We start from the raw sequence: 70,938 nt of genomic DNA, 5'->3' as shown, positions 1-70,938 counted from the left end.
TGAAAATTTTCAAACCAAAAACAAATTTATAAACCACAACATATACACAGTCAACTTTTTTTCTGCATACAAATAATGTAGTTTTTGCAGGTCTTTAAGTCGACTATGCCAGGTCATTTCCTTGCCTGCCTGAAGGGATGATTATCATCCGACTCTTGATTTTACTATGAACGGGTGTTACGCCGCAAAATGTAACAACTAACGCCAAAATCTAACATTAACGCGAAATGTAACAACTTTTGACGCAAAATGTAACAACTCTGGTCTTGATATATAAAGGAGATTTAGCCTTCTTGTCAAGCTAAACATCTCTTGACAGGCAAATTATACCAACCTACAGATCACATGATCAGTTCAAGATTTTCTTTTCTCAAAATGAAAAGTTCCGTTCTTGAAAAAATTGTTTGTGTTTGTCATGCCAATTCCCTGTCTGTCCGTCCATGCTCTAGGACGGACGGCAACTCAACTTACTTTTTACGGGGAGGCGGCGTGGCGTAGTGGTTAGGGCGCCGGACTCGTAATCCGGAGGCCCCGGGTTCAAGCCCCGCTCTGACCACTTGGATTTGTTTCACGGTAGCCCCGTTCTCAAATCCCATGTTATGTTCAGTTTGTGTATTTATTTCACTGGTTTTAGCGTCCCCAATTAGCGGTACAGTGCTAAATACTTTGACACTTAAATAAAGTTTTTTATTTATTTTTTTTTTTATAAACAAACAACAACAAAATTCGCACAGTATGTCCGAAGGCACGAAAAATTACCAACACCTGTAAGCCACTGTTGGACACATTAGTCACAAGTAACATGACTTTGGAAAATTGCTTATATTTCCGTTATCATACACAATAGAAGCACAAACCTTGGATGCCCTGGTCAATATCTTCGTTATTTGAAAACAAAGGAGCTAGTATACTGACTGGATAAACTATAACATTGATAAAAGTAAACGATTATTTCTGCAATGTAACAACTAACAAGGTTCTAAAAATCGAAGGTAAAACGGGAACGCTAAACACCATATTATAAAGTTTGAAGGGTAAGCTTTATCACTGATATTTATCACCATAGTCATTTCTTTTGGCTCTTCCAATAGATTCGCAAGATGCTATACCAGCCAAGTCCTGATGCAATAACAGGGTTCATACAAAAAAATGCAACCATTTTTCATGGACTTTTCAGGACTTTTCAAGGACCAAATGTGATTTTCAAGGACCCCAAACAGGAATGTAATTTCAAGGGTGGCAAATAAAAATAAATATACGTACATTCCAAACTAACAGGTTTTCAAGGTCACAAGTTTTTGCTCCATCTTTTTCTCTAGGTTCTGCAGTTCACTTGTCTTTTCCTTGGAAGTTCTCCTGAGAGAATTTGATTGTGTCACAAAACTTATACTTCCAGTTGATTCAGCCTTCTCGGCCAAATTATCCGCTGACTTAACTAAAGAATCAATGTCTTCAGTCAATCTTCTCTTCTTTTCTTTCAGCTCCTCAATTTCATCCAACAAAGCCTTCCTCTTTCGATTTTCTTCTTCAGATTTCTTGTTTTGCCTTTGTTGATCCAGATACCTTTCATATCGTTTTCTAGCTGAAGCACATGAGGTAAGCAAAGACTGGGTGATTGGTACATTCAAGATGCCATCAACTGCATTAATATGATCACACACAAATCGTTGAGCCACAAGTGATTGATTTGACAGATTCTTAACCTCTAGCTCCTTATTTACTGAGAAACCTCTCTCAACAGAAGCTTGACCATGAGAAAGGACTAAAAGGAGCTGTACGACTTGAAACAACTTCTGGTATGGCTCAGTGTTCATATAAATGCTGAACAGTTCATCCAATCTGTCAGTACTGAGGTTGAAGTTAGAGAACTTCTCAGAACCAAACGCTGGGATGTTGTCCAGAAACCTGGTGTACTCCTGAATGAGGGCATCACAATCACTTTCTTTGATCCTTCTGACGGCCACAAGTTGGGACACTCTCAGTTTAATTTTAAATATCGCAAATTTTACAGTGAGATTCGGTATATATTTTAAAAAGAATTAGTGTTTAGCTGATTCGTTTGACTAACCGTATTCTAAATTACCATTCGTACTCTAGGGACCCGAAGCAACCCTATTCTTTGGTCATTTCAATAGTGTTGTATCCCTTCGGAAAACTTGTGTGATGTCAAATATCGACAGGCGTCATACTTTGTAGACACCAGTTCCCCTCTTACATATCTTTTTAGTGTCCAGTGCATTTTCGGCCTGGGTGACGCGCTGTCTCTAATGGCATGTCATCACGTTGGAAAAGAGCACTCTTTCACATTTCAGACTGCATTCATTAGTCAATGTATAGGAGCCGATTCTGCTCCTTTCCTGAGTTACGTCAACAGACCACCATAACCTGTTACTGGCCCTATCTACCCTTGACGGGTAGATAGGGCTCCTACATCCTACTCTGGCAATCTAGTCTAACGCAGAGGCAATCTCTGCGGGCTAAATCCCCTAAGCGCTTGGTGTGCCATTACCCTCAATGCTTTTGGAAGATGTGTTACCACGCATGACTGGTTCACTGATCTCGGTCACAGTCCGTCCATTAATGACCTAGCGTCCTCGTTTACTACCCAGCTAAATGACGCCATTAATCGGATCTTCCCTTTCAATACATCACTCCGATCTGGTATTGTACCTGCAGTCTGGAAAGAATCTAATACAATACTCATCCCAAAAATACAATCACCTATGGATGAGGGCGACTTCAGATCTATCTCGTTGACTCCTTGTTTGTCCAAAGTTCTCGAGGATTTCATAGTCAAATGGTTAATTGACGATGTCAAGGACAAAATGGACCCAAATCAGTTCGGATGTCTGAAGGGAACTTCAACAATGTTTTGTCTACTTGACATGATTCACAACTGGCTTACGTATCTCGACTCACCCGGACGACATCTCCGCCTTTGCTTTCTTGACTTCTCTAAGGCTTTCAATCAATCAATCAATCAATCAATCAATCAATAAACTTTATTTACCCTCGAATTTACAGTGTAGCACTAAAGTGCTAATATCTTTGAGCCATTGCATTGGGTACAATGTACTAATAGAAGAGCTTCTGGTCTTAGGCGTTCGCACATCTTTAATACCGTGGATTATAAGCTTTCTGACTAGCTGTCAACAACGCGTTAAGCTGACTGGCTCGATCTCTGACTGGCTCCCAATAACTGCCGCCGTTCCCCAAGGAACAAAACTCGGCCCAATATTGTTCCTGGTAATGATCAACAATTTGAATATCCCAGATCCCAAACCCTGCACTTGAAGTCTGAAGGGCTTGTAAGAAATAGCAACCTAACCATCCAAGCCAGTCTCGATACCATCGCCTCTTGGAGCTCCGGTAACTGGATGAAACTTAACGCTAAAAAATCCAAAGAAATGCGGATTTGCTTCCTAAAGGATCCCATAGAACTCCCTCATTTGAAGATCGATGATGAACAATTAGAGCAATTAAAGTACTTGGTCTGGTCATTCAGAATAATTTAAAATGGAACAATCACATTGAATCTATTGTCACCAAGGCTTCTAAACACCTTCATATACTCCGAGTACTCCGTTGAGGGGGCGTTGAGATGAATGATTTAATCACTATCTATACCCCCCTGATTGGATCCGTACTAAAATAATGCTGTGTAGTATGGCACCACGCTCTTCCCTCCTACTTCTCACAAGAGTTTGAATGCATACAGAAACGTGCGTTCAAAATCATAGTTCCCGTGCTTTCATACTCAGAAACTCTTCATTTCCTAAATTTAAGAACATTAGACGAACCAGGTAGTGAACTTTGTGTTAACACTCTTGAAACGATCTCAAAGAGGAGGACCTCTTGTTAAACATCTTCCATTGACGAGACATCACTATCAAACGAGAAGCACTAATAAATATACATAAACTAAATGTAGGACAGAAAGATTGCGCTGTAGTTTTTTCCCAAGCACTATTTCAGCTGTCAACGATCTTTAGATTTCTACCTTTTTAGACTTTATATCCATTTTTTAAAACTTGCATAAGTATGAATTTATTTGTAATTTTGATATGAAACTTATTGTAACCCAGTCGCTCATGGATTAACAGTATGTAATTTTTATAGTTGTACAATTGTAACCACATTGTAATTCAGATTAACTGTGATGATGGAATTAAACTTCTTTTGTTATTATTATTATTATTATTATTATTATTATTGTTATTGTTATTGTTATTGTTATTATTATTATTATTATTATAAGGAAAGCTAGCTTACCTGCAGCAATCAGACTTATGGCCAGTCGATTAACCTACCACTTACAAGCTGTTATAGCCTTGCGCAAACTGTTTAGTTTAGGTAATTTTTTTCAAGTTTTGGTGAATGGACCAGCATAACTAAGAGGAGGAAGAAAAAATAAAGGCTCGAAAAGCTGTTTCATGTATATCTAACACTGTCTAAGAATAGTGCTAGCCTGCAACCGGTGATAAACTAATATTGGGGCTTACCAAAGATGAAGCATGCAAGGAAAGACGAAATTCCTTAAATTAATTGTTTTTTTTTTCTTTTGAATTTTGCAGTTTTGTGTTTCAAAGCTAGAGTATGTACTAGTTCCAGGACTAGTGCCGAGTGCAGCTTTCAAGCATTTTAGTCCTCGCCCATGCCCGTGACATACTATGACAAACAGATGCCTGCAATGAGGGATATTTTTGGTTTCATACTAGGATCTATGGCATTTAAAGATGGAAAGAATTAGCTAAAGGATGTGTAGTGATCTTCATCAGTAAGTACTGATACTGCAACGGCAACGCTCCCAACAACCATGCCTGCGCGCATTCGCGAATAAATAATCTGGATTTTAGCAAGGGAAAAATAACATAACTAAAGATATCACTTTGTTTATTGTTGTTGTCGTTGTTGCCTTGAGCATGTTCATGTTCAGTCATCAAGCATTTCGCATTTTCACCCTCCTCCACCCCCCTAAAATGTCCAGGACATTCTATTGTGTGACGAACAAATGGCTCCCTGCAATGCAAGATAGACTGAAAGCAACGACATTTTTTGTCATTCTAACATCGATCAGACGTAATGTTTTCGTGCACTGTAAACCAAGCAATACTGACAAATGACTTAGCCATCGAAGAACATGCAGTCTTGATGAAATTCTCCAAAAGTTGATCAAAGATTTGTATTCGACCAGTTTGCGTGGTGACTACATCGGACGTTTAATACAAACAGCCGGCTCAAACTTATGCAACGAACGACCAGAGAATCGTGCTAAAATGGCATCTGGACCTGTCTTTTACAGCATATTATAAGGTTAGAACATTTCAAAATGTTTTTCTATGCGCTTATTTTAACCTAACATGGGTCAAGACATGTACATGGACCAAAAATTATGTCTGACCCACAACTTTACCAAAGTTTACCACAGGGGGTCAAATATTTGCATTTTGTACGGACTATGAAAGGCTCTCACGTCACTCTTAATCATTTGCCCAAAGAAATTTTTACAGGAATCTATAGACCATCCTTCTAACATTGAACCACCAGAAGCTTAATCGTTTTGACGGTGGTTTGTTTTTTGTGATTTGTTTTCGCACGCGAGGCTCTCAAACCCGTGTAACAATTTAGTGCCTCAAATGACGATTTTAACGGATTTTCGTTACTTCCGTTTTTCTTTGAAATAAAAGGATATTTCACCAAAAAAACTATACCGTGATTTTAATTATATCCTAACCTGTCTGACGTTAAAATATGAAAGAAACCGAATTTTCCACCCTTGCCACAAAATTTAGAATTTGTCTGATTTTTACAGACAGGCGCTCTTAAGAATGTCTTGGGGACTGTAAGCTGCGAATACTACTGGTAACCATTCTTTCCAAGACTGAACTGTTCCCTTCCGTACCTCTCCCGATTTGCTGCTGACAGTCATTCCCTTAATGTTGTATCGGATCTTGAATTTTTCTAGCCATCCATTTGAAGCTTTAAACTCTTGCTCCATGCCTATTTGAGCGGCTATGGCACAGGCTTTCTGCTGTAAAATTGTTCCCAAACAGGAATGTTCTTACTTCTAGCCTTTCTGAATTACTCCAGCATTGCCAAGTCAATGCCTTGAAATCTGCATGTTCTAGCTTTTGTGCTGGCCGCATTTCCACCAGCCGTGAATTTATTGAGCAGGTTTTGTTGATCACGGAGGATAGATTGGATCTATGTTTAACCACATTGAAACTAATCTGCAATATTTTGCAGTGCTGTCGCTGGATTTTTGTTTTTAAAATCTATTACTTCTACCTTTTCTTGCAAAGTCAATTCTTTTCGCTTAGTTTCGCCATTGCATATTGTTCACGACATCGAAGTGATGAAATTTATTCTGTAATCATGTTTTATTAACAGTCTAATTTCGATTCACACTTCTAAATTTTGGGAACCAGTCAGAAACCAGCGGTACCACACCTACAATTAGCGGAACGGAAGGAATAGAAGAATAGTTTCTGCATTTAACACCTCAGTGCTTTTCCTTCAGTTTTTCGGTCTGAAAACAAGTCAACGAGATATGGCTAGCACTCAATCATTTAGCTTTCTATCATGGATAAGAGGGTTTCATGTCTACAAGGGGAGGTGGACGCCTCACAATGGAGAAAGTCTACAACTTCAACCAGAACCTGAGAACCTGAAAGACAGAAATGCAGTCCAGAGAAGTGCTTGGATCTTACATAACACCCAGCTGTCTGTAAAGATAGTCTTTCAAGTGAAAATGTTGAGAAGAAAAGAGGTAGAAAAAGGAAAGCAACAACTGGAGAGTCTTCAAAGAATAAGAAATATTGATGATAAATGGCAATGACATGTCGATATATAATTTTTACTGATTGAAAACAAATGATACTATTATAGTATGAACAATGAGACAATTGATTACAATTTGAAATGTAATGACAAACAGGAAAGCCTGTGGAATAGGAGCTGTTATCACTGGAGTGTCCGTAATAAACAGGTTGAGTTTGTATGAATTTGCTCTCTGGGACCAAGATATTGTGTCCGTATTATAGAGGGTCCCTATTACAGAGGTTTTTTTTTTACAAGGAATGTATGGGCATTTTCCCGGGACCAAGTGAACTGTCCGTATTAGAGAGGTTCGACTGATACAGCAAGCTACAGAAAGATTTACAGGCACGCTTGGAAGCACGTGATCAAGTGCTTCAATTCACCATAGAGCAAGTGAGAAACAAGTTGAAGAAGCTGATAAGCGACTGCAAAAAAAGTGGCCCTCACCAAGACAACAAGAAATATGGATGCTTGTTTCCCATGTTATTTTCTCTTGTTAAAACTCGGGATTCTTGTCAGCCCAAGCGAGCGGTGGAACAATGGAGCGGCCGCAGTGAAAAACTATACAAACGGTCTGGTGCAGGAAGTCCAGCAGAGAATTTAGGAGAGAGTGAAGGAAGCATGGATAAGGGATCATTGGATGACAAGAAGCTTTTTGTCACAGTCAAAAGTCGAGGGCAAAAGAAAAAATGTTGCCTCAAGTGCTGTGGAATGTATTGAGAAGTTGTTAGAGAGAGACCCAACCAAAAAGCTCCTCAAATTTTATTTTGAAGAGAACGAAAAACCCAGAAGGCACAAAATGCAACTCATGCAAATGATTATGTCAGTTCAACAACCAATTGAAAACGTTTAGCTCCTAACTCAAGTTAGCTCCCTGCAGCATGGTTTTATGGCTGTACGGTCGCAGCATGCTTATGGATACATGGAGAGTGGAGGCATGCATCAGGTGCTAGGCAGAACTGAACCCAGTGTCAGAAATAATTCTCCAACTTTTTTTAGCCTCTGACTTTTATTTTTTGTCACATTTTTTAGTGAGCTTTCCTAAAAGTAAACAGTAGAAAACAACCTTTTTGCACTGAATGTGTTGGGATATTTTAGCTATATTGTGTGACAGTGATTGTGTTACCTTATTCGAACTAATTTTCGCGAGGCTTTAATTTCGTGATTTTCGCGATTTGTGAAAAATCGCGAAATTAAAGATTCGTTAAAATTAGGATACGCGAAAATTAAACATGCGAAATTTAATACACTTCTATAATTGCTTTAATCAATGATTAACTGCGTTTTTAGCTACATGGTAATTGTCATCAGTCTATTTATCTTCCACTTCAGCACTTTCTTCATCCGAATCGCTTCTTCAATTCATTTCTTCTTGTACATGTAGCTCTTTCAAAACATCTTTCGTGCAGTCATCGAACTGTGTGGCATAGGTATTTTTAAAAAATCATACTTTTACAATTGACTTTTACAATGACTTTTATTAAGTACCATATTGCAGTAGCATTTGATTGATTTGTAGTATTTGCTTGATTTGTCTGATTATCAACGCTATTTCTATTGCGTAATTGCAAATCATGATTGTAAATCAATCGTTATTTAAGTGATCATTCAACAAAAAACGGTTTTCTAAGTCTGTCTTTTGTCAATTTTTGCGAAATTAAATGCCCTAAATTTACCTTTTTTTGCAAAATCGCCAAAATTAATGCTCGCAAAATATTCGTGTTCCAAATTCGCAAAATTAAGTGCCCGCGAAAATTAGTACGAATAAGGTATGTGACTTCCGTTTCCGGTATTTTGATAAGACAATAGAATCAAGTTACTTGTATCATATCAATTATCGCTAGGGGTGTGTCACGCCTGGGTACGTACAAAAGGATCAGATAAACAATGTAATTTTACCAGAGAGACTTGAGATTTGAGACTAACTACTAGAGAGAGAAATTGTGCTGTAATAATTCAAGGACATTAAATCGTGAAGTTTGCGAACACTGGCTGATACTGACTTAAGGCATTCGCAACACAGTGGCACCTCTGATGGGACTCGTCTGGAAATGGAGAAACTACAAGAAGACTTGAAAGGTAAACGTAATCTTCTGTTGTTTACATTGGGTAAATGAGAGAGTGTCCTTGGAACGGGAAATGTACAAAGTATCAAACGCCATCGGGAGGCGCTTAGTTCTATTGCTGACCAGATCGACGCTTCAAAGCTACAAGTAGTCGAAGAGATGTTCAAATGTAGTGATTCAGAAGAAAATATCGGAGACTGGAGCGACGAAATTGAGAAGGAGATCGGCGAAGTTAACACTCGCGTAACTTATATTAATGAGCACTTGGCTAGCTTAAAATTAGAACAAGACACTAAAACACAAGAGAGCGAGAACAAGATTAAGGCAAGGGATCGCTAAGAGCAGCTGCGATTTGAACGCGCGCAACTAGAACAAAAACTGGAGTATGAACAGAAAATTGAAGAAGCAAAGAAGAATTACACAACAAAGAGTGAAACTAAAGCCAGCCCCGCCCCCAGCGAGGGAGTGCGCACAAAATTACCTAAGCTAACTATCACTAAGTTCAACAGTACTCATACAGATTGGCTCCGTTTTTGGAACATTTACGAAGCAGAAATCGATAAATGCAGCAACATGGCAGCGGTGACGAAATTCGCTTATCTGAAGGATCTGCTAGAGCCTAAAGTAAGAGCGAGGATAGATGACCTCCCATTCTCAAGCCAGGGGTACGAACGGGCCAAGAACATTCTTAAGAACAAGTGTGGGAAAATCTCAGAGATAGTGAATGGATACGTCCAGAATATAATGGGGTTACCAGTAACCCAGCGAAAATCAATTTTATTAAGCGCTCTCCTTCAATGTTCAAGCTCTCGAGACACTGGGCAAACTAAGAGAAGTTAATGGTTATGTTCGCATGTCAATCGACAAACTACCAGGGATTCGAGGCGATTTGGTCCGAATGGACGAAAACTGGCAAGAGTGAGATTTCCCGAAGTTTGTTTACGCTTTGCAAGGATGGACAGAACAAAATCCTGTGTGTACAATGAGATCAAGTGACAAGCCCTGGTGTGACTCCAATGCTTTCAACACCCAATTAGATGACGCGCGCCCTCCTTGTGATCGTGGATGTGTTTATTGCGACAGCACTGATCACCATCGCCAACAATTCTATTGTCTTTCGCGACACGTACTTACGGTGCCAAAATTTGCAAAATGAGGCATAAAGATGGTGAGTTGTTCCCACGGGAGTAACAGGTAACTGGCTTCATTGTTTCGGGCTCGCGTCGTGTTCGCTTCGTTGAAATAGGTGCTGTCAATCAAACTTTTAGATGTGGGAAGGTGAGATAAAATTGACAATAACAGTCGGGATAAAAAAATCTATTCATGCACCGCTAGCGGTAAAAGAACAATAATCTAAGAACTCTGCTTGAGCCGAGCAACACCAGTTCCTGTTGCATTTAATGTGTAGTATTCATAGTAGGTGAAAAAATACACTTCTGGCTGCGTTTCACTTAGCGAAAAGAATTTAAGGCCAAAAAAACGAGATCGCACGGCGCGACGCTCGTTGCCACCGGATATGTTACGGATCTTCTTCACGATGTAACCAACTCTACTATTTACGGCGATTCCAACGCGGGCCAACGAAGATGACGAAAGCTTGTACCCAATTTGAGGCAAATTGTATTGAAGAGCTTCAAAGACTTTGTCTGGGTTTCCACTGAGTTTACGCATCTGCCAGAGTGCCTCTCCATTTATTTGTAAATAAAACATTGGGTTGTATTTTCCAATCAACGGAGTTGACATGTGTAGGAATGCAGGATTGATCGGGGATTCTGTGAGCTCTGAAAAGAGCTCCCGATCAATGCGCTGCAATTCTTGTAAAGAAGCCATTTCGAGAACTCAGAAGCAGTAAATACTTTAAGCGAGTAATGTAGTCGAAAGTGACTCTATTGAAGCGGTAAACATTTAAAGTACCCCGCGTCAGTGTATTCTTATTTAAATAATGCTTTTGTTTGAACAAAGCCTTTGAAAGTTTTTTTTTTTTGCATTCTAAAGGCGATCATATTTATTAAAGAGAGTTGTACTCACAAGCTAGTCAGCACGTGGTCAATATGACTACTGAAGGGTCATAGCGATTGCAGTAATCAAGGAAATGTCATGAAATCTAGTAGCATGCAGCGCAGGCGACCGGTTATCACGTAATTAAAGTTCTTTTTAAGTGACCTTTCATGCGAGGCACACGCCATTTCAATGCTTAATTACAATGACTTGCCCACTATTGTTTGTGGAGGCGGAGCTATGAATTTATTGGAACTTTCGCGGTAAGTTTAAAACGATAGCTCGACTCCCGTGGGAGTACCGAAAAGGTTGAACTCGCAAGCAAGTTCAGAATTGTGGGGGTAGGTCTCGGAAAAACAGGAAAAAATAATACTTCTAACCGTCGGATTCCTGTGAAAACTCAGCTGTGGAATCTTCACATGTCAAACAAAAATAACCATATGAATAGTTTCTTGCTTAACCCTTATTTCTTCAAAAATTTCGTCCAAAAGTGTTAGTCCCATACAAACGGAGTGTCGAAATAGCTACTTTTGAAGCACGAAATAATAATACTTCTAAAGCAGCTACAAATATATTGAAGGTCACATTTGCTTTATTAACATCTCTTCTACAAAAGCCATATGAATAGTAACTGGTAAACGGAACAGAACGCTCATAAAAGAAGAATTTAGAAGCGCTACTTCGTATTTTCTGCCAACTTTCTTTATTGTTTTGTGTGCTTTGTGTGATGAGATTTCAAATTTAGCGCCAGCGAGCGTAACAAAAGTCCCAGATATGTCGCGGCATTGTGGGCGATGACAAGCCACACGAATGCACCAAAGGTCCTGATCCAAACGAGAGAAGAAAGATCTTTCTGAGAAAGCGCCTCTGCTTTAACTGTGCTGGTGATGACAGTGTGTCGGGATGCAGAAGCAAGAAAACGTGTTTGTTTTGTAAAAGAAGACACCACACCTCCATCTGTGACAGAGGAAACACAGAACACTCCATGACAGCTACGCAAATTGGCGATGGTCCTGTTGTGTACCCAGTGGTTGTTGTCGAAGTCACAAGAATTAAATGTCGTGCACTTTTAGATTCAGGAGCAGGAAGTTCTTATGCTTCAGCTGCACTTCTTGATAGAATTAGAGCAAAACCGCATCATTTTGGGCTGCGCAAGATTGAGATGATGCTGGGCGTGACCAGTCGAGTGATGGAAGTCTATCGCATCAAACTTAACTCAGTGAAGGGAAACATTGAGATAGAAGCAGAAGTCACTAAAGCAGAGAAACCTCACTTCATGCTGATAGACAACCCTTAGTACAAGAAGCTCGTAGAGAAACACCCTCACCTAAAGGGCGTGTCAATGGATGACAACGATGAGAGACCCCGCCTACCCATGCACCTCATCTTAGGGAACAGTGAGTGCCCCAGAAACAGTACTACCGAACCTCAGCGAGTAGGAGGAGAATGGGATCCCGTAGCGAATTACAATAAGTTGGGGTGGACCATCACCTCGCCTGGCAAAGAAGTCGACACTACCAGTATGGTCCTCACACAAACGTCAAGAGTCGACTATGAAGATCTTTCCAAACTGGATGTTCTCGGGTTGGCAAACTCACCTTCAGGGGATCATTCAAGGAGCAGCTACAAAGGAGTGAAGAAGGGTGGTACGAAACCGGTCTCCCATGGAAAGGAGACCACCCTCCCTTGCCAACTAACAAAGACGGGAGCCTACGCAGACTGGCTAGCCTTGTACGGAAACTGGAAAAGACCAACACCCTCAACGATTACAACGCAGTGATCCAGGAGCAGTTAGCACTAGGGATAGTTGAGCGCGCCCCAAACACTGTTGAAGGAAGAGAGTTCTATATTCCGCACAAGGGCGTCATGCGTGAGACAGCAGAAAGCACGAAGCTGAGAATTATATACGATGCCTCTGCACGGGCCTGGAACGGGGCGCCATCACTTAATGAATGCCTAAACACTGGTCCACCATTGCAGAACAAACTTTGGAGCGTTTTAGTTTGTGGACGATTCAACCGAGTTGCTGTTACTGGAGACATTAAGAACGCCTTCTTGCAAGTTCAAATCAAATGTGAAGAAAGGGATGCGCTCAGGTTTTACTGGTTGAAGGACATAGAGAAGAAAGAAGTTGAGACACTGCATTTTACAAGAGCGCTGTTCGGGTTGGCCCCTTCACCCTTCCTGTTAGCGGGAGTAATTGACCAACACTTGGGCACATGGAGCGAGAAGCCTCCTGATATCATGAGCGAGAAAAAGAAGAACCTATACGTCAATGATCTAATCAGTGGGGGAACCTCAATTGCCAAGGCCAGAGAAAGCAAGACGGCAGCCACAGAGATTTTCGCTGACACTGCGTTTGAACTGCACAAGTGGCATTCTAACAAGCCTGAGCTAGAATTCGCTGAAACGGAATAGAATGCCAGAGAACAAACGTTTGCTAAGCAACAGCTGGGGATACCAGAAGGAGGAGGTGGAGCGACACTCTGGCTGAAGTGGGACAAACGAAGAGATGTGCTAAGTGTCGCTGTGCCTGCTGAGAAAGGCGACAACAGTAAGAGAGGAATTCTAGCCAAGGTAGCCAGGATTTACGATCCACTCAGAGTAGCGTCCCCCCTCACGTTATGTGGAAAGTTACTTTACCGAGACGCCTGCAACCTTAAGGTCGGGTGGGATGAGAAGCTGCCTCCTGACCTTGCTGAGAAGTGGGAAAAATGGGAATCGAGATTACCAGAGAGAGTCACATTCGAGAGGGCTCTGGTCAAGTACCAGGAACCAATCAATAGCATATCTATACATGTCTTTGGAGATGCAAGTGGACAGGGCGTAGCAGCAGGAGCGTACTGTCGTATCTCAACCCTCAGGCATCACAGAAGGCATTGTCGCTGCTAAAGCTCGTTTGGCCAAACAGGGCCTTACTATACTGCGCCTGGAGTTGGTCGCCTACCACGTGGCAGCAAATCTGGCCACTAACGTAAGAGAAACTCTGGAAGGTTACCCAGTTAAGGAAGTTTACTGTTGGTCGGGCAGTAAAGTTGCACTCCACTGGATTAGAGGAGAAGGCGAATACAAGCAATTTGTGCACAACTGGGTGCAAAAGATTCAAGAGAAGAATTGGATCACGTGGCGATAGGTGCCCACTAAAGAGAATCCAGCTGACCTACGGAGTCGTGGAGGCCCTGTAGCACAAGACAACGACCTCTGGTGGCATGGTCTGAAATGGCTCTCAGAATCAAGTGCTTGGCCAGTTGATGTAACCACAACCGCGACAGCCGAAACTCTGGCATAAGCAAAGACGGTACGAGAGATATTCAAGCTTGCTACCGACCATGAGACAGATAAACTTGATGCAGTTCTTCACAAGTATGGGTTCTGGCGCGTGCTGCGTATCAGCGGATGGGTTGCGAGATTTGTCTGTAACTCAAGGAGTCCACCCCGTGAAAGGAAAGCGGAACCACTGCCCACTGAAGAACTGAACAATCAAAGAAGACTCTGGAAGAAGAGAGCACAGCTGGAAGGTGCGAAATCGGAGAACTACGAAAGAGATAGCCTGCAGCTCAACTTGCAGCTAAACGACGAGAATCTCCTTGAATGTCGGGTAAGGATACAAGGCGTCTATCCCGTGTATCTTCCAGATACAGCAGTCTACACCGAGAAATTTGTAGAAGAACCTCATGAATCTACTCTACACGGCGGGACACAGTTAACAATGGCTAAAGTATGAGAAAAGCACTGGGTCCCGCGCCTAAGGCGACTAGTGAAGCGCATCGTGAAAGGATGCCCAGGATGTAAACGATTCCAGGCAACAGCCCTTGCAGTACCACCCCCTGGACTACTGTCGCGAGATCGAACCGAAGGATCATCTCCCTTTCAAGTTGTGGGGGTTGACTATGCTGGGCCAATCAAGTTTAAAGCCACAGACAAGCGCAAAGGGAAGGCCTACCTTATCCTGTACGCCTGCAGTTTGACCAGAGCACTGTATCTAGACCTTGCAAGGAGCATGGAGACCAACAAGTTCCTGCTAAGCTTAAAGGGATTAATAGCAAAGCGCGGGAGGCCAAGTACAATCTACTCAGACAATGGCAGTACTTTCATTGGAGCAGCAGCATGGATGAAACAACTGACGAACGACGACAGGCTTAACGATTAAATTGCACGACACCAGATCGCATGGAAGTTCAACTTAAGCCGAGCTCCCTGGTGGGGAGGCCAGTTTGAGCGCATGGTGGGGCTGGTCAAGGTAGCTATGAGGAAAACTATCGGAAACGCCTACCTAACCTTAGACGAATTGAAAGAAGTCCTACTGGATGTAGAGACAGCGTTGAACGGTCGTCCACTGTCCTACATCGAAGAAGACGTGCAGTTGCCAGTCTTAACACCAAACTCATTGCTCTACACCCAGCCAAATATTCTACCTGAAAGGGACCCATACCACAAAGAAGACCAGCAACTCAGACGGGGAGCAAAATACCTGAAGAAGTGCAAAGACACGATGTGGAGCAGGTGGACAAGAGAGTATCTTCGTGGGCTGCGAGAATGTCACACCCTTAAGCATAAAGACTTCCCTTGTGGAGTTAAGAAAGGAGATGTGTGCATCATCAAAGATGAAAACAAGGATAGAAATAAGTGGAAGCTTGGAATTGTGGAGGAGCTCATAACAGGTCGTGATGGCGTCGTAAGAGCTGTGAAGCTGCGCGCGGGGAGGAACCATCTGGAGCAAACTGTACAGCAGTTGTACCCGCTAGAGCTTTCCTGTGACAGGTCTCAAGAAGCAGAGAGACCTCCTTTGAATGCTGAAGCGACTGTGTTCAGACCAAGGCGAGATGCTGCAGTTGCAGGTAGACTACGAGTCCAAGAGATTGCTGAACGTGACCAAGACGACTAAGAAACTTTGTTTACACAAATACTGTTTTGTTGGACCGTTAAAGAGAGGAACGTTGATTTTATGATTTGAACATTGATTTCAGAATATAAGGTTTTAACGAAAGAAATTAGGAACTTTACTCGAACTGTATTTGCTTCCGTGACGGAAACAAATAGGGGAGTGTGTTGATTTATTTTAGCTATATTGTGTGACAGTGATTGCGTTATGTGACTTCCGTTTCCGGTATTTTGATAAGACAATAGGGTCGAGTTACTTGTATCATATCAATTATCGCTAGGGGTGTGTCGCGCCTGTGTCTAGCTACTAGAGAGAGAAATTGTGCTGTAATAATTCAAGGATATTAAATCTGGAAGTTTGCGAACACTGGCTGATACTGACTTAAGGCATTCGCAACAAATGGAAGCAAATTTCATTCCTTTTGAAAAGAGTAATGAAATTAAATGTATAGTAAGTTAGTAATTGGCATGTTGCAACTGTTCATCTTGTTTTGTACGCAGACCAAGAATTTGCATTCAGTCATTTTGCTTCTGAGCCCCGTGTCCTCTGTTTATATTGTTTTATGTGCTCAAATTGTGTATGCAGTAAGCTGAAAAAGGTCTATGACACATTATACAGTTTGGAGTCCTTTGCTTTTGAATATCCTTTCAGTCAATACATATTATTATTATTATTATTATTATTATTATTATTATTATTATTATTATGTTGGGTTAAACATTTCAGAGTAAAAAGTAGCGATATTAAAACATGACGTTTCGGCGACGACATGTCACCATTATCAAATGTAAATTATAATAAGATTTCCTTTCTTTATATAACGTTACCAATCTTATTATAATTTACATTTGATAATGGTGACATGTCATCGCCAAAACGTCATGTTTTAATATCGCTACTTTTTATTCTGAAATGTTTTTCCAAATCCTTAGTTATGTTGGGTTAGCCATTGATGTCATGAGGTACTTGTAAGTCAGAGAGATAATGGCACAGAGCGTGTGAAATGATCATAAACTGTTAGAGATTGTGTTTCCCAGAACTTCCTTGTATGAGATTGTAGTCATATGTTCAGTTGAAAACTCAGCATGGATACTAATGGAGTTTTCAGAAGAAATATCAAAAACTCTTCAACTTTCAAATTACCACTAAATCCAGCTAAGGTATACAAACCTGATTCCCTGCTCCACTTCATTACAACTTTCACCCATAACGCACCGTGCCAGCCAGAACCAGCCGGGATTTCGGGCATCCTTGCGCTCGGTTCACGTTCAGGTCTTACCCCTCCCTAGAAGAGATTTTTTGTCCCCTATTGTTCTCATTGTCTTCAGAAAGGACTGACCAATCAGAATCAAATTACTACGCATATATTTTTAGGTCTTTGGGGGACCTAGACAAAAGCGCTTTTTGTCTAAAGGACGCGGAGTCAAATTTCAATTTTTTGCCTTGTGGGCTGCACGGCTAAATTTTTAGTCGCCGATTTTCGCGTTTTCCAAAGGAAAAGACACCTTTTAGAAATGGTTAATCGAAAGAAGAACTACTCAGGAATACTCAACAGTTTTGACAGTGCAAAACCAGAAATAACGGCAAAGAAATTGTGCTTCGAGTACAAATTGTTGTTTATCCTAGCGACGAGCGAGCGGAAAGCTCAAAACATTATTCAGGTTATGGACTTTCTGGGAAATTTTCGAGTATCTCTGGGAATTCAACACCCAAAAAAATACAGGTTTGATTGTGAATTTGTACTGAAATACTATTCTAATTGACCGATTCTTTTCATTCTGAACAGTTTTGGCGAAGTTATTGAAAACCGTGCCCTGCATGGCTCGATAAATTCGCTTTGAAATTCACTTGTAGTTCCTTCAAATCGCTTGCGTGTCTCTCGTCTCGCATTTAGAATTATACGCGTTTCTTTCTAACGCATAAAGAAAGACTTCTGAATAAATTTTTCATTTAGGAAAGCTTTCTGTGTGTTTTTCTTTCTATTTTCATTGAGAAAACGTGACAACTGTGTAATCTTGCGTAAACAAACACATGCTCTCGAGACGGATCAAATTTTGCCCAGGTGACGCGCGGATCAAATTACATCAAAATTTTGGAAAATTTTACCTTCAAGTTTGTTTTTTGGAAAATTTTTAATTGGCAACTAGAGTATTTTATTCCATAATTAGTAATTTTAACTATCTTAGACCAAAGGGATGTCGTTTTTTTGCCCTGTAAGTTATGTATTTTTACTTCACATGGGGTAGGAAATAACCACTTTGCCAATTTTCTGAATTTTGGAAAACCTCTGGAAACGGCTGGTGCTCAATGGGTTAATAAACAAGGTACACGTACTAGAATGATCATCAAAAAAAGCTGCATTGTTTGTTAACTTCTAATGTTTTGCTAAGCGATTGGAAATTACACATTTCCCATTTACTTTCCCAAAAAACAACTGGAAAACACCTTTGGAATGTTACAAGTAAAAGTTTTTTGATTCTGGTCAAATGAATGCATGATTTGTAACTTCAATTTACAATGGTTTCTGCTTAAAACATGACAAACTACTTCTTGAGCCTTCACATAACACCATATCCTTTGTTTTCCCTCCAAAACGTCTGTGTGAGCACATTTCTGATCCTAGTTGCTTGGTGACAATTATCCCTTTTTGGGTGACAGTTGATCATGTTTAGAAGGCGCCTAATGATGTCTCTAGGTCTTCTCTGGTTTGTTGCAGGATCCACAGTTGCATCCAGTCGTCTAAACAAAGTCTCCCCCCGTTCGATACAAATGTTATGTAACACAATACATGCAAGCGTGTTGTCTCTAACTTCTTCTTATGCACTCTCACACTTCCTCTGAAGGACTCGCCACCTGCCTTTGAGTTCACCATATGCCTCCTCAATGACCATTCTTGCTCTGCTTAACCTGTAATTGAAATACCGTTGTGAGGGGGGTCAACCAAGCACTAGTATAAGGTTTCATCAACCAGCTTTGAAAAGAGAAAGCAGAATCACCCAACATTAGTGGAGAGACTTTGACACCAATGTCTTTACCTATATCAGGTATTGTTTGACCACCTGTTATTTCACTTGAGAGGTTGGTTGATTGAAAAATTATTGAATCGTCGGAATTCCCAGGGAATCCACAGCTCGCCTAAAAAAATCTGCGCCTGGCATCCACCATGCCCATTGGGACAATTGAATAGAAATTTTTGAACTGCATGGGAACTGACGAAGTTCCTCGATATCAAAAATTTTCTCCTGGAATTCCTCTTCATTCCTTGGAAAGTGTCAGAGGACTTGGTCACTCCAGAGATTGTTGATAATTGTCTTTGTAACTTCACTTGCTATGCCGCAAACTGTTGAGTTACCTAGTAGGCCGGTCATTTCCGCTTTTGTGTAGAAATAGTCTCCTTTTCCCAAACGGTAAAGGCAGACTACTAGCCTAAGTGCTGGTGGAATTGGCTCCTCTGTGACAGTGCCCCGTCGCAAGTCATGTTCAATTCAGCCAAGAATAAAATGGAAGGTTGCCTTGGACACACGGAAAGTCTTATTAAATCTCATATCACTATATGTGACCTTCCACAGGAAAACATACTTTAACGCTTATCCGATAAATGGGTAAAAATGGACGGATAGCTAACGGTCTCTAAGTGTTTTAACGTTTTGTTCTAACATTCTAATGGATAATAAGCAGTGCCTAACAGATTGCAAAAGCGTTTGAACAGTTGAACAATCTGCTCTAACAGATAGCTTGAGCCGCTAAACGGTTGAGCAAAATATCTAACGGATGCTGTAAAGGTGTTAAACGGTTTGCTTAACAGCCACCTGAAAGTGTTTAACGGTGGAGTTATGACAAAAAAGGCGCAGCCGATGGCGAAAACAATACAGTAAAGATTTACAGTTGTACAGTTAGAAGCGAAAACCTGAGACGAAACGATTGAGGGAAAAGAGTGAAGCGACTCAAACGAAACTAAACCCAACACTGCCCACAAACCAAGCGTCGAATTCACGACAGGCTGAAAAAGGGGTTTTTTTTAATCGAATAACAGATCAAACCCAAGCGAGAAATAATCGAGTCGCTCGTTCTAGTTAGCTTATGAACTTGAGTCGCGACTCACCAATTCGAATTTTTCGAAGAGAAAAATATTTTCAGTGTTCTAAGAATCTGACTTCCAAGGTAAGTTACCCAGATACTAAAATGATGAAAACAAAAATTATTTCTCTTCACAAACTGCCCACAAACCAAGCGTGGAATTCACGACAGGCTGAAAAAGGGCTTTTTTTAATCGAATAACAGATCAAACCCAAGCGAGAAATAATCGAGTCGCTCGTTCTAGTTAGCTTATGAACTTGAGTCGCGACTCACCAATTCGAATTTTTCGAAGAGAAAAATATTTTCAGTGTTCTAAGAATCTGACTTCCAAGGTAAGTTACCCAGATACTAAAATGATGAAAACAAAAATTATTTCTCTTCACAAACTGCCCACAAACCAAGCGTGGAATTCACGACAGGCTGAAAAAGGGCTTTTTTTAATCGAATAACAGATCAAACCCAAGCGAGAAATAATCGAGTCGCTCGTTCTAGTTAGCTTATGAACTTGAGTCGCGACTCACCAATTCGAATTTTTCGAAGAGAAAAATATTTTCAGTGTTCTAAGAATCTGACTTCCAAGGTAAGTTACCCAGATACTAAAATGATGAAAACAAAAATTATTTCTCTTCACCCCTTGTTTTATACACGCACACAATCCATAGAATGTCTGGGATCCTAGGACACCTCGCATGCTTCAGTCGGCTTCAGTTTCTGAACCAAAAATTGTATCTGTGATTCCAGGCGCTATCAAGAGAAAACTTGTGGTTTCAATTACCACATTACGAATACCTAGTATTAACTATTTCAAACTCTTATAGCGAGGAAGAAGAAAACCGATTGTCCGTTACTCGGTTGTTGCGCTTCTGTTAGCTGTCAAAGTAAACAACTTAATGCAAATTCGAAGGGCGTGTCTTGAATGTTCGATTCCACGTGCCCGAGTCCCTCACGAGTAAACATGCATTGTTGCTGTTTTGTAATTATCTACTTTATTTACAAAATGTTACTGAAAAAAGTAGCAGTCATTAGCAGTGCTGGCATGTTTGGCTTTATAAATTTGATTCAGAGCAGCCTTCCAATCGATCGACTCTTACGCCGGATCACATGGACAAGATTGATTCCGGCTTTTTTGCGGAATGTAACACGATCACTTCTGAAATATCTTTGCTGCAAAAGCAGTCACTACGCAAGATTATACTTGATTGTACTTGAATCTTTTGAATGAAATCTTCGGAAACAGCATTTCCTTATTTAAAAACGTACAACGTTTACGGTAGAATTCGGCAAGGAACCGGGAAAACTTCAACATGGCCGTTCGCTTGCCTTTGAGCAGACTTTGTTTACATCTTCGGTGTAGCGTTACAAATTTGCATAACTATTATCGAGATCATCAAATGTCAAAAGGTAATGTCACGTTTTCTTCATTTCAAATTGTAACTGTGTCTTCCTCTGACAGATGACTGGAATACCTGTCCACTAAACCCAGTAATAAACAGTGAAAGAAGTGAAAAAAAAAAACCGCACAATAGTTTCGGGTGTTATTTCTCGACGTCTTATTGTAGAGCAAGTGGACTTGGGAATTAAAAAAAAGGTTCATATTAACTGTGTTAACTTTGTGACATCGTTTAGCGGATAGCGTTAAGGATGGAGAGCGCTTCATCTGTTCTAACGGCTTACTAAGCCGCTCTAACGGCTACCAAATTCTCTTTAACGGTTACGCTAACCGTTCTAACGGTTTGATGTGAACGTTTAATGGGTACGCTAGCGCCTCTAACGTTTTTGATACAGTTCTTTAACGGATGACTAACGGATACTTAACGGCATTGTCCGTTTAACGGATAAGCGTTAAAGTACGTTTTCCTGTGCAAGGTCACATATGTGTTCCATACATGATCAAACCAACCATTGTTTTGTGGCAGACATCGACAGGATCGAACGGCTACAGAATTCTCCGAAGAAATGAGCAGTGTAGTAACGATAAAAACTGGTAATAACAGCATTCGCCTTGGTTCCAAAAGAAAAAGAATTTTCTGTTGCAGTTCCATCTGTCGATTTCGTGAGTCTCGCAGAAATTTCATGAGAAGGAGTTTGCACTTTAGTCTTGAATACGGCGCTATCTTGACAATGAATACCGCTGATCAATTGTTATGTGGCTTCAGTAATTTCTGAATTAAGTTCGACTCGGGTCTGACGTCTGAATCAAAGTCGTGCTTCTGCCGTGCTATGGTCGAACCCAATTGAAACTAAGTTTGGCACGGCAGAAGCATGACGTCTGAACTAAGCCTAAGATACTTGTAAGAATCTTGATAAAATCCTCAATTTAAATTTTTTGTTAGACGTAGGAAGCACGCTTTCTAATACCGATTTGAGTCGAGATTTTACTGGACTTGTCGATGGGTCAATGGATCTTGGGACGCACATCTGGCATCCCCCACAGAATTTTTTGCAGGGGTAGATGACATCACAAAGAGAGAGAGCCTGGGATCGGGATTGGCCTGGGCTTGTGTGACCTGTTTGACCTGTTTGTCTTGCGTTGGCATTGTTTTTCGATTGGTGACTGGGGAAAACGTGGTAAGTGGTAAAATTTGTCCTTTGTTTCTTGGATTTGAAAATCATGCGGTAAAAAACTGTTGCTGTTATATTTATTGATGCCTTAGGGAAGTATTATGACTGCGGGTGCGAAGACAAAGCTGCAAGGTGACGGTGTGATTTCAATCCGTTCGCCTTCAGCAACAAACGACCTTGTGGTCCTAAATGGATTTGAACACTGTCTGTGTTGTGTAGCTCGGTGTTGGAAAACGGCCTAATTTGTGGTCACAAAATTAACTCACCGAACTGTGTAGCTTGGAAAACGCCCATGATTTGTGGTCGGAAAATTAACTCACTGAGTTGTGTAGCTGGAAAAACAGCCATGATTTGTGGTCAGAAAATTAACTTACCAAGTAACACAGCTCGAAAGACGGCCATGATATGTGGTCAGAAAACAAATTTTCTGAGTTCTGCACGTATGCATGAAGACTCCAATATACCGATTCTCGTCTCTCGGCGTTCACTATGTCATATCTGCAGAAAAGTTATCACTGCAAGTCATACAGAACTTCCTTTTAAGGCCTCGATGAATAATTGTTTTTGCTTTGATTATGTAAAGAAATCAACCTTGTGTGAGTTTAATGTTGAAGAAGGCTTAATTGTAAGGGATTTAAAGAAAATTCAATCCCTTTTGAAAAGAAATCAGAGAAGAACAAGGGATAGAGAACCTTCTCGAATTCCTATTCACAGGATTCTTTAAGTTTTGAAGAAAAAAAATCAGGACAAAAAATTCCATTTTTTCTAAAGAAAAGTGTCCCAAACACTTCATCTATTAAATTTATATTGTAATTGCGTTCGCAAAATGCCATCCTAATCTTGGTTGGTGTTTCTGTGGCGTACTATAGCAAGAAAATATGAGTTTCTTGTCTCAATTTCACAGTCTCGTTTTCACGTACAGCGACGCTGTAGGAATCTTGCACAGCCTTCTTTCCAGCCACTTTTGCCCACGTTGCGGTGTGTGTGGATTCCTTCAGTTAGTAAGTGACATTGAATATTGCTTCCCAATAAGAGAAGTGTAATGTTGTTTCAAAATATTTTAGGTGGGGGACTGGGACTGGCAATGGCGGAGTGAAAACGTGTTGGAAAACCGTCCACCTAATATTACCATTTGGATGACTTAATGGAAGATTTTTTTAAGCTACTGCTCACTAAAAAAAGAACAAGTCAGTTTTACTCCGATAGTTCTCTAGATACCTCGCCAGAACCAAAGAAACTAAAGGAATGTGACAAATCTAATTCTTCCCAGGCCGAACGCAACGAAGGTGACGATATTATCCTATCTGCTCTGAATATGGCCGAAGCCTTTCAAAAGCCACTGCGCGATATTCTTAGTTAGTTAGTTAGTTAGTTCTCTCCGCGCCATGAGGCGCATAAGGCTGCAACTTTCGTTTTCCAACCAGTCCTGTCTTTTGCTGCAGTCCTGGCTTCAGCCCAGCTGGTCCACCTTTCTTGTCTGCACTCTCTTTCCACTGTCCTCCTCCACGTGATTTTAGGTCGCCCTACTTTCCTCTTTCCCTCGGGTTGCCACCCCATTGCTACGCATTCTTGATTTTGGCGTTGCCAATGACCTTGTCGGTCTCTGGGCTTCCCGTAGGCTTTCACCCATTGACGTCATGGTGTGTCCAGTTGTGCCTCCGTCCACGGCCACAGCTTCGCCATTGCTAATTAGTACTTGAGAAATTGCAGTTTCGGTAATCTTCTGTTTAATTCCGGGGACAAGTGATTGGCCTACCGCCCAGGATATTCTTAAGAAGCTTGAAAAGCTGGATGCCATCGAAGAAGCAGTCAATAACCTTGGGAAGGCTTTCGAGAAGTTAGAAGGAAGAATACACGCTCTTGAAGACGCGTATGCTACCACCAGGCGCGATGTTGAAGATCTTAAAGAAAGTTTAAACGCAAACAAAACAGATAAAAAGACGACAACCGAGAGAATACAAAAGCTTGAAGACAACACAAAATCGAGTCTAGCAGCCCTACAGAAAGAGAATGATGAGCTCCCTGCCAATTTTAAACTGATCGAGGATAAGAACATATATTTGGAAGCATATTCTAGGCGCGAAAACGTTAAGTTTGAAAACATTCCAGAAGAAGAATGGGACAAAGAGGACACAGAGATTGTGCTGCACACCTTCCTGGAAATGGAATTGGGCTTTGATGATGCTGTCAATGTTGAAATACAGCGAGTCCATTGCCTAGGAAAAGAAAGAGGAGAAAGCCCCAGACCCATACTTGCTAGATTCCTACGATATAAGGACTGTGGAAAGCTTCTTTCGCTGGGACATCGTCTTTGGGAAACCAACTACAAAATGTACCAAGACCTTCCTTTTGAGATTGTTGCACGTAGGAGAGCGCTTCAAAAAGGCAAGACGCAACAATATACCTGCAGCCTTCAGCAAAGCCCAGCCTGACAAACTGTACATAAGAGGAAAATTATGGCCGCCTGGAATGCCATTAGAACTGTGAGTTTAATAATACAAGTCTCAAATATTTAAGTTGTAACTTTTAGTATGTTCTCTTCAACAACCTATGTTCGTTATTTCATCTGAAGCACTAGTTTTGTGTTTACTTGATCTAATGAAAGGTGGACGGGACGGAAAACACGCTTTTGCCGGAATACATCTCTTTTCTTCAACCTTACTTGCTTTTGTGACTCTACAAACCAAGCAAGTTAGATTTCCACAAAAATGCCACGCTCAGTCAGTGATATTTTTTATTTCTTTTGGTGTTTTTATTTACTTGTTTTTTTTTTTGTTTAATTGGGGAAAAAGTGTCCTACTGTTATGTAATTAGTTGTTTTAAAATATCTTCTAATCTTGTTGCTATGAAAATTCGTCCAACAAATGTTTTTTTATGGAAATCAACCTGGACAATTTTGCATTCGAAATATTGCTTCTGCTCAAAAGATGCAAATCAAACAGGTAACACCTTATCTTTGCTGGTTCACTGTTTAAAACAATGCCCTGCAATTAACTGTAGTAATGGCTATGAATGTCAAGGGAATAGGAAACAACAACAAGAGAAGAGAGACATTCAACTGGCTCAGAAACAAACAACAATCAATTATCTTTTTGCAAGAGGTACACTGCACGGAAGCAACTATTAACACGTGGAGATCTGAATGGGGCTACAAAGCTCTCTTTAGTTGCTTTTTGTAGTGTATGCCGGGATACTCACAAGATTATTATAGGATAAGAGCCTGAGAGAATCTGTAATGTCGGTTCGTGTTGAGTTTGATCTTGTGGATTAAATCCGGTTCAATCACACTGATTTGCTTGAATGCGTGTTTACAAAGTCTACAATGGCGACGAGGATAAACTAGGAAGTTAAGTTATTGAGTACCGAGTTTCGAAACATAAACGCCTTCGATTGCACGGGCAACCCGACGAGCGTGGGCCTGGGTTGGAAATGATGGAAACGATCGTTCGAGTTCTTCCTGGAGGCCAAGGGCATCACAAAGGACTCTCAGCAAAAGGCTTTGCTGTTACATTGTGCTGGCCAAGATGTACAAGATATCTTCGATACCCTAACCGATCCTGGACCAGTTCCTGCGGAAGGTGATACGTTTTATGCGAAAGCCATGAGGTCGCTCGATGCACATTTCTTACCACAAGTAAACGTCCCATTTGAAAGGCACCAGTTCCGACAAGCAAAACAGGAGGAATCAGAAACTGCCGACCAATTTGTGACCAGATTATTCCAGCTTGCCGAGAATTGCAACTTTGGGGAAGCCAAGGAAGAAAACATCCACGATCAGCTAATCGCTAAGTGTCGGTCGCATGATCTTCGCAAGAAACTTCTGGCAGTGAGTGGCAAACTTACTCTTCAAAAGGCCCGAGATGTTGCTAGATCCATGGAGGCCGCTGAACGCCAGGCACGATCGATTGAAGGTGATTCAAAAGGTGAAAATGTGAATACGTTGGACGGAGCACATGGGAATTCGTGGAAAGGAAACTGTTATCGATGCGGACTCGAGGGACATTTCGCACGAGACCCGGAGTGCACAGCTAGACTAGCTACCTGCGGGAAGTGTAAAAAAGTAGGTCATTTTGCTAAAGTTTGCAGGACAAAATCTGATGACAAAACAAGGAAAGGAGACATTTGTCAGGATAGCGAAGATGACGGTTTCGCGTTTACTATTCAAACAAGGGGAAAGGAAATACCAACCGTAGACATCGAGCTTGGAGGAGTACAACTGAAAGGAGTTCTTATTGATTCTGGGTCCACCAGCAATGTCATTGACAGGGGTACATGGGAGGTGCTGAAGAGAAACAACATCAAATGTGACTCAAGGAAATCAAACCGCAAACTGTACTGCTATGGCAGTGATGAGCCACTTACTACGGTTGGTGAGTGTGAAACTGAACTGTGTTATAAAGATAAAGTTTACCCTGCATGTTTTGTTGTTGTGGAGGAGAAAGCTAGGGCGATACTTAGCCGCCAAACCTCAGAGGAGTTAGGGATATTAAAGATTGCAATCAACACTGTCAGCCATGACGCATTGCTGGAAGAATATCCCGAGTGTTTTCAGGGGGTGGGGAAACTAAAGGGTTTCCAAGCAAAGCTCCACATTGATGAGTCAGTCAAGCCCATTGCGCAGAAGTTGAGACCCCCACCTTTTGGGCTAAGAGACAAAATCGAACAGAAGCTGGAAGAGCTGGTGAATTCCGACATAATTGAACCTGTCGAAGGCCCGACACCATGGGTGAGCCCAGTTGTAGTAGTCCCCAAGCTCTCAGGAGATGTCAGGCTCTGCGTAGATATGAGAAAGGCTAACGAGGCTGTAGTACGGGAGCGTCACCCCATACCCACTGTGGACGACATCTTGTATCAACTGAATGGGAGTATGGTGTTTAGTAAGCTGGATCTTAAATGGGGATTCCACCAGATTGAGTTGGAACAACAGTCTAGAACTATCACCACATTTATTACTCACAAAGGGCTGTATAGATATAAACGCCTAATGTTTGGCATCAGCTCTGCCCCTGAATTGTATCAGTATACTATTCAGCAAGCGCTAGCCGGTTGCGAGGGTGCCTACAACATCCATGACGATATAATCATTCATGGTCGCACAGTGGAAGAGCATGACAGTAGGTTGCGAAAGACCCTGGAATGTATCTGTGAGAAGGGACTAACTCTGAACAGGGAGAAGTGTGTATTCGGGATGTCACAGCTTACTTTTATGGGATACTTGCTGTCAAGCAAAGGAATTGGCCCTACAGAGTCACGTGTTGAAGCGGTGTTGCGAGCTAAAGAGCCTGGAAATGCTGGGGAGGTGCGCAGTTTCCTGGGATAAGTGAACTTAAGTGCCAGGTTCATCCCTAATTTAGCAAGTATCACAGAGCCCCTCCGAGAGTTAACAAGGAAGAATGTAACCTTTGTTTGGGGTTCAGAACAACAAGCTGCTTTCGACACCTTGAAGAGTAGCCTAGGAAATGCAGAAACCTTGGCTTACTTTGACAGAAATGCAGAAGAAACAAAGCTTGTCACAGATGCGAGCCCTGTAGGACTTGGAGCGGTGCTAACCCAGGTCCAGCAAGGACAGGAGCGTGTGGTTGCATACGCAAGCCGAAGTTTGACGGATGTCGAGCGTAGATACTCGCAGACAGAAAGAGAGGCGCTAGGTCTTGTATGGGGGTGTGAGAGATTTCATGTCTATCTATATGAGATGGACTTTACGTTGCTAACAGACCACAAGCCGTTAGAGGTTATCTACTCAACCAGTTCTCACAACTCGGCAAGAAAAGAGCGGTGGGTCCTGCGACTTCAACCGCACAGGTTCCGCGTACAGTATGTGTCAGGCAAACAGAACATTGCTGACTCACTTTCACGGCCTACTGGAAAGGACGAATTGAGAATTAGTTCTGATGATGCAGAAGAGTTTATTAGGTTTGTAGCAGAAGCCTCAGCACCAGTAGCAATACCCATAAGAGAAGAAGAAGAAGAAGAAGAGTCAGCTGTTGATCCAGAAATGTCACGCCTAAGGGAATGCATCTCAACGGGAGACTGGGACAAAGCCCCGCCACAGTACAAAGCCATAAGAAATGAACTTTGCACCTTCGGCAAGTTAGTGCCAAGGAGAACATCCCAACAAGCCTATGTCAGAGGGTTTTAGATTTGGCGCACGAGGGCCACCAGGGTGTGGTGAAGACAAAGCAGAGGCTACGAACAAAAGTTTGGTGGGCTGGAATTGACAACAAGTAGAAGATCGGTGCAAGACATGTCATAGCTGTCAATTAGTTGGACTGCCCACTCCACCAGAATTCCCTAGCCAACCTTGGATTGACCTAGCAGCGGATTTGATGGGGCCCTTACCTTCGGGAGAGTATGTATTTGTTGTTGTTGACTATTATAGTCGGTACTTTGAAGTTGACATCCTGACGTCGGTACGTCGGTAACATCCACCAAAGTCATTGAAAGCTTGGAGAAGATATTTTGCACTCATGGATTACCACAGACAATGGTCCACAGTTCGTTTCCAAAGAATTTGAGGGGTTCCTAAAGGAGAATGACATAAAGCACAGGACCTCTACTCCATTATGGCCCCCAGGCGAATGGGGAGGTTGAACGACAAAATAGAAGCCTGCCTCAAACCCTGAAGATTGCCAAAACAGAAAGGAAGAACCTCTGGACAGAGCTGCGAAAGTTCCTGACAGCCTACAGGACGACACCACATAGTACCACCGGTGTTACGCCAGCCAAACTGTTGTTTAACAGAGAAGTCAGGTCAAAGGTTCCTGAGCTGAGAGAGTCTGGTTGTACTGACAGCGAAGCAAGGGACAAAGATGCAGAGATGAAACAGTCCACAACTGATTATGCAGACAAGAAGAGGAGAGCCCAAGAGAGTGACCTAGAACTCGGAGATCAAGTCCTGTTGAAGCAGAAGAAAGAAAACAAGTTATCAACCACGTTTGAAGGCCCCCCTTACAATGTTAGCGGGTGGTATGAGAGCGAAGTTGTTGTTAAGTCACCTGAAGGAGTCAACTACAGGAGAAATGTAACTGATGTGAAGAAGTACCTGAGAGAGGCTGAGACCACAGAGAAACAAGCCACTGCACATGATGCCATAGAAGAAAGTGTCACAAAACGGGTAGTGGAGCCACCAGGGAGACCAACCAGGGAAAGGAAGCCACCAGAGTACTTAAATGATTACGAGGTGTACAGACTAGGCTGAACTTTTGAACACTTTGAAGTGTCACCAAGTTGACCTTATTGATGCATTGTGTTGAACTACAAGATGTACGGACTATACTTAACTTTTGAACACTTTGAAACATTATCGAGTTGAACCTATTGAGATGTGCTGAACATTTTGAACAATCTGCTTTGAACAGATACATTGAATGATTTATCTGAACTCATTTGGACAGTTTATATTGATTTGACGTTGTTGTACATTTAAAGCTCTATTTCTTAGGGGATGAGGGGTTGTAGTGTATGCCGGGATACTCACAAGATTATTACAGGATAAGAGCCTGAGAGAATCTGTAATGTCGGTTGGTGTTGAGTTTGATCTTGTGGATTAAATCCGGTTCAATCACACTGATTTGCTTGAATGCGTGTTTACAAAGTCTACACTTTTCAAGCAGCTCAGCAGGCGTCTGCATTCTCTTCAACAACAATTTTAAATTTGATATTTTGAAAACCTTTTTGGACTCCTCCGGACGTGATATTATATGCGATATTAAAACTGACGAAAAACTGTTTACCCTTGCAAACATTTACGCTCCTAATGAAGACTGCCCGACATTTTTTAAGCAGTTTTTTGATCACTTACACGATTTTGCCTGCGAAGAAATTATCTTGGGAGGCGATTTCAATCTCGTTTTGGATGTTAAGGAGGATAAGAAGGGCGGCCTTCCTAGAACCAACCAAAATCACAGGAAAAATTTTGGATTCCCAAATTGGGAAATTTCTGTAAATTTTCCCAAATTTGGGAAAATATTGGGATAAAACTGGGAAATATTTTCCCAAATTTGGGAAAATTTTGGAACCTTGTACCACCTTCTACTTCACAATTAGGGATTTTTTTGGGGAAAAAAAATAAATTATCTTTTCACGACTCAACTTTGGGAAAATTATGGGATTTTACCCAATTTTGAGAAATAAATGGAACATGATTTTCCTTCTCTGGGAAAATATTGGACAAAAAATTGGGAATTTTTTGAGATGATAAAAAGTGAAAATTGCTATTTTGGGAAAATTTTGGGAAATCTTAAGACAGTTCACCTTTATCCCATATTTATTTGTATTTGGGACATGATTTTCCAGAAATGGGAAAATATTGGGAAAACAGTTTTGGAAAATTATCGATTTACCCAAATGTAGGAGAGAATTGGGACATAGCTTGGGCAACAAAATTGGGAATTTTTAGTTCCCGTAAAGGTCAAAGTTACTGTTTTGAAAAAAAGATTGGGAAAGTTAAAAACCAATTCCAATTCTCCCCTTAGTTATGTATTTGGACATTATTTCCCAAATCTTGGATTTGAAACAGTTGCTAACCGGCTTCAGTTATTTGATATGAAGCTATTGCTACAAGGGTATTAGAGGTGCATTTATATAGTACAAGAGAGAAGAAAACCAGAAGTAAATAAAAAATTCAGACACACATGGTGTTGACTTGTATTATACATTAAATTATAATTATAAATGTTTCATTATGGCATGTGTTTATTCGGTAAAAAGCAAGAGCTGGGCATAGTGAATTTATAATGAAATTTATAAGGATATATCCCAAACGATGAGGTCTATGAAATTTGCTTTGTGAATGGCTCATTATCACGTTCCACATGCTCATGATACTGTCATGACAGTCACTACTAATGAGACACAAAGATCCTCTTGATTAGTTATTTTCAAACTTGAAGATGCCCATAACTAAATAACCATATATGAGGATTTGGTAACCTAACGTCATTCCATTAAGTCCAGAAAACACTGTTCATTCCTTCTTTCTCCACTGTGTGTGAGAAATCCACTCCCCACTTGCAATTCCAATGACAGAGTGCCAAGAAACAGTGTTTCTACCACGCCTCCCTTGTGTCTCCCTAACATACAGATTCTTGTGCCTGCTACTTTCAACAAAGAAAAATACATCAACTGTTGTTTGACAGTGGTCAATACTTTGGACATGGCCAAACCAAATATCATGCAAATGTTCCCCTTGAATAGACAGCATATCTCCGCACTCAATATAAACTGGAACAATGATGGTGTATGGCAGCTGTCTTGCTTGCCTCTGGTAGTCAGCAACAGAATTTACACCATCATCACACTTGTAGAGTATAACCTTTCTCTTGACACAGTCAAGTGGGAATAACAACTGCTCAGAACCTGTTTCAGCCTTGACTTTAATAAATCCACTCCAGAAATCACTTGCTTGACTTCCGTCCTCTGTAGTAAGAGGAGGGTAACTTGGCCCAACTGCCAACAGTTTAGCACGTTCTGTTCCTTCACATCTGATAGACAAAAAGTTGCATATCAGTAACACCATCTCATGGCCATTGATGTCTGCTATAACATTCTCTCCTTTGTAGACAACTGATCCCTGATATCCAACATCAGACAGGAAGGCTTTACTTGAAACAAAGGCAACTGCAGGCACCTCTCTCACAGAAATATCCAGTGTGTCTGCAATTTTGACCCTCTCACTCAGTGACAGTGATTTGACCTTTGACATTGCACCCAGTAGAAATTGTTTTCGAGTTTGAGGTTCCTTTTCTGATTGCATGTGGGCGATTTCAGCTGAACTGGCAAATCCCTGAGAACACAAAACAGATTAGTGCAATTTGTAAAATTAATATGTTCTGAAGTGGCAACTTTATATATTATCATCAACAAATGTCTTCTGCCAATGGTTAAACGTATTACAGTCGGTTGTATGATATTAAATTTTGAACTTCTACCGTGTACTGTTAATGAATTTTGGAATGCCATGGATAGCTCTGCAACTTTCTTAAGGGGGTCAAATTCAGTGCTACAAAATGCAAAAAAATGTATACAGCAATGTATTCAAGCTATAAAATTTGACTCCGAAAAGATCAACAGACCTTTTTATTCCAATGCATGGTTGGGAACATTAAGCTGGAGGCCAGGTTTTTTGTTAGTTACTAGCTACTATCTACATCTTTGTGTGTGCAATGTTATTACTGACATTATATCAAATATCCACGATTTTTAAACATTCAAGTGCCAGTACACAGCTCTTTTTCGCTGAACTATGTGGCCCTTGGATAGGAAACGGGGGTTACCACATTAGCGTTTCAAGGTGTTCTCCATGTTATCAAGTGTTTCTTCTGTTTAAAACATTATCTGTTCGTAACCAATTTAAATGTATTTGAAACAGTTTGAAATGAATTTGAAATGTGTTTCAAATACTACATTTAGATGCTTTGTAAAGAATCCGCTTAAGACCAACTTTTCTTATGGAGAGTCACATGTAAAGAACAACATTTATTGCATTACATTACCATTGCCAAGTCAACTTTTCCAGCCTTCCTCTGATCAGAAGCTTGCAGTGGTTTCAAAAATTCCCGCCTGGACTCTGACTGAGCAAATGTTGCTTCAATCCCTTTGCAGTTATTTGACTTTTTAATGTATTGTTTTACAGCCCTCTCATATACTGCACACCAATAGTTGTCAGGGGAAGAAAAATTGATGATGTCTTCATGTATGTGAATCAAATTATGTACTGATATCGTGCACATGTGCAATCCCTGAATTTCTTCAATCTGAATGTTGAGCCGCCATGCTAACTTTCTGTGCAGTTCAATCATGTTATCATCCCATGATGTTCGGCCACTATAAAAGTGGAGTTCTGTAAGTCTGGAAACAAGTGATTGGATTTCCAATTCATGCCTGTCAGCTAGTTTGCCCATAAATATACAGTCAGCCATAGGAAAGGAAAACTTCTGCAGTCCTTCAGCTTTCCACTGTCCTACATGTACTCCTTTACATTGTGCAAGTGATCGAGGAATTCTTCCAGCTTTAAGCTCTGGTGTCCATGGGAAATTCTCAACTTGGTCATCCAAGTATGATGGATCAAGGAGCTTCAGTTCTAGAATTCTCTCTAACTGATTTTTCACAACATTAAGGCAGACAGTGTGAAAAACATCAAATACCAGGTGCTTTAGGATGTCAAAACCATACAGTGGGTAGAGGTATTTATGTAGTATGCTTGTACCAGTGAAGCCTTTGGTTGATGACATTGCTTTGCGAACGCTAACTCTTGTTTCATGGTCTATGTCAAACATGTCCTCAACAGAAGATTCAATAGATTTCTCTTCCCAAGGATATCTAAAGTGGTAACGGTTTTCTCCATAATACACATGTGTGTTTGTGCTATTCTCCAGTAGTTTACCAACCATTTTACATCTCCTGCATCCAGACTTTCCTTGGTTCAAGAACTTGCCGCATTCGCACTGTCCCGGGTGATCTGCTGTCCAGCACAGAAGTAGCACACGTACTGTCTCCTCTTCACTAGTTTGATAGCCTTCTACCTCTATCTCTCTTGGATAGCTGAAAACCTTGAAACCATCAATAAACCCTTTAGATATGTCTTGCAGTAATGGCTGTAGAAATGGGTCAAGAGCTTCAGGTAGGTTGGGAACCTGATAGCAAGGAATAAAGCCAACCACATATACCTCTTCTACATGGTTCCTGTCATTTTTGGTCATGTTTGCAATGCTAACTTCTAGTGATCCACACCCTCTGTAACTTGTCCCAAAGGGTTGCCATCCATCCCAGTGTCCCACTAGGGCCAAATTCAAAGGAGATCCATTGGTGACTTTAATACGGTGTTCAAAGATTTCAAAGCAGTTTTGGCATTCTACATCTTTACTTCCATCTATGCCATTGGGAGAATTGATTAACTGATCAGATGAAACTGGTAATCCACAATGATGACAGAGTGCTGGCAAAGTCCAAGTGCTGTTAGGGTCCCAGAACCACTGCAGTTCAATCCATCGCTCGCCATCCCAGAATTCACATTTTTCTGGATTGCTGCTTTGGCAACCAAGCCAGTTATCACGTGCGTTCCAATGGGACAACATTTTTCTACACATATCAACACTTTTAAACCAATTCTTCACTTTTGTGCTGATGCCTAGGTAGTAGTATTTTAGATAGCCTTTTTTTTCCGCAATAAATGCACAAGTCATCCTTATTCTCCAGGACGCTGTATTTTCCAGTGTAAACAAATTTCTTACTAGTTTTTCCATTTCTTGTGTGTTCCTTTTCATTTCGACAGATGCAAATAAACAGTGATTTGGCATCTTCGTATCCCTCTTCTTTTAATAGAGTCTGCACTGAGTTCCAGTTTCTTGGCCACAAGGTAAGCAAAATTTCACGATCTATATTTTCACTATTATGGCCGGCTAATAAAAGAGTTTTGCCATAATTTAAAATGTCCTCAAACGTTTGGCAAGACGATCCACTTTCCTTGACAATCCTAAGAGCGTCTAGAACGGCATTAACCACTAATTTCCTCAAAGGGTTGGGCTCCCTTTCTTCAGGTTTGTCATAAGCATGTTGCTGGATTCTTGCTCTCGGCAAGCTGGCGCAGCTTTCATTGTCCTCCTCATCGCTACCACTATTGCTGTTTTCAAATTGCATACCTTCAATATCTTCATCGATCTGGGTTTCCTCATCTGAGAGGCCATCTTCAGTAGGGTTGAAACTACATCCAGGTAAAGGTTCGCGAAACTCATCCAATACGGACCGAGTTTTGGAAACAATTTGGTTTTCTTTCCAGTGCCTAAGTTCGGTACCTCTATCCACTGCTCGTCCATTGCAGCTTGAACAAGGGCAGTGAACATGACGATATGACTTATCACTGCAGGAGCACGATGTGATGCTACTTCTTGTCCAAATCGGATGACTTTTTTCGCTACTTTCCATATAGTTTGCCGCCATATCCGCCATATTGCTTTTTGTGAAAGATATATGCTGTCCTAATAACACAGTGGGCTCAGAATCACTGTGCTGACACCATTTTTCGGCGGGAACCCGCCATAGCCAACTTTAGCCAATCCGTTCACGCCTTTCAAAAACGGGCCAATCAGGAGCCAGCGTGGCTGGAGGGTTTGTTTGCGTGCTTAGAAAATAGGCGCCATTTTCTAGAAGTTGTTTGGTGGGGTGTTAACAGGAGTTGTTCAAAGATGAACGAGGAAATAAACGTGGAAAATAAAACACTAATAAGTTCTGAGGAAATAAATCAAAAGTTAATACAGCTCTTCGACAAAGACATCGCCAAAGCATTTGAAGGTAAGCTTATGTAAGTCTTCTCGAAAGATGTATGCCAATCCTGCGATCGTTTTGTAGGTTGAATAAATTGTTAATTTTCACTTTATCACCCATTATTTGATGACAGAAGAAGAAGTAAACTGCCCTTTAGGCATTGCCGATCTCTTACAAAGAGATGCTGACTCCCCAATCTTCGTGAAGCTGGGGTTAACTTACGGAAAAGCCTTGCGATTCAAACAAGAGTTTGAAAAGATGATTCCGCCATCTCCACGTGGAAAGAGAAGGAACGTTCTGACTACGCTATCGCCAAGCAGTGCTAAGCCTTCGATGGGCGACATGGCCACATTTTCGCCAGAGCTCAAGCGTTTATACCTTTCAAAGTGAGTGTTAAGTTTTGTTCTCAGATTACCTTGATTTATTGGCAAGTGGAAATGTTAAAGAAGTTATTTTTGTAATCCAATGGTGGCCGTGTTTGCTAAGTTTTTGTTTCGTTGTGCTGGCATGTAAGCTCATACAGTTTGACTTCTAGCTGTTAGGCCAGGCCAGGGGTTTTATTGGGTGTTTTTTTATCAAGGTATATTCGGTAATTCTATTTGCCAAAAATACAGGTGTTCTGCATTCTATATTTCAATAGAGCATTTTACAGTTGTGTGTTTAGTGACCTGGCCTTGGATTGGAAGCGAGGCTGGGGGTGACCTTGTTTTGATACAAACCTCGCTGCTTTTCATATGTAAATGCAAACTAGTTAGCATAAGAACAGCATGATCTGCATATGAAAAGTAGTGAGGTTTGTATCAAAACAAGGCTCGCTTCCAATCCAATGCCGGGTCACTTAGCACACAACTGTAAAATGGCCTATTATAATTTTAGGTATTTGTATAATTGATTTTGTATTTTTAAGATACACCTGTATTAGTATCCCATGCCAGGGGATAGAAATGGGGTATATTAATTGGTATCCATTACTTCCCTTCCCTCCTTTAAGCTGGCTAGGACTGAACGTTTTGCTCACTTTCGTGCTATTTTTGTTTCAGGGGTTACCAATATACTGCAGTGTTATTACATAATTATCCTGTAGGTAAATGAAATTCAGGTTCAAGTAATTTCAACCAAATTTTTTTGATTCATTACATTTCATTACCATTTAAATCAGAAACAACAAAATTAAAATAACAAACTAGATTGAACTCATTTTAACCAACTATGTTTATCTGTTGACTGCAACAAGGGAAGTCCTGTGCCCAAGTTTTACCGTTAAAATTACACTGTTGTAAGGGACGGCAGAGCCAGTTTCAGTTGGAAACAATTTGGTATTAACATCCCAATAAAACACATGAAAGAATCACTGAATTAGCAGCAAATGTTCCTTGAGGAATTTTTTTAAAGATAATTTACACAACAGTCTTATTTCAGTTTATACAGTATTGGTCAAATGTCTCTTGCATTTTCAACTCCTTTACATTTTTTGTAAATATTTACAGACGTAAACAAGTGGGAGTGCTAGCAAGTGAGAACTGGAAACACAAGTTTCCTAAATTTAACACACCAGAGAAAAAAGCTGAGCTGGAACAGTTTGCTAAGAAGATCTCTGATGAATGTTCGCTGCCTGATGCTGGCTTCTTAACTGATGGTATTGCTCAGCATATTAAAAGCTTCTTCAGTGAGCAACGGAGATTCCAGAAAACCAAGGAAAAGGTATCAAATGCACATATATCTGGTGGTAGATATTTCCTTCACTCATCTCATTAGAGTAAAATGCTGTGAATTTCAGGGTTGCTTGGTTGGTATTTAATAAGACATTGCAAGATTTAAATGAGAGTTGTCCAATGACTGATTGTAATTGATTTTGGAGTTTTGGCTGTGCACTTAGCAGGTGCATAAATTTGTTTGTTTAGGAATAACTAACAACTATCCCAAACCTTTTTTCAAGTTGTTAGTTAGCAGTATATAGCATCATTGCTTTGACATGCTATTGACTGGTTTTTATTTTACTAGTTTGCAGTATCGCCATCCCCATCAGAGTCCAGCTCCAGCAGCGAGGTAGAATTCACACCTCGACCCAAACTTCCATCTATGGTAAGCTACAGCAAGTAACCTTTGCAACCATCAATTTTTATTGATTTTAATAATCAGATGCTGTTGGTAAATTTTCAAAAAATTTTCCTTGGGTGGCCTTGCTTGAAGTAGTCGCACTGTAATAAAGGGAGGTACCTTATAAAGTAAAACATGGTATTGATATATATGAAAACTTCTGTTAACATTATTATTGTAACATAAGTAAAGATGAGGTATTTCTGCACTTAAATAATACAGTGTTGCTATGAAAGATTCTCTCTTTTTCATCCTTTAAACAGCCCAAAGAAAATCAATCAAAAGCTGCCAAGGGAAAAATGCTTTCTCCTGATAATTCTGAGGTATGCACTGGAATACTGTTTTTAGCATTTTATGGCAGAAAATATATATAACTAGAATTAATGAAAAAAATTTAAAAGTATCAAGTCTCCAGCACCAAGCTGTTATACTCACAATTTAAAATATTAAGGATTTTCACGAAAAAGGCAACTTTATGCAGCTCAAATGATTGGCCTATTAAATCTCTCCTTGCCATTCTCTTAGTAAATTTAACAACCTGGCAGGTATAGCGTACATTTCATTGAAAATGCTACATTACTGAGGTGATAATCCCATACTGCACAACCAGAAGTGTAGTTTAGGGCCGGCTGCCTGCTACAAAATGTCAGTAAATAATAAGGAATCAGGGCACACTCCAACCAAAGCTGCCTGCTAAGTATTATATTATTATGTTAATTAGCCTGCTTAGCATTTTCTTTTCTGCACAACCTTGATTACAATCAAAGATCTCAAAGTTCTTAACCGCCCTCTCCATTATCAGTCAGCATAGACACCAAATACATTTTTGAAGTAGGTCTGAATCCTTGTTGCATGATGTTAGGATAACTATTTGGCAAATCTGTCATTATAAGCAAGGTCATTTAATAAAGGCTGTACTTTTTGTATTTAGGATGAAGATGAACTAAGCTCCACTGATACTGTGCTATTAAACGTAGACAATGATTTGTCAGAAAATGAGCAAGATGAAGCCTGCAAGGAATCATTGGCCTGCAAGGAATCATTGGCAGCTGAACCTGCTTCTGTGAACAAGATGACCAAAAAGTCAGCAATGGTGATTGTAAAGGCAGTGACTGGAAAAATCCCAGAACGGGAGGAGCTTGTTAAAATTTTGAAACGGAGGTTTGAGGTTCCGTCCAAGAACTTGACAGCACTCAAAGTATCACAGATACTAGAGGTTACAGCAAGAAAGCTGATTAGTTTGAAATATGTTTCACTAAAAAATGGAACCAGCTCAGGGGATATCAGAAAAAGTGACATAAATGTGCACAGAGAAATTGACATGTTAAATTTTGAATGATTGGTCTCAAAATTAATATGTTTCACTTAAAAAGGAGTCACCTGTCCTCGCTGTTCACAGGAATTGACCAGTGTAAAGTTTCTTTCTTGTTGATTGTGCACAAGGATTCATGTTATTTGTTAAAAGATACTAACTTTTTTTAAAGTTTGTTTCACCTTGTTTTGAGTTGACATTAATTAACTTGCAGACACTTTATCTGAAGCATGAAGGTACTCAGTTTCCCTATGGTGCATGATTGTTGAAATTGTTAATTATGTAAAACATGTTAAAATATGTACAGGAGTAAATATTAAATACATACCATTTTTGGAAAATACTGAGACATAATTCTTCTTTTTGTAGAAATAAAAGGGTAGATTAAATCAATTGTTGATACATTCTCGTGAAAATACTGGGGAAAATAATTCCCATTCTTGTGAAAATAATGGGATGGAAAATCCCCAATTTATGGGAAAACTGTAACAGGAAAATCCCATACTTGTGGAAATATTGAGACAGGATAATCCCAGCTTTGGGAAATTATTAGGACAACAGAATCCCAGGATTGGGAGATTATTGGGACAGCAGAATCCCAGGATTGGGAAAATATTGGGACAGCAGAATCCCAGGATTGGGAGATTATTGGGACAGCAGAATCCCAGGATTGGGAAAATATTGGGACAGCAGAATCCCAGGATTGGGAAAATATTGGGACAGCAGAATCCCAGGATTGGGAAAATATTGGGTTGTTTGTAAACCCAAGAATGGAAAAATAATGGGACATTTTTATCCCAATATTGGGATTTTAATGGGATTTCTTTGACCTTAAAATGGGTTTGGTAGCACTTTCCCAATTTTGTGAATTCCCAATCAAAACCCAACAAATTCCCAATAAAACCCCTATTTTATCCCAACACTGGGAATCCAAAATTTTTCCTGTGAATGTCGCTTAAAGAAATGCGAAAACGACTTTGCAACCACAGACAAAGAAATCCTTCGTGAATGCAAGTCTTTCTTCAAGGATCTTTATTCTTCTAAGATGAAACCTGACTCAATTGTTTTTTTCTGAGAACGACACCGTTTTAAGTAACGAAGAACGAGATTCCATTGAGGGTTTGTTAACTGAACTGGAATGTCTCAATGCTTTGAAAGATATGGAAGCAGACAAAAGCCCGGGAACAGATGGCTTGCCTTCTAAATTTTACCAAATGTTTTGGAATGAAGTTTCCAAACCTCTGCTAGACGCTTTAAATTACGGTTTCAAGATCGGCCGGCTGTCTATATCTCAAAAACGGGGAATAATACAACTTATTCCCAAGAAGAGTGAAGAACTTTACTACATCAAAAACTGGAGGCCGCTTACACTCTTAAACTGCGATTACAAGATAGCTACAAAAGCGATTGCAAACCGCCTGAAGACTAATCTACACAAACTGATAAACAATGACCAGACTGGCTTTTTGAAAGGACGGTTTATAGAAGAGAACATACGTCTAATTGACAGCGATATTAATTATACCCCGGCAAAAAAAATTCCGGGACTTCTACTTTTTCTTGACTTTGAGAAGGCGTTTGACACATTGGAATGGCCTTTTATACAAAAAACACTGATTTCTTTCGGATTTGGTCCTTCCATTGTCCAATGGTTTAAAACCTTTTATAACAACACTGAAGCTGTATTATGAAGAATGGCTGGGCAAGCAACTTCTTTTCGGTCCACAGAAAATTAAATGAAGTCACTACGCTGATGACGCAACTTTAATTCTTGAGGGTTCAGAAAAGTCACTCTCTGAAGCCTTGAGGGTCTTAGAAAGCTTCGAAAAAGTTTCAGGTCTCAGACTAAACAGTAAAAAGACTGAAGCTCTTTGGATAGGCTCTTGTGCTGGCAAAAGTGAAAAACTGTACCCTGAAAAAGATTTCAACTGGCAAAATACAAAGGTTAAAGCTCTCGAGTTTGGCTATCAACCGACCCGGAAATTACAACCAAACTTAGCTTCTCCGAAAAAATAGAAAAAATGCGGAACTCCTTGAGCTGCTGAACAGTTCGTAGACTAAGCCTTATCGGGAAAATAACAGTTGCCTCTCAAGTAATTTATTCTCTGTCGCCTTTTCAAATTAATTCTCAAATTATTAAACAAATTACTGACCTCTTTTTTAACTTCCTTTGGAACAGTAAAGGTGATAAAATCAAAAGAAACGTTATTATCCAAATCTATGGCAACGGAGGACTCAGAATGATCGACATTGCCTCTTTTAACAAAGCCCTGAAGTCTGTGTGGATAAGAAAGTACCTGGACGAAAGTAATAAGGGGAAATGGAAAGTTTTTTTGACGCTGAACTCGTGAAAATTGGAGGCCAAACTGTTTTTAGGGGTAACCTTGATATCAAAGACTCGAAAAAGCTTGCTAACAAACGTAACCCCTTTCTGAAAGAGATTCTCGAGATATGGTCTGAATTAAACTATCAAGGCTCAATAGAAACGGTAGAATCCTTCTTCAAACAAAGCTTATGGTATAATTCTTTGATTAGAGTCATGAACAAACCGGTTTTCTATAAAAGATGGTATCAAATGGCCATTTCTCATGTAAATCAAATAGTTAAGGAACAACCAAGTACTTTTTTATCACCAACAGAATTTGAAAGCAAGTATCATACCATTAGGTTTGCCCTTTGACACTCTATGGAATAACATCTACCCTCCGAGAGCTTTGAAAAAATCGAAAACCTCATAGTTTACCACCAAATTGTTAAGAACAAGAGTCTTTCACCACCACCTTTTTAAAATCAAAAAAGCCCAGCAGACTAGCTTATCAAAAACTGGTAGAAGCAAAATGTAACCATAAAATTTCAAGTCAGGAGAAATGGAGTAAGGTTTTCTCAGAAGCTCGTGATTTAATCTGGCATAACGCATACATGACTGCTATGAAATGCACCAAAAGCACCAAACTGATTGAATTTCAATTTAGATTCCTGCATCAAACTTTGGCAACAAACGTATCTTTAGTCAAAATGGGATACAAGGATGACATTAGGTGTACATTTTGCCATGAGGAAGCTGAAAATTTCATGCATCTTTTCTGGTTCTGCGGCAAAATAGAACTTTTCTGGAAAAACCTTATTGCTTCTCTAAAGGATCGTAACTTTTTATCCGAGGACTGTCTTCTTAACAATCTTGTTGTCTTGGGTCTGAAGCCTGATACTTCCAAAAATAAAGCTGCAATTAACTTTGTTCTGTTACTTGCAAGATTCTACATTTGGCTTTGCAGAAGCAGAGGAAATATTCCAACTATTGAAAATTGAGAAATTGAGCCTTTCTCTCTTTAGTAACTAACCTTTTGCCGTTTTGAAGTCTCTCTCTCTTTTTTACACTTTCCTTCCTACCAGACATTGCCTTTCTATTCCCTCGCTTCAATATTCAAAGTACAAAAAGCTAAATTTCAGTGAATCAGCAGGGAAAACATTTTTCATCTTATTTTTCTTTTTGAGTTGGAAGCCTTTTTTTTAGAGGAGAATGTAACATACATCCCCGCCCTCTTTTATATAGAAGATATACTTGCCAAAGTATATATATTTGTGTTTTTTTTTTCGTAAGTAATCCTTATTGTAATTACGGGAATTTACCCGTATGTTTTTTTTCTTTTTCATATAAGTAAACAGTAGGTATTGTAAGGGTTTGCATTGTAAGTAGCGTACTGTTGTAGTGGTGTATGTAGTTTGAAATTGAAAGTGATATAAATAAAAACTGTCCAAAAAAAATATTTTTTAGGTTGTATCTATCAAAGCATAAGGAAAGTGTGTACCGCCCCACACTTCGACATTGCTGTGTCGCGATATGTGCTGACCCGCTTGCTGAAGATGCGTCACAAACTGATCAGTTGTTTCACCCAGCGGCCATTGAACCATATGACTGTGATTTGCAGTCACGAATCATATAATCCATCGAGTTTTTTTGCTCGGCAATGGCCAAAAGACATGCTTTTTTTCGTCTCAAAACACTATCACCAACTTATTCAGGTCAGCGGCCCTATTGGAGCCACGTGGTCATGACGTGATCAAAAACACAAAGGAACCAAGCTATGTTGGTCGGTGTTACCTCGGTCAGTTGCCAAATGATGGCCAGATTAGACCAGTTCGGTCAAGCGAAATTAATCCAAGCAGTAATATCCCTGATTTGGAAGAAATAATTTACACTAATTATAGATCTGTTGATAACTAAGGATTTGGAAAAACATTTCAGAATAAGCAGCGATATTTAAACATGACGTTTCGGCATAATATAATAAGATTATAATAAGATTGGTAACATTACATAAAGAAAGGAAGGTGTGAAAATTACATTAGAATAAAACGAGATGGAGTAAAACAAAAGAATTTAATTTTGCACATTCTAAACGATGCCTGCAACATCGTCGTCCTACCAAAACAATTGTCATCCAAGGCTCGCCAGTGAGAAAGCAAGAAGGATACACTGTAGATCCAACTGGATACATAAAGATCATCTTCTGGGGCAACCATGCCGATGCAACAACACTACAATCTACCTACTTCTTTAACCAAGTGAGAGTCAAGGTGTCACAAAATTAAAGATATCTACATATACCTAAACAAGAGAAAGAATGTAACATCACACTGGTTGAACCCTTCAAGGAGATGTTACCCACCATTGATGAGGTGTCTAACACTGATGATGTAATTGCAACAATCCTCGGAGTAAGCAATATCAGCAAATACAGATCATGTTGTTCTTGTGCCAAAAGGGTGACCGTCAAAGGAAACCTGGCATTTTGTCAAAATTGCAAAATGTCTCAAAAGTCGAGTGCTTGTCGTAAACAATGGAGCCTAAGAATGTACATTGCAAACAGCAACAAGCCATCTATATGCATCTATATGTGTTGTCGAAAGACAATTTAGTGTAATCGTTTTGATGTTAGTCTCGAGTAGGAAACCGGAAGTGACGTTGACATTATCGTGAATTGTTGTACCCCCCTCTAGCGAGAGTAGAATTGTAGCATGTACTTGTAGGACGAGAGTGTTTTCATCAGAGCTAGAGTTTGTAGTAGCAGTCAAAGTTGTACTTGTTTTGTGCTGGAAACGTTTTAGATCGGGCGAAATAAACGTGAGACAACGGAAGGAAACGGTGTGGTTAATGTGTTGGATTTGGAGATCAAACATGGTGACCCCAACGTGACCTTACCGTTCGCCTAGAGTGTTGTTCGTTGCCGTTTGATGCCATCGCTGGATCAAAATGAAGCCGAAACAAATTGACCAGCTGAAAAGAGCTCACAGTGGGTTGAGAGGTTGGATGACCAGAGATTTGGATGCTGTTAGGAACATCATTGACTCCGACTCGCCTGATGTCTCTAGAGTGGAGGAAAAGCTCGATTCGATAACTACGAGACTGCACAAAGCAGAGGATCTTCAGATGGAGATCGAAAAACTCTTGAACGATGACTCTGATGTGCGGGAAGAAGTTGACGCTCAAGGACCTTGGTTCGACATGGTAACAGATCGCATTCATGTTTTAAAATTGTGGTTAAAAGAAAGACAAAAGCAGAATACAAGTGAAAAGCCTGAAAAGTTCGAGTACATCATGCCAGAGACAAAACATACTTCATGTACGCCTAAAATGAAATTACCGAAAACTGACCTCAGAAAATTCTCGGGCAAGGTGTTGGATTGGCCAGAATTCTGGGACATTTTCAGGGTATCCATACATGACAACCCTGAAATACCTACTGTCCAGAAGTTTGTGTACTTGAAGTCCCTGCTGACTGATGAAGCAGCGGGATATGTTGCAAACATTAAGACTGAAGAGGCGAACTATGAAATTGCTGTGGAACGCCTGAAATCACGTTATGGCAAAGATGAAATACAAAGAAACCGACTTATGACGAAGCTGGCAGACATGAAATCACTTGATCAGTCAAACAAGGCTATGAGGGATGCAGTGGATGAACTTTGTGCAACTGTGAGAGCACTTGAAGTTCAAGGAGTGACTACTGAACAATATGGAGCTCTTTTGATGCCGTTGATTGAATCAAAACTCCCCAGGGATTGGAGATTGGAGTGGGCCTGAGAAAAAGCTGGTTTAGCAAAGGAAAATGTAGGATTCTCGAAAATGCTAGGGTTTCTGGAGCGGGAATTGGACATTTGAGAGAGTGCAGACCCATCTGTGGAGAGAGAGCTGCCTTTCAAACATCACCACCCCTGTGGAAAAAGAAAAACCTGTATTTTCAACTGCTTCTGGTTTAATGGCTAAACCTGTAACTTGTACCCTCTGCAAGGGTCAACACACCCCTAAACAGTGTACTGTACCTATGTCAGTAGAGGACCGATTCAAAAAGCTGAGAGAAGCGAGAGCCTGTTTTCGTTGTGGTAGAAGTGGACATCGAATGAGTGCATGTAGGTTTAGAAAACCTTGCCAGTGTGGACGTGGATCACACATCCCACAGCTGTGTAAGACTGGTGGAGTAAAGGTTCAAGACACCCAGAGACAGCCTACAGTGACCCCACCAAGCAACACACCAAGTCACCCAAGTTGGAATCCAGTTGCCCCTATGTACCCTCAACCGGTACCCAGAGTCAAGTGCCACCTTCGTCCCGACCTCCACAAGAGGCAATGATGTCATCTGCAAGGAATGCTGATTTTAAAACAACAGGAGTTATGATGAGAACTGTGTGTGTTGTTATTGGGAATGTGGTTGTAAGAGCTCTATGTGATACTGGGGCAACTTTTACGATGATGTCATCTCAGTTGGCTGCAAGTGTGCCGAAGAGAGTTGTTGGAAAACGTCATTTGCGGATTGAGACGCTTAGGGCTATGATACCATTGTTACAGGAATGACGTGGAAATTGGGAAATGGTCTCAAGGGAACACCGACAATCTTCGGGTGGATTCTTCATGGTGGCAGCGGATCTCATCCTGCTGCAGGTGTGGTAGCGAGAGCTAATGCCCATGCATTTAGAGCCACTGTTCATGAACAATTGCAGAACTTCTAGACTTTGGACCACCTTGGTGTTGTGCAAGAGGAGGTGTTGGAACCAGACTTAGAGCTGGAGGCGAAGAATGCTGTTCAGCGCGACGAATCTGGGAAGTATGTTGTGTCGTGGCCTTGGAAACCTCAAGCCCGAAAGAATTTAGCACTTAACAAGGCCCTCTGTGAAACAAGGCTTCGTCGCATGGCTAAAAAGATGACACCTGAAGAGTACACAGCATATCAGTTAAAAACTCTCCTCGAAGAGGGGCATATCGAGCCATTGCCAAACGACTGCGTTCCCCAGTCATATCTTCCACATAGAGGAGTTGTTAAGCTTGATCGGGAGACAACTAAACTGCGCATTGTACATGATGCCTCAGCTAAGTCTGAGGGTGGCCTTTCTCTCAACGATGCCCTTGAGAAAGGACCAAACCGTTTACCACTGTTGTGGGGCATACTTCTCCGTTTCCCTATAGGCAAGGTTGGCGTTGTGGGTGATCTCGAAAAGGCTTTTCTACAGCTGTCGCTCCATGATGAAGACCGGAATGTTTGTTGTTTCTTGTGGCTTAACCCGCAAGGAGAGATTGAGGTGTATAGATACAAGAAGGTTTTCTTCGGTGCCAAATCCTCACCATTTCTGCTTCAAGTAGTCCTGAAACAGCATCTCGAGAGTTTCATCAGCAAATCAGAAATGGCTTCCCAACTTCTTCGCAATCTTTACATGGAGAACACTGAAAAGGCAAGGGAATTCTGGCATGAGGCGGTGCGCATCTTTAAAGATGGTGGCTTCAACCTACAAAAATTTCGGTCCAATGATGGAGATCTTCTCCGTGAGTTTTCAGACAGCCAAGTACAACAAATACACAAAGTACTTGGGGTAAGCTGGGACTTAAACTCTGATGAACTTCTCCCACTTGTTGACGTGGAAGATATTGTGCCCAAGAAACTTACGAAGAGAGAAGTATTGTCCTGTCTGTCTAAGATTTACGACCCGTGCGGGCTGGTGAGCCCGGTTGTCACGCCCCTAAAGATAATTGTCCAGGACTGTTGGAAAGAGAAGCTCGGACGGGATGAGGAAGTCAGTCTCGATCTCCGAAGGCGTGTTGAAGAAGTGTTGAAAGGATTCTCTGGTGGAAATCATCTGAGAGTTAGCCGATGGTTAGGAATCACACCCTCTCAGTACAAGGACACAAGAGTGTCGCTTCACGTTTTCACTGACGCCTCCTCCAGAGCCTATGCAGCTGCAGCCTATCTTCGTGTAGCAGACATTGAAGGAAACGTAACAGTGAATCTTGTGGCTTCGAAGTGCCGACTTGCTCCACCGGATGGAGACACGATACCTCGTCTTGAACTTCTTGGTGCCTTACTAGGAGCTCGACTTCTCAATTCACTAAGATTAGAGTACAATGAGGTGCTCAAGATAGATGATGAATTCCTTTGGACAGATTCTAGTGTTGCTCTTGCATGGATTAACCAGGGACCGTGTGTGGGTGGAGTGTTTGTGGCTAACCGAGTGGAGGAGATTACGGCTGTTGGTGGAGTGTGGTCATGGGTTCCCACAAATGAAAATCCTGCAGACTTACCTACTCGAGGTATGACAGTCACCCAGTTGTCTGGCTCTAAGATTTGGTGGAATGGCCCCGAATGGTTGAAACGACCTGAGACAGAGTGGCCGAAGCATTCAAAGAATGAAACAGGGAAAGCATTGCTGATGATGGCCGTAACGGACAATAAGGAACCTATGTATGTTGAGGACATTGTTGATACCCCCAGGACAAGCAAGTACCTTCGAACATTGAGAAGCGTGGCATGGATGCTACGTTGGCACAGGTCTACTGGAAACAGTCAAGCCATGCTATCCTTAGAGGAGTTGAACTGTGCTAAAACGGTTATTTTGAAGCAAGTGCAGAGAAAATTTTTCTCGAGGGAGTTAAAGTCGCTGGAAAATGGCCAACCTGTTCGGCGTCAGTCTTGTCTAATATCTTTACATCCGTTCTTGGAAGGTGGATTAATAAGGATGGGTGGCCGTTTGCAACAAGTGGACGCAACCTTTGATGAGCTTCATCCTGTCCTTGTAAAGAAGTGTGGTGTCATCGACCAGTTAGTACTTCACATTCATGAACAAATGCAACATGCGGGTTCTGCAACAGTTATCTCGGAACTGAGGCGCCAAAGGATTTGGATCCTGCGCTCAAAGAAGTCGGTCTCATCAGTTATACGGAAGTGTAGGAAATGCAGCAGGTTTTTAGCTGCTCCGGCATCTGAACAGACGCCCCCGCTCCCTCTATGTCGTGTGACCTGGAAGCGTCCCTTTGAAACTACTGGTATGGATCTAGGAGGACCCCTATACTTGAAGGATAACAGCAAGGTCTGGTTCGTTTTGTTCACCTGCATGTCAGTAAGAGCCATCCATTTAGAACTTGTGACGTCGTTGTCTACAGAAGCGTTGATACAGGCACTGCAGAGATTTATGAACAGACGAGGTGTCCCTCAGTTATGCATAAGTGATCATGGATCAAACTTTGTGGCGGCAGCTAAGTGGGTGAGAGAGAAAAATCTTGACATGAAGTGGCAGTTTGTGGTTGAACGTGGACCTTGGTGGGGAGGAGCCTGGGAGAGGTTAGTGGGCATTGTCAAAGGACTCCTATGTCGCTCGTTAGGTCACGCCGTTCTTTCCTGGGAGGAACTAGTAACTGCTCTAACTGAAGTAGAAAAAGTCATCAACTGCCGGCCTATCACTTACTTGTGGGAGTCAGCTAATCCTGATGGTGGTGTTCCTATCCCTTTGTGCCCTAAACAGTTCCTGTTGCCACCCCGAGGAGACTTCGAGGAAGAAGAAAGAGAACTGAACCTCTCTGACGAATTTCGACAAAGAAGAAAGTGGCTGTCCTCCATGAATGACCTTTGGAGGAAAGAATACTTGCATCAAGTGCTAGGTTCACAAGGAGAAGTTTGGAAGACTCTACCGAATCCTTTGAAAGTCGGAGAGGTTGTCCTTGTAGCTGACGACAGAGAAAAGCGTCTTAATTGGAAGATGGGGGTTGGTCGACAGCTCATTATTGGTCGAGGTGGAAGATGTCGTGCTGCTATTGTACAGGTGAAATTGGGTATGCTGACACGACCAGTTCGCAAACTTTACAAATTGGAGATTTGTGCCGAATCTGACAATCTCCCGCCCATCACAAGGCTACCAGAGGATACTGATAAGGATGACGAGATATTAGACAGTGAGGCCGATATGACAGACGGTGAAGAAGAAGCTGAACATGAAGTCCCCATGCCACAAAGGACTCGGAGTGGAAGAGAGATTGTCCGTCCAAGTCGCTTTAGAGACTGAGTTGCAACTTACTAACGCAAGTTGCGAGGTGGAGGATGTCGAAAGCTGAACAATTTAGTGTAATCGTTTTGTTATTAGTCTCGAGTAGGAAACCGGAAGTGACGTTGACATTATCATGAATTGTTGTTCCCCCCTCTAGCGAGAGTAGAATTGTAGCATGTACTTGTAGGACGAGAGTGTTTTCATCAGAGCTAGAGTTTGTAGTAGCCGTCAAAGTTGTACTTGTTTCGTGCTGGAAACGTTTTAGATCGGGCGAAATAAACGTGAGACAACGGAAGGAAACGGTGTGGTTAATGTGTTGGATTTGGAGATCAAACAGTGTACACTGACACTGCAACAAAGCTGTTAACCATATGCTATTTAGAGGAAACATCATCCAAAGATTAAATCACTGAAGCTGTCTTGCAGCTCAATACTGTGAAACTTTGCTATGACAGGCAATCTCACAAACTCATTGATAAAGAAAAAAATTGACATTTAGCATGCATGGCTATTTTCAATGCAGTACGTAAGCTGACTGGAATTTGTCAAGCTGCCATTCAGTTATTCCAGTTTTAAATACTTCAAAAAAGTGAACACAAATCACTTAAGATTAAACTTGCTTCGTTAATTGTTGTGTTATTGTTATTCAAGTTCAAGCCGTACATTAGCTGAATGAAATTTTTCATGCTCACATTCAGTTATTTGAGTTTTGAGACAAAAAGAAGTAGACACAAATCACTTTAGATTCAGTTGTTCCAAAATCAAAGGTTTGAACACGCCAAAACAAAACAAAAAAGGGAATGAACCATCACATTGGTTGAACCCTTCAAGGAGAAGTTTCAAGCGGGGATTCAGTTATTCCAGTTTTAACTACTTCAAAAAAGTGAATGCAAATCACTTTAGACTCATCTGGCTTTTAAATTGTTTTGTTATTGTCATGGATGGATCCAATCATTTTTAAAAGGGGGGTTGTCAGTTGGCGTAACTCCCTGTCGGGCTACATGTAAGGGAGTGTGTTACACCATGTAAATTTGAAAATGCACATCCTAAAATAAAGCATTTCTAGCATTTCAACTGCTCATAGTGGGGCTTGAAAACCCCCTCAACTCTCCCCCTGGATCCCCCCCTGACTGTTATTCAAGTGAGTACTTCAGAAAGGTGAATACAAATTCCTTTAGATTCATCTTGTTTCTTAATTGCTAAAAAATGAATTGATATGTTATTGTTATTTCAGTTAACACTTTGTACTTCACAGAAGTGAATACAAATCAGTTTAGGTTCACCTTCTTTATTTATTCTCATGCATTGATATTAGTGAGACATGTGACATCAATTTTGTTTATTAAATTGTTTCACACAGACACGAGACTTCATGTAGTTTTCTTTTCTCTTAGATGAACAGCAGTTTTCACTTGCGTGTCAGCACTTTCGCTTATTACTTTAATTCGGCTTTTAACACACTTCAGAAAATGCTACACCCAAATAAAAAAATAACAACAAATATTCAAATTGAGACAAACATGAAAGGGTGCACGATTTTGCCAAATTTGTTCCATTTAAGGTGTCAAATGCACTCTATAATCTTTGATTACATACCACTTATTAACCAAGAGTGAGGTGATTACAGGGAAATCTCAGACCGAGGCCTTGATGTGAGGTCAAAACATCAAGGCCAAGGTCTGAGATTTCCTTGTAATGACCGAACGGACTAGGTTAATAAATTATTTATTATATTGCCTTTTTAGCACTCTTCATAAAAAGAATGTCACTTGTGAAATTTTCGTGGCTAGTCTGACGCGGCGTTTCGTCTTGGCCAAGAGACTCTTCAGAGACCTTAAGAATTTGTAGGCAAACTCGTTGAGCATCGCGCTCAAAGTCCCGTTCGCAAATTCAAGATGTTAGCAGTCTGGCCATTTATCGCAGAAGGATTCCCAACCGCACGTACACGAGTTGAAATTTATACAATAATAATTTGCGAACGGGACTTTGAGCACGATGCTCAACGAGTTTGCCTACAAATTCTAAAGGTCTCTGAAGAGTCTCTTGGCCGAGACGAAACGCCGCGTCAGACTAGCCACGAACATTTCACAAGTGACATTTTTTTAATTCTTTATTGTATAAATTTCAACTCGTGTACGTGCGGTTGGGAATCCTTCTGCGATAGAGGGCCAGACTGCTAACATCTTGAATTTGCGAACGGGACTTTGAGCACGATGCTCAACGAGTTTGCCTACAGATTCTAAAGGTCTCTGAAGAGTCTCTTGGCCGAGACGAAACGCCGCGTCGGACTAGCCACGAACATTTCACAAGTGACATTTTTTCAATTCTTTATTGTATAAATTTCAACTCGTGTACGTGCGGTTGGGAATCCTTCTGCGATAGAGGGCCAGACTGCTAACATCTTGAATTTGCGAACGGGACTTTGAGCGCGATGCTCAACGAGTTTGCCTACAGATTCTAAAGGTCTCTGAAGAGTCTCTTGGCCGAGACGAAACGCCGCGTCAGACTAGCCACGAACATTTCACAAGTGACATTTTTTCAATTCTTTATTGTATAAATTTCATAAAAAGAATACAATAAAAACACCGGAAGTAATTTTCCACATTCGCTTGTGCGGGCAAGAGAGCATTCGAGGTTGGTCATGTTGAAACGCAGACCATGCAGACTGCAGACTGTGCACACTGTGCAGACCGTGCAGACTGAGTGTTATTTTTTTTTACTTGCACCTTAATTTTTCTTGTGATTTTCTCATTTTTCAGCCATGGCCATTACAGGTACACATATTAATGTGTTCCGAAGTTTTTTTCGAAGGGCTGAAAATGGCACAAGTTGGGTATAATTGGAAAGGCACTGTGGCTCCCGTGTTGATTAAATAAAAAAGCGTCTAGGTTCTCTTCTAAGAACCTCTGTAAATTTTTTTCCTTGCATCATGTTATTGCCGAATGTAACTTGATACATGTAATGGAATTTGGTTGCCTAGCACGTGGCCAAAATCTTGCCAGTGTTTTCAGCATGGCAATTCCTTTCTACACAGAGCCCGTTTCGCGCTTATCACACACGGAAATCTGTCTTTTGTGGTCTTGATATCTTCAATTCTACAGATTTATTCATCATCTCGTTTCATTTTGTTTCATTTCAAAAAATACAGCAAGCCTCACGGCAAGCGTGTTTTTAAAGTTTTAAAACAATGAGCTAGGTCATACATGCTAATGAGTCTGACTAGACGCACGTCTGCAGATTTTTAGACGCATATACGCGTCCGCAGCAGACGTGTTTTAACGGTATGTTTACGCGTATGTTTAATTCAATAACGGAATCAGACAGAAATCTCTGGATACTTCTCTACAGTCCCGTCAAACTACGTGGCTCGTATTCATCCCCATAGGTTTACCGTAAGTCTTTAAAGAACTTTCCCAGGAGGTGGTCAAGTTCTTTCAATGGTAAGTCCAAAATCTGAACATTTGTCTTGTTTATCTCGCCAAGAAAACGGAAAAAACACTTCATATAACTTGACATTTTTTTCACAGTGTTTTCACTTTTCTGTTCTTGAACAAACGTTTGTATCTTCTCTTGACTATTACAGAAATTTTCGTCTTTGTGAGTGATAACTTTCCTCGTGTTGTTTTGCTCACTTTTGCCCTGTTCTTCGTCCTTTGGAAAATAAAACTCGCTCTCGCTATGGCTCTCTTCGTCACTCATACTAAAGAAGTATCTGTATGCTAGTTTTTCTTTCAGTTATTGAAAATATAGTTGTACTTTGTCCATATTTTTTGTTGTTTTCGCTCACGTGCTCGTACCTTTTACTCACAACTCAAAAGAGCTGTTGAGCCGAGAAAAGTTTTCATAATGCCCGGTCATTACAAGAAAATCTTGCCCGCTTAGCAGCCAATCAGAGTGCGCGTACTATTGTAGCCATATAATAACACTATTTAAAAGATCTAATCCATTTATTAAGGACACTAACCAGTTCCCATTTATTTGATTGGCCTTTTTTGATCAGACCATAGTTACTTGTCCTTAGTTGCAATGTTTATTCGTATTTTTCTCGATTTGATTGGTCTTGTAATCGGACCTTTTAGCGTCCCCACGCGCATATAAAAGCGGCTGTAGCGTCTCTTTTTGCCAGAGAGTCACCTATGATAGTATTGAAGTTTGGTTTGCGTTGTCTTGAATCCTTGCAATTGGCACAAGTGGGACCGATATGTGAGTAATTCTTTATTTTTGTTAAGTTAGATTTTATTATGGGCGAATGTACGCAAATGGATTATTGTACAATCAACCACAAGAGGGATTAATTGCTTCATAGTCGCAAAAGGCGTCAATTGGATGGAAACGCATTTATCAGGAAGAAACGCCCACTAAGTTTTAAGTTAGAGAGTGCTAGGCTCTAAATTAGTTCCTAATATTATTCTAGAGCACGACTGTTGATTGAAACTTGATTAGTTTTAAGGAACTTTTATGCTAGTTAATTGTTTATGTAATTGTGAAAGCCGCATTATCGTCGCTAGGACCTAGTTTTGATTGCGCGTCTATTTCGTCTTAATTAGTAGAGTTTCGTATTTTATTTCAGTTTACGGTCGTTTGGTCGTTTTAGTTGGTCGATTTGGCATTTTGGTCTCTCTGTACTATTGGTCATTTTTGTTGGAATACATGTAAATCACCGTTAGACATCAACTTTGGTTCTCCGTGGTTCTTGACCTTTTGAGTTTTACGACCCAGAAAGTAGTCCCTAAATGCTTCGCCGCGACACGACTTCAAATCTTGAACTTTTGGATCATTTGAACTTTCCTGTCAGTCGCCGCAAGCGCCACAGTAAAATATCAATGTCCGAGTAAAACATCGTTGCTACATTCCACCAATGGTTATCAACAGCCCTTGAACTTTGTTTTGTGGATAAAAAATGAGTGTTGTCAGTTCACCGGATAGCCTTGCATTCTTCCGTAATCAAATGTTATCAGATCCGGATATTGACGCGTCAAAACAAACACATCCGCCGCCGAAAAGCATAGCAGGCATCGATCCAGGCACCTTCGTGAAATCTAAAACCTCAGGCCGAAAAAAGAAAATGACCGGAAAGGGGAAGGCGTATCAGCTGGAACTAAACTTTGCTAATCGGAATTCCGCCTACAAGGTACTGAAGGAACAGATTGAAATTATTAATGCCATTCGTGATTTGCCTGAGACCGAAATAGAACAGTAAGAAACAGAAAGGGATCACTTGGATCAATTGAAAGATGAATTCACTGACGCTCATAGAGAGTACGATAATTTGTTGGAATCGGAACTAGAAAGGGAGGTTTCATATCGATGGTTTGACACGCGCGATCGAGAGTATTTTGAGTGTAGGATTAGTCTCTGAATGCATCCAGGCACTGGAAAGAAAACCTGTACCCACGCCATCTGTGAAGTCAAGTCACAGTAGGAAGTACAGATTGTCTGACGGGTCCAGAATAAGTTCCTCATCCACAAAACACCTTAGTCTAGCTTTGGTTGATGCAGCAGCAAAATCGGCAAAGTTACAGGCCGAAATTGAATTTCTGGAAAGGGAAAAGGAACTGAGGTGATTACAACTCGAAAGGGATCTAGCAATTGCAAATGCGGAGGAATTGGCAATAAAAAGAATTCTCGAAGATGAAAAACTGCCGAGCGATAAAGAGGAAACTAGTGTAAAAAAGGAAATGAAGTCAGAGTTGAATTAGGAAAACATCAAACAAGAAAGAAGCTTTTCCCTTCATCCGTATGCCCCCCGTTCGTTCCAAACAATTCTCCTGTTTGTTCTCCCAAACCTTTGAAAGTCGCGCCTGTAATCGCGCCGCAAAGCCAAAGTCATGACATAAGCACAGCTCTGCAGGAGATCGTAAACCTTTAAGCAAAGCAAACAGAGTTAAACTCATAAATTATCAATCAGCAGAAAATTAGCCACCTTCCTGTAAAAGAGCCGCCTGCGTTCTCCGGAGATCCATTCAAGTATCTAGCCTTCGTGACCGCCTTCGATGCTATTATCTCCACTAATGTACCTCTGGACAGAGATAGACTCTTCTTTTTAGACAAGTACACCAAAGGCAAAGCGAATGACGTGGTGAAAGGCTTCTTACCCATGAGTTCAGATAGTCCCTACAAAGAAGCCCGCAAGTTGCTAGACCATCGCTTTGGAATTCCTAACCATGTAGCCGAGGCCTATAAGTCTAGTCTCAAAAGCTGGCCACAGATCAATGATGGAGACAGTGGTGCTATTCAGGCCGTTTCAGATTTCCTCGTTCGTTGTGAAGAAGCAATGAAAACGATGCAGTCCATGGGGGACCTCGATTCAACTCAAACCCTCCTTCAGATCAGCGCCAAACTGCCTTCCTACTCCGGTGTGAAGTGGTCCCGACACGCCCATGAAGCTCAGACAAAATTGAAGAAAATCGTTACCTTCAGCGACTTCGTGAAGTTTGTAAGAGTGGAATCAGCATTTTCTCTCCGGATGCGCTAAAGAGGGAGAAAAGGAAAAATGTAGGAGGATACCAGGTTGGACGGATTTTCGGACCGAACAACATAGGTAGCAACAGGCCAAGCGTAAGTTCGTTCGCCACATCAACCACTCGCACTCACAGTGCGCCAAGTCGGAGTACACTAAGTCACAGCCCGGCCATGCCTGCAAAGTCGCCGATCCATCAATCAGAGCAGTCGTCCTTCCCATATGTGTAATGGTCAGCACGTTCTCACCAAGCGCAGCAAGTTTTTGAAGAGTTCCGTAAAGGAACGCGATGAAATTATTCTTAAGTGTCTCTGTTACGGCTGTTTTGAGAAGGGTCACTTGTCAGCGGGCTCTCCAAATAGATTCACCTGAAAAGAATGCGGAGGACGTCATCACACACTCATGCATCGCGGGAGACCTATGTCAAGCGACAATCCACAGTCCGACTCCAGGCCGCAAGCTTCTCAGCAAGCCTCTAGTAGCAGGGAAACGCCAAGTGAAAGCCAACCGGTTGCAAGAGAGTCCGCAAACTCTAACGCAACAAGCGTAGCGCACAACTCAGTCGCAGACTCCGCTAGCATCATAACCAACTGTTGAATAGTTCAAGTTGTGCTGTTCCATAAGGATAATCCAGACAAGGAAGTCAAGGTGTACGCACTCCTGGATGATCCAAGTGACACGACATTCGTCACCACACAAGTGCAACATGAACTCGGCATAGAAGGTGTTGAAACTAGTTTGAATTTGAGCACCATGCTTGGTCGCGAGACATTATCCGTATGAAGAGTTGAAGGCTTGATAGTGCAGCGTCTCGACAAACGAGCCCAAGTTGAACTACCAAAGGCGTATGCTAGACAAAGTATTCCGTCCAGACGAGATCAAATTCCGACACCGGAGATAGTCGAAAAGTGGCCACACCTTCACAAGCCAAGAGATAAGATTCCGCCATTTGAAGAAGGTTTAGAAATCACCCTGCTGATCGGTTGTAACTGTCCGAAGGCAATCAAACCAAAGGAAGTCATTCAGGGCAAGAGCGAAGAGCCCTACGCAGTTCAAACCTTGCTAGGATGGAGTATCATGGGACCTGTCACGACGTCAAACACCCCCCTTGGAGATCACGCCCTAAATTCGACTTGTCATCGCATATTGGCGAAGGAAATCGTTCCGGGATCACCCGACAGTCAACTAAGTTTTGTTTTCAACGGGAAAACAAAGGAAATAGTAAATCCATCTGCGATCAGTCAAATATTTGAACTTGATTTCATCGAACATAACAACACACAGAGGCATGGTTTATCCAAAGAAGATAGAAAGTTTCTGCAAATTGCTGAGGAAAGGATCCATCAGTGCGAAGACGGGCACTACAAGCTTCCACTGCCTTTGAAGAATGAAGATATTGAACGACCAAACAATAGGGATGCAGCGCTTCGCCGCCTCAATCAGCTTAAAAGACGGTTTGAAACAAGAAACAACCAGAAATACCGCAAAGACTATGTGGAATTTATGAAGATGATGAAGATGATAGACAGTGGATACGCCATAAAGGTGCCAAAAATAGAGGATGTATGCAGTGTCCAACAAGAAAGGAAGCGCAGTGTTTGGTACATTCCGCACCATGGTGTCTATCACCCAAAGAAACCAAACAAAATCCGTGTTGTGTTTGACTGCGCCACAGCATTTGAAAATGAATCATTGCACAAGCATCTGCTTCAAGGCCCTGACTTGACAAACAACCTGACTGGCGTACTAATGAGATTCCGCCGTGAGTACGTTGCGTTCATGTGTGATATAGAGGGTATGTTCCATCAAGTCAGAGTAAACGAAGAACAGAGGGATTTGTTACACTTTCTCTGGTTGGAGGATGGCGATACCACTAAAGATCCTCACGAGTACAGGATGACTGTGCACTTGTTTGGAGCTACCTCGTCGCCGGGCTGCGCTAACTTCGCGTTGAAGTCAACTGCGAACGACTACGAGAATGGGTTTGGTCCTGCTGCTGCAAACTTCCTTCACAACGACTTCTATGTTGACAACAGTCTAAAGTCTGTTCCCTCAGTCAGTGAAGCAGTAGAGCTGGCTGCGAATGTCAAGCAGATGTGCAGCAAAGGAGGTTTTCGTCTCCACAAGTTTGTTTCAAATAGAAAAGAAGTCATTAGAAGATAACCTGAGTCAGACCGAGCAGATGGCGTTAAAGCATTAGACTTGGACCTCGATTCGCCTCCCTTAGAGCGTGCACTTGGTGTTCAGTGGTGCGTTGAGACTGACTGCTTTAAGTTTACCATCGTGTTGCAAGACAAGCCATGCACTAAACGAGGGATACTTTCGGCTGTGAGCTCAATATTCGATCCTCTTAGATTGGTTGCTCCACTCTTGTTAGAAGGGAACTCAATCCTTCAGGAGCTGTGCTGCCTTGACGTAAAATGGGATGATCCGATACCAGAGGATGTGAAGGTTAGGTGGACGAAGTGGAAAGCAGAGTTGCTGCAACTACGGAGCATTTTAATCCCTAGATGTTACAAGCCAGAAAATTTTGGCTGTGCAGTGGGAACAGAACTCCACCATTTCTCAGATGCGAGCGTTAAAGGCTATGGTCAATGCAGTTACTTGCGCCTGATTGATGAAAACCAGAGAATTCACTGCTCCTTTGTCATGGGCAAGTCTAGAGTGGCGCCACTGAAACCAGTAACCATACCGAGGTTGGAGCTAACTGCCACTGTGTGCTCAGTAAAGATTAACCAACAGCTGCGTCAGGAGTTGCAACATCAAATTGATCAAGAATATTTCTGGACGGACAGCCAAGTGGTACTTGGTTATATCAGCAACGAGAGCAGACGATTTCATGTGTTCGTTGCGAACAGAGTACAAGACATCCAGGACAACACTTCCACTGAGCGATGTAACTACATCGAGTCTTAACTGAATCCAGCAGACGAGGCTTCGCAAAGGAAGGAAGGCACAAGAACTGTTGGATTCCCGATGGATCACTGGACCAGCTTTCCTGTGGGAGAAGGAAAACCAGTGGCCAACTAGTAACCGAAAGGATACAAAGGCCAGTATTGAGCTTAAGCAAGACGATCCTGAAGTTAAGAAATCTGTCGCCATGGCAACCACGCAGATTGAACAGACAGATTCAGAGAAGACAAACCTTGCAGAGAGAGTAAAGTATTTCTCTAACTGGCATCGTGCCAAACGAGCAGTCGCTCTGTGTCTACGCTACGTCAAGAGCTTACGAGATTGCGTGCGCAAGAAACAAAGTGACAATGAAGAAATATGATCGTTGAAGGTCAGCGATTTGAAAAGCACAGAGTGCGAAATCATTCGCGCAGTGCAGAAAATTACATTCATTCATACAAATTACATTCCGTGCCAAACGAGCAGTCGCTCTGTGTCTACGCTACGTCAAGAGCTTACGAGATTGCGTGCGCAAGAAACAAAGTGACAATGAAGGAATACGATCGTTGAAGGTCAGCGATTTGAAAAGCACAGAGTGCGAAATCATTCGCGCAGTGCAGAAAATTACATTCAAGGAGGAGCTATCAACCTTAAAGAAGATAAAGCAGGAAAATGTAGAACCCAGCAGTAGAGTCTTCGACCAGGAGAGGAAGGCAAACATGAAAGCATCTAGCTCGCTCTACAAGCTTGATTCATTTATAGATGCGGACGGAATGTTACAGGTGGGTGGTTGTCTCAAACGTGCGAGCCTGTCTGATGACGTAAAGTTTCCTATTATCTTACCACGAGATAGCCACATCGCGATGCTGATTGTAAAATATTTTCACGAGCGCACGAGACATCAAGGCAAAGGCATGACTCTTAACGAGATCCAATCGAAGGGGTTTTGGGTGATCAACAGATCATCAGTTGTCGCCAGCGTGATTGCGTCCAGTGTCAAGTGTCAGAAACTGCGTGGAGCTTTACAGGAACAAAGGATGTCAGACCTGCCTGAAGATCGCCTTGAAGCTACTCCGCCCTTCACTTACTGTGCTGTAGACTATTTTGGCCCCTTTATTGTAAAGGACGGCCGTAAGGAGCTTAAACGCTACGGCGTCCTCTTCACGTGTATGGCATCGAGAGCTATACATCTTGAAACCGCCAATTCCCTCGAGACGGATGCATTTATCAATGCCTTAAGAAGATTCATCAGTGCTAGAGGTCCCATCCGTCAGCTAAGGAGCGACCAAGGAACAAACTTCGTAGGAGCTAGAAGGGAACTCACCCAAGCCTTAGCAGAGATGGATCAGGAAAAGATTAAAGCCAAGCTGCTGGAGGAGCAATGTGATTGGTTCTCCTTCAAAATGAATGTTCCAGCAGCAAGCCATATGGGAGGAGTTTGGGAGCGCCAAATTAAATCAGTGCGCAACGTCCTCTCATCTCTTTTGCAAAATAATGGAGAGCAGTTAGGACTCTCATGTGTGAAGCGGAGGCGATAGTCAATAGTCGCCCGCTCACAGTCAACCAGCTTGCTAATCCAGATTCACCAAGACCTTGGACCCCTAACCATTTGCTGACCATGAAGTCAAGGGTCGTTCTCGCTCCACCAGGTACGTTCCAGCCAGCAGACATGTTTTGTAGAAAACGTCGGAGGCGTGTTCAGCATCTAGCAAACGAGTTTTGGACTCGCTGGAGAAAGGAGTTCCTTCTCACCTTACATTCACGGCAGAAATGGATACGCCCTCAGAGTAATTTGCTGAGTGATGACGACGTCATAGTGAAGGATGAAAATCAACCTCAAAGAGCCTGGCAGCTAGCACATGTGTCAGCTGTCTACCCCAGCCCTGATGGACAAGTACGCAAGGTCCAAGTAGCTCTTGCGGACAGCTGTTTGCATGCATGGACAACAAGGGCAAGCGGACTGGCCCAGTGCGGTATCTGGAGCGACCAGTGCACAAGCTAGTGTTGCTGATGTCAAGTAAGAACTGAATGACAATATCCGGGGTAGCCGCGGAGCCTCAACAAGCATTTGAACTGAACTGTAAATAGAACTTGATTTTAGTTAACACTTGAACCTTGATATGAACATTCCAAACACTGATAATTTAATATGATTTAGTTTTGTGAAATATATCATTTCAGGGGAGCCATGTTAAGGACACTAACCAGTTCCCATTTATTTGATTGGCCTTTTTTGATCAGACTGTAGTTACTTGTCCTTAGTTGCAATGTTTATTCGTATTTTTCTCGATTTGATTGGTCTTGTAATCGGACCTTTTAGCGTCCCCACGCGCATATAAAAGCAGCTGTAGTGTCTCTTTTTGCCAGAGAGTCACCTACGATAGTATTGAAGTTTGGTTTGCATTGTCTTGAATCCTTGCAATTAGCACAAGTGGGACCGATATGTGAGTAACCTTTTATTTTTGTTAAGTTAGATTTCATTATGGGCGAATGTACGCAAATGGATTATTGTACAATCAACCACAAGAGGGATTAATTGCTTCATAGTCGCAAAAGGCGTCAATTGGATGGAAACGCATTTATCAGGAAGGAACGCCCACTAAGTTTTAAGTTAGAGAGTGCTAGGCCCTAAATTAGTTCCTAATATTATTCTAGAGCACGACTGTTGATTGAAACTCGATTAGTTTTAAGGTAATTTATGCTAGTTAATTGTTTATGTAATTGTGAAAGCCGCATTATCGTCGCTAGGACCTAGTTTTGATTGGGCATCTATTTCGTCTTAATTAGTAGAATTTCGTTGTATTGTATTTCAGTTTACGGTCGTTTGGTCGTTTTAGTTGGTCGATTTGGCATTTTGGTCTTTCTGTGCTAATGGTCATTTTTGTTGGAATAAATCACCGTTAACCGTAAACTTTGGTTCTCCGTGGTTCTTGACCTTTTGAGTTTTACGACCCATAAAGTAGTCCCTAAATGCTTCGCCGCAACACAAATTGAAATCTTGAACTTTTGGATCATTTGAACTTTCCTGTCAGTCGCCCCAAGCGCCACACCATTTCTTAATATTTTCTCATTAAGATCTCATGAAAATTTGTGACAAGATCTTTTTAGAATTCTTGTTAAGATCTTAAGAATTAACTCACAAGAATCTTGTTAAGATCTTACTATAAATAAAAAATAAGATCTTAAACAGATTTTGAAAAGAATTTACCGATTTCTTAATGTTTACTTATTAAAATCTTAATCGAAATTTGTACCAAGGTCTTACAATTATTCTGATCTCACTGCCTTACAATAATCTTGGTAAGGTCTTAGCATAAATAATTAAAAATAAGATCTTTTAAAAAGTTCTTATGAAGATCTTGTAAAACAAAAACATAAAATTCTTAATGAGATGTTATTTCAATTCTTGATTAAGATCTCATATCTTAATAGCAAGAATCTCGACAGGCTCTAAGAATAAATAAACATGCCAGCAAGACTCTCACGCTGACTGTGATGATCTCTCTACTTTAATTGTTATTAACAACAAAATTTAGTTTGTTGCGACATCTTGTACATCTTAACACTATTTTCTTCAGTCTCCTGCAATGTAGACGTGTGTTTTTAAACAAAGGCTTAAAAGATGTGACTGCTACTTACAAACCTTCTTTGATAAACTTCAACTCCATTTAATTCCAAAAAGAACAACAGTGCTTTGCATCATAATTCCTACGACTTTTATGCATAATGCTAGCTTTTAAAATGAGCAGGAAACATGGGAAAACGTGGAATCACAGCAACACTGGCAGCAATCTTGGATTTCATTTACACTAGGAAGACTGAGCACCATTTTGGTCAGCAGATATGCCACTGCAGGTAAAGAGAAAGACCGTTTCATGTTAGATTTTAGGCGGACTCAAGTATACAGCACTCTGGATTTTGCCTCTGTTCAGTTAAAAAAATGATGGCTTCAAGCAGCAAACTGTGGACAACCACTTTTTAGAAAGAGGTTTCAACACCAATCATTTTGTGAATGACTGCATGAAAATGTGTGATCATCCACGCGCAAATTACAGACAGCAGACAACGTATATGCGCTTCTTGATTGTTGAGGTGGTCATTCCCTTGGACAGCCCACCTGAAAATGTCAGTAGCTGTCATTTTAAAGAAGAAGTACAAGTTAGTATCCAAGGCATCTTTTTAAACCACTTTGTGGCGCAAGTTTATTAAATGCAATTTTATTTTTCCTATTTAGTGCATGAGATGTTGATCCACCAGGTCTCCCAATCACATAGGCCTTATAACTGTACCATGCTTTATAACTGATTATAAAACAGCCAGGGTCAAGCAAGCACTGTGATTGGTCAAACTGAGTTCTGTGTAACTCCACAATGCACGAAACATACGTAATGGTACATATGCACAGAGCACAGTCAGATCTTTTGCCTGTGAAAATCTGAGAAATTCAGCGACAGACCGCCATTATGGCCAAGCAATTTCCCTTGTTTGACTGCGGTTTCGAGCTTCTTAATAGGAACTTTTAGCACCAACGGTTTTGTGGATGGCTACGGGAACCGGAAATAAATTCAAACACTTTTGCGCACGCGCGAGTGTCACCTTCGTTTTTCCGCCGCCGTAGTGGGCTTCTCTAGTATGGCAAACAGAGTAGTTTGACGTAGTATGCACTACGGGAGTTTTTGGCGAGTTTGTTTTACATTTCAATCGATTTTTTGTGTTTCCGTTGAAAAAAGTAAATTCTTCTATCTTTAATTATATTTTTAGGCCAGCTTTTTTAAGAATTGGTGTAATATTTGGCTTTATTTACGTTTTTTTCCACAGGCACTTTTGAGACACGTTGCTCGAACATGTCCCAAGTAAGTTTGTTTACGTCATTTTGCTTTTCTTTTCGATTCCCGTTTGATATTAGATGTTAACACTCTTTATCTAAACTACTTCCCAATGTTTGAGAGAAAGCTCTTCATTCATGACGTTTTATTGCAAAAATTGGGTGTAGACAAATCTGGACCCCCCCTTCTGGATCCCTTTCTGGACCCCCTTCTGGATCCCCTTCTGGACCCCTCAGAATTTCGGAAAAAATAAAATAAAATTATTAAAATACATAAGAAAATCTACACCCGCAAAAATTGTTCCATTGTTTATGATTATTTTCATTCACCTGAGATCTAAAAGAGTTTAAAAGCTCATAATCTCTTTTAAAACTTCCAGATGCTTGTCAACTCCAACTAGCAACAAAATAAAACCAAATAAGTATTTGAGGATGCTGAGCGTGAAAATGGGCTGTGTTTATTGAAGGATATCCCCCTTTTTCTGTATGCTTTTACTGGCTACTGCCTTAAACAAGTGTTAAAAAGATCATCAGAAATGAAACCGAAAAAACCTAGAGCAGCATTAGCCACATGCAGTCCTCTGAATCCTTGACTGCTCATTTTTATTTGAACGTAATTATAAAAATTGATTTAGGCCTGATTGGATTAAAAATGCATCCCTGTTTGTTTTTTCCTGGTGAAATTTTAAGCATTATTTTCAATTATTTAATAATTTATACACTATTTCGAGGCATCTTGAATTCCAGAATAGCTGCAATGCTTATATTCATGTCTGATCATTTTGCCTCACTGTAGGGCTGCAATGGAGTGGAGTGATGACCATGATGTGGTGCTTTGTAGGGGGATACTGTACAAGGACCCTTTCCAATTTACGAAGGGCAGTCCCGACAGGGGTGAAATGTGGTCTAAGATGGCAAGGTCACTCAATAGCTGTACAGAGTTAAAGTTCAACGTAAAGCAGAGATCAGTCAGGGAGAGGTTTACACTATCACAATCTAAGTACAAAAAATAAACAGAAAGGATGAGGCAGGTAGCGGAACATCAAGACAAATGTCAGAATTAGACCAGTTATTGGAAGAAATAACTGAGAAAGAAAGATAGTGAACAGTGTAGGACTGCTGTTAATGCCAAGAAAGATGACCAAGACAGGGAAAAGGCAGAAAACATCAGAAAGACTGCAATGGAAAGGGTAAGCCAGACTAAGAAAAGACAAGAAGAGGGAGAAGAAACAGTGAGCACTAAGCGAAGGCATAGAAGTGGAGATGACACTGCAGGATACCTCAGAGAAAAAAGCAAGACAGAAAGAAAGGTACGAGACCAAGAAATAGAACTGAAAAGGGCACAGGTGGCACTGCAGCAACAACAGGCAGCACAAGGCCAGGCCCAGATGCAGGAGATGATGAGGGTAATACAACAACAGCAGAGTCAGAGCATGACAGCCCTTGCTAGTGCAACAACTACAACAACAACAACAACAACAACAGTTTATGAGTCTCATGCAAAGCTTTCTTGAAAAGCCACAGTAGCCATGATGTTGCCAATTGTCATTTTCATCATTGCTTTTAAATACCATTCAGTGTGAAATATGTCATGTTAAAATGAGAAGTTAGGGAGCTATACTGTTTATTTGAGTCTCAAACCTTGCATAATATGTATTGAAAAAAAAAAATACTTATCGCAAGATTTTAACATATGCCATTTTCAATTGCTGGATTTTTAATAGTTATACTGGTTTGAACAAGTTGAGTTAGCCTTGATATTGTATTCCTAGAGCCTACGGAAGCATTGCTGTTTATTACAGATGAGTGGGTTGAGCCTCATGACTGCTCAGCAATTTGAGGAAATGTTGCTATGGCCCTTTTTGGCTTGGCATGAAGTTTCAGCTGATTGAATAATGTGTCCCCTAGAAGGGCTATTTGAGTCTAGTTTGATCACTTTTGTCAACATCAAAGACTATATACTGGGAACTCGGTTAACAGGTTTGTTCTTTGGCCATGTATGTGATGCAGTCAGATAGTGGCCATGATGTATTTGGGGATAATCGTAAATAAACCATTAATGAGAATCCTACACATAAGGAGCTTCTGTTTGTTTCTTTATTTATATATACAAATTTATTGTTTTCTGTGGATGGCAAAAAATAGCCCAGTTTGCATGTAGTGAAGACAATGACAATTTTTAGCCTTATCATCTGGTGTCTCTGTTTTCTGGGCTTTCAGGCTTCCTGTGGCATGTGAAAACCCATGTTTCAGGTTGGTTCTATTTTCTTTGTTAATTAAGATGCCTATGGAGGAGGCTAGGCTATTGCTTCTAAATGAAGAGATAATGGTTCACCTACAGAGTGAGATGGAACTGGACTATTTATTTTTTCATGAACACTCAACTTTTGTAAACAGAGGTACAACACATAAGAATCAAAAAGAGGAATATTATTGTAGCTTTACTAAACCCAGCTTCTCTGCAGTTCTAAAAGAGAGAGAACCTTTAGATAACTGGTTTGGGTTAATACTGGCACAGTACACCTTTTAAAAATGACCCAGAACGAAACTTCCAGGCTGTAGCTGAATGGTTTTTACCACCCTTTTAAATGATTTGATTGGAAAGTTAGCATACAGAAAGCCTTATTTACAGAAACTACATTGCCGAGGTTTTATGTTTCACTTAAAATTCACGCAAAATAATCCTGAATGTGAGGAGGATCCAGTTACAAAAACTGGGAGGTTTGATTGCCATAGAGGCAAGTAAGTGCATTTCTTAAAATACCAGACACCATATATAATTTTCCAATGCTACTTAGCTCTATTTTGAAATTCTTTTTTTAAAGTCAAGGAATTTAAAATAATTGGCTATGTCCCCAAATAACCATTCTTGACTTCATTCATACTTTTATTGTAAGCAAGCATTTGGGGAGTGAACCCAACACCCTGTCGAAAAGGGGCTTGGAAGTGTACCCATAAAGGGTAGACGGGGTTACCATACACACAGAGTGGTTGGCCTGCAGGGGATATTGCATGATGTTGCAACTTGGGAAGCAATCCTCATTCTCTCGGCATCCCCGCATCATGTTTTCTTCCTTCTGAAAAAGGAAAAAAAAGGTAGGTACCCTCTACATGTTCAAGGCCTTCAAGCAGTCTGATTGGGAAATTCTATCGCTAAAGGGATTGGGAATGACATTGCCTAGCACAGTAAACCTCCCTGAGTGAAATAATTTAATTCGTTTTTTTTTTTTGTTTGTTTCAGGCTTATCATTTCTGATATATTTTTTTACATAATTCTACTTTATATTATACACGAGACATTCCATTGGACACACACCCTGGGTGCCAGCGGTTCTTTTTTCATTATATTTTTTTTAATGGGCCTCTGGAACCTTGGTATTGGCCACGTTTCAGTGTATGAGATTCCTAGCCATTTTATCCAGTGACAGACATTTATGTTTGACATTTTAACGAGAGAGTAAATCAGATTCTTACCAACTGGACCATATAAATAGGCAATAAGACCATTTGGGCTGGCTACAGCCTGGAATTTTAAGCTATGTACTGTCTTGTGCCTGTTATATAGGATTCGTTGATTTGTTCCTGGTCTGGCTATGGGGCGCACTGTCCTGTCAATAAGTCCAAAACAGTTATTAAGAGGTACTCCATGTTGATGTATACTGTCAGCATAAGTTTGCAGGGCAGGTGGATTCAATACAGCCAGATTCCAATTGGCTATTCGTCAATGATGGGGGGCGTAAACGAAGTCCACAACACAGTTTGTAGCTTGGCACAGTACCGATTAAGGTTGTTGTACGCAGGTATGTCAGCCTCTTCAGCAGTATGCATAGTGCTTCCATTCCTCTGACAACACTTCTTTGGTCCAAGATAAACTGGTAACCTTATAACAGAAGTGTAAAGATAAGTTCCGCTGTATTTAATAATTACAACCGCATGCTAAATGCCAAAATTAAGAATCTCGAGGAGCAAGGCAAGGAGCAGCACAAAGAAGCCATTCCTGTTGCCAATTTAAAGAAATTAAAGGAAGGCCTAGTTTTGCGCATGACAAATCCATGGTCTTTGCTGAGGAATGTTTGGTTCCATGCAGTTCTCGACTGGTGCCGAGGAGGAAGAGAAGGGCAGCAGAACTTGAAACCATCAAGTTTTCAGTTTGCCGTGGATGAAGAAGGGAAGCCTTATATCACCATGACCCACAACGAGTCGCCCAGGAATCATCCCGGTGGGCTTCCCAACACGGCAACCTTCTAGAAAACAGCTAGCAAGTACGAGACCAACAGCGATACCGATGGTTATCGAGCTCCGAGGTTGTATCTGTCTAAGTTGAATGCAAAGTGAAAAGCTCTCTTACAGCCTCCTCGACGCGACTGGACTGAAGAAAACGGCGCTGTGCAAACCCTCTGGTACGAAAATCGCCCGGTCAGTGTTAACACTCTGGGCAGTATGATGAAAGAGATCAGCGAAAAAGCAGTGCTGTCCACCGTCAACATAAATCCGTTCTTCAGGTCTTAGGTTCGACTCCTGATAGTAGCACTCGGATTTCTTTTTTCCGAGTATGCCTGTGTCACTTTCTTGAATAATACATCATTCACAAATCATTGTGTTCGGGTAACAGCGATAACCTTTACGTTAGAAGCCGCTTGGGAGATCCGCACATTTGCCACATTTAAGGCCACAGAAACCCAAACAGTCTCCAACATTACAATTCCCGGCCATCATCAACTCAGCCCAGAAAGTGCATTGATGTTCTGTCATCTGCTCTAACAGGATCCATTCAGACAACACAGATGTAGCAGATGTCTTCCCAGCAATTCCAGTCCGTTTTTTCTCTACAACAAGAGAAATGTCATCCACAGTTGTAAAATCACACTGATCAACATCCTCCAACACCGCGGTGATGCTGGGTGGCATGTTCAATTCAATCCACATAAGTGAAGTATTTGAACTTTTGAAGAGAATCCTAAGCTTGCTGTTTAGCTTTTTCGAGAACTTTTCACTTCAAATGATTCTCGTCACATGTGAACGATACCAAACGTTTTTCACTGGTTTTCTGTCAAATTTTGAACCAATAATATTGGGTCTAACGTGTAACGTGATGTTGATTCATTAAAATTCGCACTTCTCTGAGGAGTTGCGATTGTTTATATTTTATAAACAAATAAAAGAAATAAGAAACTTGTTCCTCGTGCATTGTTGAATTAATGAGAAGTGCAACATTAACAACAGGAGGAATAATGGCTCATTCTCTGTGCCTTCACAGAAATAAGAAATGAATGACATTGAGAAAGTCTACTTAGGGTAGAGCCTGAACATTTAAATAGGGCACGTTACAGTTTACATTAGCAGATTTAAAGGTAGAAACATGCACATAAGAATCGTGCAGAGTTATCAATTCCACTGGCGTTTACAACAGTCATTACAATATGAATGAAACAAGAAAATAATCTCAAAACAGAAGTGGCTATGCTAGGGTGAAAATTTCTCCAAATCTTGTTCTCGGAAGTCGATTTCAAACATGTTGTGCGAATACCCATTCACCCACTTAGTATGATACCAGGCCTTGGACAGCAAGAAAATGATGGCTATAAAAAATGAGTTGAATTCATATATAAAGCAATTTTAATCTACCGGCTGTCATTTTCCCTCAGCCTGCATTATAACAGCCACCTCCACTATAACAACTTCATAAGATATTGCATACATTTGTCATTCCTTTGGCAATTTTTTGGGTTTTCTCAAATCTCTCCCTCAGTCAGACTTGGACATAATAAGAGAGCTAGACCTTTTGTTGGCTGGGTGTTCCTTTAAGCAATATGCTACACAAATTAGGACTAATAGAAACTTATTTTGTAAAGAACAATTTTGCTTTCTTTTTATTATTTTTAGGTTTCACTTTTGTACATTTTCCCCTTTAAGCAGGGGAAAACTCGGATCATGCTTGGGCAGCCGTGGTAAAATCAATTAACTGCAAGTGCAGGGGATATCGCCATGGCAAATATACCATGTAGCACGAAAATTTTGCACGAGTTTTATTTTGTGGATTGGCGATTTTTTTTGTAGTTCTTGGGAACAAATTTTTGCGGTTTGAGAATGCTTGAAATTTCTGCTGGGAACTAATTTTTGCAATGCTCTGGTTCAAGTAGAATATTTAAGTGGAAGAAACCTGAATATTTTCAACTTTTATTGTACGGTCAATTGAGTCACAGTTCACTCTAGTTACATATTAGAGACATATCAATGTAATACCTTACTGCGCCACAGGACTGAACAACAGCAAAACAAAAAGTCTACCCTACCATGCACAGTCAAACACTGTTTTGTTAATATGGTTTGCCACGACGCTATTACCGTATATTATTTTATAAGAAAGCAGTATGAATGTTTGAATTACCATGGCTGAAACCTTTCTAGGCATACAGAGGGCCTTTCGAGTGAAAGATGTACTTTGACACCTAACTGGGAGCGGCCTGCTAAAATGCAAACTATGCCCTATTGTAACGCAATAAGACAGACTCAGTTGAGAATTGGAGACCTATCTCTTTGCTAAATGTTGATGCTAAGATAATGTCCAAAGTTATCCCTGCCAGAATGAAAGAGGTTTTGCCAAATGTAATTCAAACTGGGTATTTCAAAGACCGATACATAGGCGAAACTGTTAGGTCTATCTTTGATACCATGGAACTCACAGATGCTGAAAACATTCCTGGCCTTTTAATATTTATTGATTTTCAAAAAGCCTTCGATACGATACCCTAGAATGGGACTTTCTTCATAAATGCTTTGAAGCCTTCAACTTTGGACATGATTTTAAAAATTGGGTCAGGCTACTCTATAAAAACATTCAAAGCTTTGTTATAAATAATGGTACTGCCTCAGATTATTTTACCCTTAAACGTGGTGTCAGGCAAGGTGATCCACTTTCCCCTAATCTTTTTGTTTTAGCTGTTGAAACCCTCGCAACTGCTATTTGAAACAATGTTAAAATTAAAGGTATAAAAGCAGGGAATGAAGCGACAAAAGTACGACACAAAAGTAGTTCTCTCAGATGTCAATTCGGCCCTTGTCCTTTTTCAATTTTTGGAACACTCTGAGATTCTATCAGGCCTGAAAGTTAACAATTCAAAAACAGAGGTATTATGGATTGGCGCGTTAAAGAAAAATGACACAAAACCCCTTGGCATCAAATGGCCAAACGAACCAATAAAGGCCTTGGGAGTCTTCTTCACCAAAACAAAACACTGCTATGACAGCACACTGCTGTCGTAACTGCCAATATCAACGACTGTGAATGTGTAGTTTGCATCACCTCCAGCATGAAGAACGATGCTAAAGAAACCCTTGTAGTTGTAGCAAAAGGACCCACTTTTAATGGGACATTGCATGGCAACG

General features: G+C 41.0%; 7 protein-coding genes and 3 pseudogenes across 7 annotated transcripts; 7 read left to right on the top strand and 3 right to left on the bottom strand.

Moving 5' to 3' along the window:
* Positions 1 to 1,182: 1,182 nt before the first annotated feature.
* LOC146457810 (uncharacterized) lies at positions 1,183 to 2,930 on the bottom strand. The gene is made up of 2 exons (XM_085091552.1): positions 2,920 to 2,930; positions 1,183 to 1,977 (listed from the first exon to the last, which is right to left on the bottom strand). The coding sequence occupies exons 1-2, from the start codon at positions 2,928 to 2,930 to the stop codon at positions 1,272 to 1,274; spliced, it is 717 nt and encodes a 238-aa protein (XP_084947678.1). The 3' UTR covers positions 1,183 to 1,271.
* Positions 2,931 to 8,870: 5,940 nt separating this feature from the next.
* LOC146457809 (uncharacterized) lies at positions 8,871 to 15,033 on the top strand (annotated as a pseudogene).
* A 96-nt stretch (positions 15,034 to 15,129) lies between these two features.
* Positions 15,130 to 15,768, top strand: LOC146457808 (uncharacterized). The gene has a single exon (XM_085091551.1). It carries the CDS (start codon positions 15,130 to 15,132, stop codon positions 15,766 to 15,768), a length of 639 nt encoding a protein of 212 aa, XP_084947677.1.
* Positions 15,769 to 18,323: 2,555 nt separating this feature from the next.
* Positions 18,324 to 23,961, bottom strand: LOC146457807 (uncharacterized; annotated as a pseudogene).
* A 7,077-nt stretch (positions 23,962 to 31,038) lies between these two features.
* On the bottom strand, positions 31,039 to 35,374 carry LOC146457806 (uncharacterized). Its single transcript, XM_085091532.1, has 2 exons — positions 32,898 to 35,374; positions 31,039 to 32,188 (listed from the first exon to the last, which is right to left on the bottom strand). Exons 1-2 carry the CDS (start codon positions 34,698 to 34,700, stop codon positions 31,370 to 31,372), a joined length of 2,622 nt encoding a protein of 873 aa, XP_084947658.1. The 5' UTR covers positions 34,701 to 35,374; the 3' UTR covers positions 31,039 to 31,369.
* Positions 35,375 to 35,565: 191 nt separating this feature from the next.
* On the top strand, positions 35,566 to 40,007 carry LOC146457805 (uncharacterized). The gene is made up of 6 exons (XM_085091533.1): positions 35,566 to 35,691; positions 35,798 to 36,050; positions 37,152 to 37,365; positions 37,666 to 37,746; positions 38,025 to 38,084; positions 38,693 to 40,007. Exons 1-6 carry the CDS (start codon positions 35,586 to 35,588, stop codon positions 39,098 to 39,100), a joined length of 1,122 nt encoding a protein of 373 aa, XP_084947659.1. The 5' UTR covers positions 35,566 to 35,585; the 3' UTR covers positions 39,101 to 40,007.
* A 4,317-nt stretch (positions 40,008 to 44,324) lies between these two features.
* Positions 44,325 to 45,155, top strand: LOC146457804 (uncharacterized). Its single transcript, XM_085091549.1, has one exon. The coding sequence runs from the start codon at positions 44,325 to 44,327 to the stop codon at positions 45,153 to 45,155; it is 831 nt and encodes a 276-aa protein (XP_084947675.1).
* Positions 45,156 to 45,919: 764 nt separating this feature from the next.
* LOC146457803 (uncharacterized) lies at positions 45,920 to 49,393 on the top strand. The gene is made up of 2 exons (XM_085091548.1): positions 45,920 to 46,015; positions 46,079 to 49,393. Exons 1-2 carry the CDS (start codon positions 45,920 to 45,922, stop codon positions 49,391 to 49,393), a joined length of 3,411 nt encoding a protein of 1,136 aa, XP_084947674.1.
* Positions 49,394 to 58,935: 9,542 nt separating this feature from the next.
* Positions 58,936 to 60,265, top strand: LOC146457802 (uncharacterized). Its single transcript, XM_085091547.1, has 2 exons — positions 58,936 to 59,089; positions 59,214 to 60,265. Exons 1-2 carry the CDS (start codon positions 58,936 to 58,938, stop codon positions 60,263 to 60,265), a joined length of 1,206 nt encoding a protein of 401 aa, XP_084947673.1.
* A 4,087-nt stretch (positions 60,266 to 64,352) lies between these two features.
* LOC146457801 (uncharacterized) lies at positions 64,353 to 65,079 on the top strand (annotated as a pseudogene).
* Positions 65,080 to 70,938: the final 5,859 nt, after the last annotated feature.

Source organism: Pavona decussata, unplaced genomic scaffold (assembly GCF_977016875.1).
Source record: "Pavona decussata unplaced genomic scaffold, jaPavDecu1.1 SCAFFOLD_237, whole genome shotgun sequence".
Lineage (NCBI taxonomy): Eukaryota > Metazoa > Cnidaria > Anthozoa > Scleractinia > Agariciidae > Pavona > Pavona decussata.
The sequence above is the reverse complement of the archived record's forward strand: the minus strand, read 5'-3'. Positions and strand labels throughout refer to the sequence as shown.

Coding starts and splice junctions, on each gene's coding strand:
- LOC146457808 (XM_085091551.1), top strand. CDS start 15,130: ATGAGGAAAACTATCGGAAACGCCTACCTAACCTTAGACGAATTGAAA.
- LOC146457806 (XM_085091532.1), bottom strand. CDS start 34,700: ATGCCAAATCACTGTTTATTTGCATCTGTCGAAATGAAAAGGAACACA. Junction 32,189..32,897: donor GAAAAGTTGACTTGGCAATG/GTAATGTAATGC, acceptor TTGTGTTCTCAG/GGATTTGCCAGTTCAGCTGA.
- LOC146457805 (XM_085091533.1), top strand. CDS start 35,586: ATGAACGAGGAAATAAACGTGGAAAATAAAACACTAATAAGTTCTGAG. Junction 35,692..35,797: donor CATCGCCAAAGCATTTGAAG/GTAAGCTTATGT, acceptor ATTTGATGACAG/AAGAAGAAGTAAACTGCCCT. Junction 37,366..37,665: donor TCCAGAAAACCAAGGAAAAG/GTATCAAATGCA, acceptor TTATTTTACTAG/TTTGCAGTATCGCCATCCCC.
- LOC146457804 (XM_085091549.1), top strand. CDS start 44,325: ATGAAGCCGAAACAAATTGACCAGCTGAAAAGAGCTCACAGTGGGTTG.
- LOC146457803 (XM_085091548.1), top strand. CDS start 45,920: ATGACGTGGAAATTGGGAAATGGTCTCAAGGGAACACCGACAATCTTC. Junction 46,016..46,078: donor CTCATCCTGCTGCAGGTGTG/GTAGCGAGAGCT, acceptor CAGAACTTCTAG/ACTTTGGACCACCTTGGTGT.
- LOC146457802 (XM_085091547.1), top strand. CDS start 58,936: ATGGCAACCACGCAGATTGAACAGACAGATTCAGAGAAGACAAACCTT. Junction 59,090..59,213: donor TTGCGTGCGCAAGAAACAAA/GTGACAATGAAG, acceptor CCAAACGAGCAG/TCGCTCTGTGTCTACGCTAC.